The sequence below is a fragment of the Carex rostrata genome, chromosome 22 (assembly GCF_964058835.1).
Source record: "Carex rostrata chromosome 22, lpCarRost1.2, whole genome shotgun sequence".
Taxonomy (NCBI): domain Eukaryota; kingdom Viridiplantae; phylum Streptophyta; class Magnoliopsida; order Poales; family Cyperaceae; genus Carex; species Carex rostrata.
The window spans coordinates 669,660-741,748 of NC_135939.1; the positions used below are offsets into that span (position 1 = coordinate 669,660).

The following is a 72,089-nucleotide window of genomic DNA, read 5'->3' on the forward strand; positions in this document are numbered from 1 at the left end:
TTGTGCGCAAATCTCAATTAGTTTATTTAGAACAAAAGTGCAATCTGCTGCAGTAACATAGAACCAGATAGTGTATTTTACTCTAATGAGATTTGTCAATAAACCAATAATTTGTTATAGTTTTTTTTTATGTAAATTTTTTTAGATTATTACTATATGAGCAGTGAGTTACATCATTCATTCAAGTGATTACATACATTAGAAAGAAGAATTGTAGGAGAAAAACATTCTCTTCAGTTTTAATTGCTTTTATGGTCATCATAAGTATTTCAACATAATTAATGTGTTATAGTTATGTAATGCTTGATTTTAGACTACCAAAATATGTTTTAAAAAAAACATTCATATGGTAGGTATATTGTTTATACTTTACTAAATGTAATATTCAAGAAAATTAAACTCCTCAATTAAAAATAAAGAAAAGATGATATTAGTCCTGAAAATGATAGAATACAAAAATGATGAAAATGGAGTGGACCAGGTAATAACCCAATTTAGTTTCCTCTGCTCTAACTACTGGCATTAACCTATTTAAGCCCTTCATGCCCCTCATTACTCTCAAACCCCACCATTTCTCCTCAAAGAAAAACAAAAAAGAACCAAAACCAAAACAACAAAAGAAACACACATACATTGCCCCCACTTATGCTACAATGACCCTTTCCTCATCCCCTCTGTTCTTCCTCCTTTGCCTTCTCTCCCTCCCCTTTCTCTCCTTCTCCCAGAACCAAACAGCATTGAACAACAATAGGCTTCAAAAAGCTTACACCGCTCTTCAGGCCTTGAAGCACTCCATCACCTCCGACCCAAAAGGCTTCACGGCAAATTGGTGTGGTCCCGATGTGTGCAGCTACAAAGGCGTGTTTTGCGCACCCGCGCCAGATGAGCCGTGTCACCAAACTGTGGCGGGACTTGACCTAAACCATGCCCGCTTGGCCGGAACATTGCCAGAGGATTTGGGTCTCTTATCCGACCTCGCTTTGTTCCATCTTAACTCAAATAAATTCAACGGTTGCCTCCCGAGTTCCTTTTCAAACTTCAAACTCCTCCATGAGCTCGATGTGAGCAACAACAAGCTAACCGGGCCATTCCCTTCGCATGTCCTATGCCTACCAAATCTCAAGTATCTTGACATTAGGTACAACAAGTTTAAAGGAAAGGTACCGAATGAGATTTTTGATCGGGACTTCGACGCGGTTTTCATAAACAACAATAAGTTCAAATTCACCTTGCCAGAAAACATTGGCAACTCAAAAGCATCCGTGCTAGTTCTCGCCAACAACAAACTCAATGGTTGCATTCCAAAGAGCATAATGAACATGAGGCATACACTAAACGAGCTAGTACTCTTAAATGCCAATATCACCTCCTGTATACCACCCGAAATCGGGAACCTCGATCAATTGACAGTGTTCGACATAAGCTTCAACAACATAGAAGGCACGGTGCCGGAGAGCATTGGCAAAATGAAGAAGTTAGAACAGTTGGATATAGCACACAACAACCTTGCAGGAGAGATACCGGAAGTCATATGCGAGTTGCCGAACTTGAAGAATTTCACATTTTCGTACAACTACTTTTGCGGCGAACCCGGACGGTGCCTCGACGTCAAGAGAATTGATGATAGAGAGAATTGTATTGCAGGTCGTCCCGACCAACGACCACATGACGAGTGCATGGCGTTTTTGCACCGGCCGCCAGTTTATTGTGATTCTGATGGGTGCATCGCGCCGCCACCACCACCGTCACCGTCACCACCGCCTCCGTATCACTATTAATTAGGTGATTTGTGTGAGCTGTAATCTATTGTTTCAATTTTTTTTATTTTCTAATGTGAACAAACTTATATATAATAATTATATACCGGGACATAGTATATAATTTTACTGTGTGTGTGTGGAACATGTTTGGTATAAGATTTGAGTTCATTAATTTGCTGTGAAATTCCTCTTTTTTTCTCTCTCTCTTTTTTGGACATGCATGAACGTCTGTCCTGTCCTTTGTAAAGGTCTGTCCCTTTCAACTTTTTAAGAAATATTGATATTTTTATAATTTTATCTCAGCAAAATTTCTTAATACACAATCTAATTCCTCTTGTCCAACAACTATTTTCACAATTACTATCATAAAAAAAAAATTATTTCAGTGGCTCGTCATCTGGTGGTTCATTTTGTATATTTTATTGGGTAGTGGAAGCACATATGATTGTCTGTTCAATTTATTTAAAATTTTATTCTGTTACCAACGACTCCCTTAATTATTCTCAGAGAACTAACCAGATATTTCTTATTTCTCTAGCAATATATAACATAAATTTGTGTTTTTACAAGGGTCACAAAAAATAATGTCACATTAGCAGGTTTTGATAGTGATAAAAAACAATTGTAGATTTGAGGTGCATGTCCCTCGAAAACAGCGATCTTGACGGTGATTAAACAAAAGAGTTCAAACTAATAAATATTTGGGAGAAAATAGAACGATGTATTTTCAGTTCAGATGATCTTATCCATACATTCTGTTATCTATACATCTTGACTTGACTATTTTTTTTTAAATACTTTTTTCTTGACGCTGCTTGTTTTTTTTTTTAAATACTTTTTCTTGACGCTGCTTGTTTTGCATAAAAAAAGTAATGTCTCCATAATACTTTATGGACTAATTTGTCAAATAACGCTGAAAATCAAAGGTCTAGGTAGGAGAGAGCACACAATTTCTAGTTTTCTACAACATGGTATAAATAAATTCCCTATTTAACAAATATTACACAATGTCTTATGCTATAATATTACCGTAACCAAGTTTATAGAAGATTGTTTATCCCTTTTATACTGTTGTTCTTCAACTTTTTCAACTTCTATTCTGTTATTAATTATTCAACATGGGAAAAAGTTGATAATAACGAAGGATTGGTGTTTGGCCAATCAAAGAAGAATGATTTATAAGAAAAGTAATGTAGATGTGACATCGTGATCGTGTACCCCAAAACAAAGAAATATGACGGTGACTTAATAGGAAAAGGTCAATATAAAGTAAAATAAAATATTCTCCTTGCTTATTTTCTTTCAATCTCATCCGTTAAGTAAGAACGATTTAATTTAATTAATAAAATTTAGAGGTGATATATTCAACTATTTAATATGTATATAAATATTTGAATTTGAATTTGAATTTGAATTTTGATCATACGACCTCTTATGTAAAAGTTATTATTATTACTGTAAAATCTTCATCCTTCTTGCGTGAATTATTTTTTTTTTATCCTAGCTATAAAGTATGGAGCGGAGCGCTATAGTTGGTATAAATTGGTTGAAACATTTATTTACCCTTCGTAGGGCATTTAATTTCTAATTTTTGTCCGTGAAAATGTCAACCAATAGGAAAGAACAACTATTCAAACTTTCATGTATCATTATGTTATCTTTCGTTTTATTTATTTTTATTTATATAAGTAGTGAAAATTTCCACATAATTAATTAAATCAAAATTAAATAGAATGTATATGTGCCTCTATCCATGTTAGTTGGATGCTCGTTTTTTAGTTAGGTGATCAATATGCGAATATTTCCTTACGACCAAAAATTAAAAATTGTAAAGTAATAAGAAATCAAAAGGAATTTCTAAAAGATTAAAAAGGTAGCATGCACGGGGACCAGAAATGTATATTTTACCAGAATGTGAATAGAAGCACCCGACACAATATCTAAGCTGTTAACCAATATGTTTCAAAAAGGGAATTGGGTTGGTTTTGTGACTTTTTTCCAAGGTTCTAAATAGCGATTATAGCGGCACAGCGGGGAGACCAAAAAAAAAAGCTATTGCGAATAACGTAGCTATAGCGGAAGCTATCACACATAGCGATTTTCTCTTTTCAAACTTTATATTCTATATTTCTACTAATTATCAACATAATCAATATTAGAGAATTTATGTAACAACTAAATGACAACTAATCTAAGTCTATACTTTTTATCAATTACGCAAATAAGAATGAAAAAAAATCTAAAAAGTAACATTATTTAATAGTTTATACTTCATGGTATTACATATTATAATAGACAAAGAGCAATTAATTTTATAAGGTAAATGAAGTCAATATACATATTTAAACATTTTATAATTATAATAATAATCAAAATCAGCTTTCAATTGAAACGAACGATAATAATTTTACAAACGAATACTATAAAAAGAGTAATCAAAATGAATAATTAGTATTTGAATATTTCTCGAAATAGAATGATAGAATAAATCACAAATAAAAATAGAAGCATATAATTTGATTTAGTATATTTATCGTAGAAGACCATGTAGCATTAGAAATAAGAATAGAAGTACAGAAATCCATATAAATTGCAAAAAAAAAAACCATGTAGCATAGCGGGTCTTATATAGCGGTAATAGCGGTCAGCTATTATAGCTATAGCGGTCGTAGCTGAGTTAGCGCAATTTTATCTCATAACTTAGCGTTTATGGTCCGGAAAAGCTATAGCGTAGCTATAGCGCCGCTATAGCTAGCTATTTAGAAGCCTGCTTTTTTCCAAATGCTATTGGAAAAAATTTATCTAAATTGGGTTCAAATCGTACGATCTGCATTGATATTTTTATGAATAATTTAAAATTTAATAAATTTCATCATTTCCGCACATTAAATTTCATACAATAAATTAGATAACAGTTTTCTTTTTCATATATTAGATTTTGCGCTTACATCATGTGTGAGCGCTGGACTATAGCAGTGTAAAGATATTGAGCGTTACGTTCTTCATGCAGCACATATGAGTCATATGCTGCATGAAATGAAAACAATGTTTTTAATATCTTTATTCATATTAGCATTCTCATGTTACGTTAATATATTTATTAGTTATCATAAATAGACTTATTACTACTTGATGATGATGTGATACATGTCTATTATTTGACAAACCAAACACTTAGCCATTAGAGAAAACAAATGAAAAGGAGAGAGTATTAAATGAAGAAATTACACACATTGACGTGTTCAACAAATTTTATATCTCCAGCTTGAAACAGCTACTTTGTTTTTCTCATGACCAACTCTGAAGAAGCTTCCTAGCTAGGGTTGATTTGCAAGAAAGGCGGCTGGTGATTGGTTGGTTCGCTTCTTTCTTTTCTTTTCTTTTTCTTTTTTTTTTGCCATCCTTACCAGTTCTCTGTTTTATTTTCTTTTTAAATTAATTAGAAGACGCGTTTGTTGATAAAGTCCTCCCAGAAAAGAAAAGAAAAAAAACCCAAAATTTCGGTTCAACTTTATTTTAGAGTGCTAACTTAAAGAAAACACTTATATTATTTAGAGAAAGAAATGTTCCTCGATCTCATGCTTAAAGAAATGTTCTGCGGTTGATATTTGTTTACTACTGCAAAAATTTCAGGCAATAGAAATATCATCTGGCATATTTGTCGTCACATATTATTTACAATGCAACGTCATGATTAACTTTTTTTGCATAAAATGTTATAAAAGCACACATATAATAAAGTCAAAATTAAAATATAATTTGTATGTTTCATGTAATCAATACAGTCATTTCTTTCCTCCTAATCTCCTATGACACGTTTAAATACGAACAAAAGATTTGAATAACGAGTCCAGAAAAAAAAAAAATATATATATATATATATGTGTGAGGAGTTAGGCTGGGGTGCTATGGATAGCATAGTGGCCTCTATGCTACGGCTCAATATTCGAGTTTTCAAAATTCAAACGGTCGATCTGAACCGTTCATCTTATTCTCCATATTAATATCTGCTTGGAGACCAAATTTTATATTTTTCTGAATTTTTTTACTATTTATTAAGTATTTTACAAAATTGTTGATCCAACGGTGGCTGCACAAAACAGTAAAACCGTTGGATTAGCGATTTTCAAAGTGGCTTAATAAATAGTAAAAAAATTCAGAAAAATATAAAATTTGGTCTCCAAGCAGATATTAATATGGAGAATAAGATGAACGGTTCGGATCGACCATTTGGATTTTGAAAACTCGAATATTGAGCCGTAGCATAGAGGCCACTATGCTATCCATAGCACCCCAGCCTAACTCTATATATGAGATGGGCTATGGTGCATTGCAATGCATGGAGGGGTTTGTGCATTGCAATGCATGGAGGGGTTTGTGCATTGGATCATAAATTTAAAATTCAAATAGCCGATCCAAATCGTTCATCTTGTTCTCCATATTAATATGTGCTTGGAGACCAAATTTTACATTTTTCTGAATTTTTTTACTATTTATTAAGTATTTTACAACATTGTTGATCCAACGGTGGCTTAACAAAACAGTAAAATCAGCAGCCACCGTTGGATCAACAATTTTGTAAAATACTTAATAAATAGTAAAAAAATTCAGAAAAATGTAAAATTTGGTCTCCAAGCACATATTAATATGGAGAACAAGATAAACGGTTTGGATCGGTCATTTGAATTTTGAATTTTAGATTTATGGTCCAATGCACAAACCCTTCCATGCATTGCAATGCACCATAGCCCATCTCATATATGAGGAGGGATCCACTTACAACAACTTGAAAGTTACAACATCTTACAACATCGTTTTTTTTCATTTTCAAAGTCCAAATCGTCGATCCAAACCGTTAGATATTCAATCTATATTAAAACGTGGTTGCAGACCAAATTTTACATTTTTTGGAATTTTTTTGCTATTTATTAAGATGGGTACAAAATCGCTGTTTTTTAATGGTGCAGAATTTTAATAAATACAGCGATTTTGTACCCATCTTAATAAATAGCAAAAAAATTCCAAAAAATATAAAATTTGGTCTGCAACCACGTTTTAATATAGATTGAATATCTAACGGTTTGGATCGACGATTTGGACTTTGAAAATGAAAAAAAACGATGTTGTAAGATGTTGTAACTTTCAAGTTGTTGTAAGTGGATCCCTCCTCCTCATATATATATATATATATATATATATATGAGGAGGGTTCAAATGCCTCCATTTTTTAAAACTTTAAAAACTCAAAATTTAAAACTTAAAAGTCAAAATAAAACCGTTGGATATGATCTACGTCATTTTATTTATGCACGTGTAAAAAATTATGGCATTTCAATTTTCTTTTGATTGTCATCAAGAGCTTGTAAAAAATGCATTAATGTGGATGATTTCTGGACGTTGATTTTTGAACTTATTGATTCACATATAAATAAAATTGAAATGTGATAATTTTTTATGAGCATATAGAGAAAATAATATAGATCACATCTAACGGTTTTATTTTGACTTTTAAGTTTTAAATTTTGAGTTTTTAAAGTTTTAAAAAATGGAGGCATGGTGGAGGCACAAAAAATGGAGGCATTTGAACCCTCCTCTATATATATAGAGAGAGAGATGGGCTATGGTGCATTGCAATGCATAGGCACCCTTGTGCATTGGACCATAAATCACCGATTCAAAGTTCAAATGACCGATCCAAGCCGTTCATCTTGTTCTCCATATTAATATGTGCTTGGAGACCAAATTTTACATTTTTTGGAATTTTTTTAGTTTTATTGAAAATCTAAAAATCCTGATGAACAGTAAAAATAGTAAAAATTTCTGAACCACCGGATCAGCGATTTTCAAAGTGACTTAATATAAATAGTAAAAAAATTCCAAAAAATATAAAATTTGGTCTCCAAGCACATATTAATATGGAGAACAAGATGAACGGTTTGGATCGGCCGTTTGGACTTTGAATAGGTGATTTATGATCCAATACACAAAAATGTCTATGCATTGCAATGCACCATAGCCCATCTCTATATATATAATCAAGAAGTCAAGCGGAGGATTGGCTTCGCCAAGAGTCAAAAAACAGCCTGGCAACAGTGGAGAGAAAAAAAACAGTGTGCTCAAATTCTCAAATTTTGTTTCAGGAGAGAAGGAAAAATGGGAGTCGTCGTAATTGAGAAGTCGCATGCATGCCAACTTGCCAGTAACACGAGCTGTCTGTAAACGACTTTCGTGCAGGTATAACGCAACCTAACAGCTAACAGCGACCTACGTGGGGTAATTCGCCAAGCCTCCACATAAATTTAAATGATACTTAATTTTCAATTGAAAGGTGCCTCAGGAAATTTTGGTTTCTAGTTTGGCTCAATTTATATGACAGCTAGTACGACAGTACTTTTCCAGTGAAATTCCATTATCAACGTTTGTCAAATCGTAGGATGCCACGTGGACTCTCATCTCAACGAACGAATAGAGCAGCATGCTTATGTGGCTTATCCTCAAAAAAAAAAAAAGAGCAGCATGCTTATTCCACAAGCCTACAGCAGGCAACAGGCCAACAGCATCCTTACTTGATTCCAAATTTTCTCAAAATTTATAAAAAAAAATCATCAAAATAACTCAATTGTGTTCTACGAACATCGCATTCTTCGTTATCATTATTTGATAATTAACATGAGTACATGACATGTAAACATATAGCTAATTGTTATTAACAATACAATTTTCTTACTCGTATATTTCTAAAGTAATAATAATTTTATTACATTATTAACGTATTTGCTTGTCCATTTAACAATTAATTAACCCAGCTTAAACATATAAGTAATTATGATTAAAGTTTAGTGAGGTATTACAAACTACTGGAGATGTCTATGGGTTGACAATGAAATAGACGACTCGTATTTTCCAAAATTTATCAGTATTTCTTGATGGGTTTAGAACCCACTGACAGGCAAGAAGGAGGGAATCATATTGTCTGGGTGCTACAAAGGTATTCTTTTGTAGAGTTAGTAAATCCAAACCGTTCTTTTAACCTGGCACAAATCTTATTGATTAAAGAAACATCCTTTATTTTTATTTTTTTTTTTTTTTTTTTAAATTCATGAGATATATGAAGTTCAAAGAGGTCTCCAAGCCACGGGACCCGAATCCTCTATAGTGTCACGGTGAGACCCACAACTTTACGGCCCAAATTTGTTCTCAGTCGAGCCAAACTCAATCCGGTGCCTATTTAGTCTATAGGAGTCTCTTTAAAAATCCGTGCGAGATTAAAAAAACGGTCGGTGGATTACTCATAGAGGATACGATTCCCATCGGATGGTTGGTTATGTACTATGCTCATCATATGATATGAACATATATGGACTGTAGATTTAAATCCTACAGTTCAAAACAAATTGGGGATAGCGCAAACAAGTAGCAAACATCTATTTGGTTCACATTGTTGTTAATTGTCCCAATAAAAATAAGCACTCTCGATCTAGATGCACGCCCGACTTGTGCTTGTTTTTACGAATTCCCTAATATCTGTATCTGTACTTCATAAAAAGGATTCATTTTCAATATCTTTTACCTTGTCAAATCATCAACAGTTTCAACCATCGAATTATATACGATATATATCCTTAATTATTACGGTCGGAAGGCTTGTAAGTTGTAATTTCTCACACTCTTTCGCCTCATGTAGAACAGTAGAAGAGAATATATATTTGTTTCTACGTAGGAACTTTCATACGATTGACCGTATTTTTTTATTATATAAAATTTTAGATTTTTATAAATTATCATTTTGTATTTAAATTCTATTTGACTGTAAGATTTTTTTTTATAAAGATTATTATTGCAAACACTTCATTTATTCTGAAATAAATATATATTTTTTAAAATGAAGTTCCAGGGATAATTTCAAGATAGATATCAGGCAAGTTAAACATAAATTTCCGTTCGATATCCGAACGATTAAATTAACATACTCTCTCTTTTTTTTTCCTATTTTGCTTCCTTTCCTCTTTCTGTTCATATTATTTTTTTTCGGATAAGAGCATACTAGATCCGATAATTTTGAATTAGACATTTAAAGCCACTATTTTTTTAAAAAAAATGGATCTTGGTAGTATAGTAGTTTCTACTGAAGCTTTGTCAGCCCAAGACATTTTCTCAAAGTAGCAAAAGTTAGCTAACTAATTTTGCGATATACGTTTCTTCTGTGCTGCTATTTGATTTAATGCGCTAAAATCGATATCATTGAAAGCGAAAATGTATGCAATAATCTATCTATTAAAGCAGATGGAATAAGTTAACAATCAGTGCCCTAGTCTTAGCCGCATAAAAAAAAAAATCTATGTTTGTGGTTTTTTGCTTTGATAAAAGATATTCACTCATCCACTAAAGCGGACTCTGAATTTAAAAATATAAAAGAGAAATGATTCATTATTGCCATTTGCCAGGAGGAAAAAAAGATAGTATAAAGCTCTAACCATTGTTTTTTAATACGCCTTGGCCATACTTACATCATTATTGCGTAGCTTGGACCAGCTCTCCTTTATAACAAAATTCATACCAAATTGTTCTCTCTCACAGATTCGCTACGAGCTAACTATCATGTTAAAGTATCTCAATCATTGCTAGTTTTTTAAAAAAATATATGATTTTACACGTTCCGGAAAAATCGCTCAGATTTCATACAGTACAAGATTACTCGTTTCTTTTTCTTTATTCTTTTGCTTGAAAGTTGGCAAATCATGCAAAATTGAAGTGTGAACTCTGTTGTATGAATTATAAATCGAAAAAGAAAAAAGCCCTGTACAGTGTACTAGACAAGAGATAGACAAAATTTCTTAGGTGATATTAGTACTCTTAAATCCTTTAGGAATAGACAACATGAAGAAAGCATATACTAGCCCAATAGGCCAATAGTGCCCAAGGTACTTTTGGAAACCTCCACTAAAGATGGCTTAGCAGAGGTCAGTTTGTTAAGTAAACCTACAATAGTACAACAATATTCTACACAAACTGCTTATGGTTTTGATTGGTATATGTGGATTTGTTTGTATTTGTACAAAAAATGTCATTTCAATAAGAATGAAACAGGTAGTACACTGGACAGCTTTGATCACGAAAAAACACAATTGTAGACTTTTGCATCTCAAATTTTGTTAACGATGAATGATACTTAAATTAATATCACTATGACCAGATGCCTTTCGCTTATATTAAAAAAGGACACCAGGACACACAGAAAATAGCTCACTATAAAGCTTATTTTAACTAGTCACTAAAGAGAGGCAACAGGGTTTAGACAAATGTATAACATAGATCTACCTATTATTAAACAAGATCTGCACATACTAATCTTAAAAATAAAAACCTAGCTTCACTGCAGGAGCAGGTTATCAAACTTACCCTGAGGTAACTAGAAAGCATGAAAAAATGGTACAAGGGAGTTGTTTCCTCCGATAGCCAACCATCACATATTGCATTACATATATAAGGTGCCCACCTTTCCAACTATAGGAAACCCCAGCTTCTGGTCCATATCAAAAAAGATTTCCTAAGGTCCTGAAAATAAAATAAAAAAAGCATGTGTCAACTGTGTAATTGTTACAAAAATGGAACAAAAAAAAAAGCAGAATCAAAAACCAAACACAGACACATCTGTATGTACAAAAAGAGGCAAGACCAATAGGCAGAGTAAAATCCATTCACAACAATAACTAAAACGAACTTGCCACCATCCTACTACCAACTAAATTCGGCATGAAATCTCAACACGACTTGGTCATTGGTCCAGTACCAAATTGTATGATGACAAAACTACATTCAATACTACACTGAACAAGGGGTAACAAATTAAAACACTACCACATTTGAGAGAATCAACACACCTCTGGTAATTGAAGTTGAACCAAAAGAACTGCCCTTCTGAGTATTGCCAAAACAGTCGCTGAACCCATCACCAGCAAGAGAAGGAAATGAAGGGATCGATTTTAGAATCAGCTTCCTGCCTCCTTTACGGTTTGGGGAGGCACCCACACCAGAGTGAGGCGGCGAAACTCTCTTCCCATTGGGGGAAGATGTTTTGGTAACGCCACCATGGGGAGAGTCTTTATTTATCAGGTACCTGTCTGGTGTGTCTTCGTTTTCACCGCAGGGGGCAGGGTTGGTAATGTTTTTGAGATTTATAAGAGTGCGGCATGTATATAGGCCAGAGGATATTACTGTGGGGAGGGTGTATGTAGGTTTTGGTGGTTTCGCACTTGAATAGCACGGTAGCTTCAACGATGTTCTGTTTAACAATTTGAGTTTTTTTATTAACTTATAATTATAATTTAGCTGTGTTGATGAGAAAGTGTAAATCCTAGCCTACCAATAAGTTACTATTGTAGAGTATATTTCTGTTATTATGAAATAGAAGCTCCACAGAGCTTGCAACTTTTGTTGCTACTGATGGACACAAATAAAACATAGGTTGGGAATTTTTTGAGAAAAGAAACACAGAGATATGTTGCGCCAAAAAAGCAAACCAACAGCACAAGTGATAAGGCAACAAGACCTTTTCACTGAGACTAACTTATAGTAAAATAATGATAAATGTAAATGGTAGAGATAAACACTAGGGGAGAATTGAAGTGACTGACCCACAAGTCTCAAAAGGAGGGGTTATTGGGATAAGGTCATGAGGATCAAAATTATGAACGCCAGCCTTTTCTTGGCTATCTTCAAGTCCTTCCTCTACATTGTCTTCGACATTTCCATCTTCGCCTTCTTGCACAAACTCTTCAGATTTAAATATACATTCAAAAGGAACCAACTATATTAGCAAGGAAAAGATAAAGAATATGGATAATGAAATAAGAGCAAAATTTCAGCATTTTGTAATATAACACAACAGTAGGGCTCAGTACTTGCATTACTCTAAAGCCCTTTTTTATATTTTGACAAAGAGCAGGGCCAATTCGCAGTTTGCTTGGAGAGGAGGGGAGGGAATGGGAGTAAGTTAGGTTAAACACATTTGTTTATTGTGTTCATATAGCACATGTACCAAGGATTTAGCTAAGAAGGTAAATAGTTGCGCCAAGAAAATGAATTTCTCCTCCATAATAGTAATACAACATATGAAGATCATCCAACCAAGTCTTGCTACAAACAAAATGAAAAATTCAAAATACTCTAGAACTATGTTATTAGATTGCCTTTTCTTTTCTTAATAATATATTGGAGCTTGTAAATCAGTCAAGGTTGTAAAAACACTAAAATTCAATTGCAATGCAGCAGAAAGCAACAAATAAATAGAAGAAACATGAATTTACCCTCTCTTCTTCCAAAAGTGTTCTTACAACTCTCACACCTACAGTTAACGGAACAACCAACTCCTCCCTGAAAACAAGAATTACATATTAAATACAATTAAGGATAAAATATTGCTCCAATGCAAATCAAAAGTCAATATCAAACTTTGATGTAAAAAAAGGAGAAAGAAAGAACCTGAAAACATTCGCAATACTTCTTCAAACAGTTAGACTTTTTACAATTACATCCTCTCTTGTGACGGGCCGAAGCAGGGGTGTTATTTGAATCCTCCTACAATGCCAGTACCACAAGCTCTCATATTTAGAGATAAAATAAAAACCAAAGTCCTGCACAGATTTAAGCACCACAGGCTCCACAGCACTATATATACCAGTTTACATGGCATAATTGATAATTGAGGGTTAAAAATGCCTTGTGTTTTTCATGCCTCAACATGTCTCGCATCCTCAATTTGCATTTTCAAAGTCCAAACAGTCGAGATCCAAAAGGCTCAACATGATTTCCACATTAAAATGGGAGACCAAATTTTATATTTTCTGGATTTTTTTTACAATTTTTTTAGATAGGTACAAAATCACTGTTTCTAGTCCAACCAAAAACACTAGAAACAGTGATTTTGTACCTATCTAAAAAAATAGTAAAATATTTCCAAAAGATATAAAATTCAGTCTCCAAGAATGTTTTAATATGGAGACACCATGAGGAATTCCAAAAGATATAAAGTTCAGATTGACTGCTGGACATAGAAAACAGAGATAAAGGATGTGAGGCACCATGAGGAATTTGAACTTTCCTCTTGATAATTTTCATTTTAAGCCTCAATTGAAACGAATATTGTTCTTACCCCCAGTTCATGACCAGTGTTAATGACTTTGGGCGCAAATGCAAGGGGATTACGGAACTCAATCTGCTTGCGAGTGGAAAGGACTGTTTCCTCATGAATGGGCTTGTTGAAGCACCCCTGGCATGCACATGGCTCAGAGCAATACACCCCAGCTGCAAAGCATTCGCAATACCTGCACATGGCAATTAAATTGGAATATTTTCCCTTCAAATTGGAATAAGCAAACACAATAGCACAGACTATTTGGCTTCTGGCCCGAATCCAGTGTCAAGAAAGTTTTATAGTAAAGAACTACATCCTGGATCAGGAAGGGATTGGAATTATGCCCAGAACTAGATTCTGGACAAGACCCAAAATAAATAAGGATAAAAACTCATACATATGAAGACAAAAAAAAACTAAAAATGGTGTCTATCAATGTGCCATATCTCATTTCTTTATATAAAAGTGCAAAATGAAAAACTATAAATAAAACGTACAGTTTCAGGCATTTTGATTTCTTGCAACTGCAACGCTTGCAGGCATCCCCATCACTGCTATCAGCCTTTTTCCTGTAACATAAAAGAGTTATTTTATCCAATTATATGATAATAAAATAGAGCAGTTCCTGTCACAAATGGGACATCAAATGTATCTTCTCATATACCTTCCCAAGTCAAGGGTAAAGAAGTGATTATTTTCTGTTCTCTAGGATAAGATTTAACAATTGCATGACAAAAATGGGCATTTTATGGTAAAAGGAAGATGGCGAGATATGTCATGTACCTCCTCTTCTTCGGGCTGTTATGGGTTACGACAGCATCAAGAGGTACAATTGCAAGAGACGACTCCTCTCCCAGTAAACTGTTCTCTTGGGATGCAGCAGTTGTACACTCCAAATTCTCACAAGCAACCAGTAATTTTTTTTGGCCTTTGTGCACAGACATGTTGCCAACATTCTGTATTTAGAAATCAGAATCAGACAGAAAATTTTAACCAAATATGGGTAAGCTAATTGGAAATTTCATAACACAGATTTTCAACACAAGATGTAATTCCACCGCATTGTATTGACCATTTCCTTTCTAGCAGCTTTTCCAATCATTTTATGTTCGTGCATAGGAACTTTTATTGGGTTTTTTTTTTCTCTTTTATAATAATATTAAAATCATGCCAAAAGTAGTTATCACACACAGAAAATTTAACACTTGATATTATCATTCGGGACCGAAATGAAATTATGTCAGTGACCATGTGAACATGCTAGAATTTACAAAAAGATCATACAAGAGGATAATCTCAGAACTTACCAATACATCCTTTGATACTGCAGTGAGAGAATTCAAGTGCAGCCCAATACCAGGCAATGCAGGCATGGCAGGAGGTTTTCTAGGCTTGGGACCATCAGAGTTCATTTTGCCCCTGGAGGTTACAGATATTGATGGATCAAAAACCAAACAACGCCTTCTCATGCCTCGCTGTTGTGGGGTCTCTTCCTGAGAAAAAGAACAAAGAATATATAGCTAGGTTACTATAATCCCTAGTACTTTATCATGTGAGAGTATTTGAGGAGAAATAAAAGAAAATAAATTATTGCACTGTATAATGATCAGGTCTGAAAAGTCCAGGGAATAATTATAAGATTTGATTTAATTAAAGAGAGTTTAAATGCCTCCATTTTTTGTGCCTACATCATGCCTCCATTTTTAAACATTAACACCTTAAAATTTAAAGCACAAATGTCAAAAAAAAAAACCATTAGATATGACCTATATCATTTTCTCTATGCATATATAAAAACTTACAATATTTCGACTTGTATTGATTGGTATCAAGAGCTTGCAAAAATACATTGGCATGGATAAATTCTAGACGTGATTCTTATTGATTCATATAGAAATAAAATAATCGAAAAGTGATAATTTTTTATGTGAATGTAACGAAAATATTATAGATCACATCTAACGGTTTAATTTTGACATATAAGTTAAAAAAAATTGTTATTAGAAAATTAAAAGTGAAGGCATGACGGAGGTACAAAAAATGGAAGCATTTGAACCCTGCTCTTTATTAAAACATCACAACCCCAACCACTAAATTGGGGCAACTATTTTTTTTCCTGTAATATAGACCGCCTTCATTTTGAGAATAAACTTATATCCCATGCATGAGTGCAGAACTTCAAATGAGACAACATAAGACGTCTAGTGCTAGCATAGCAATAACTAGTACACCATAATAGTGAATCTGATCAGCATTTACAACAGACAGACTAAATTGCTTATTTACCAAAATAGAGCGTGCAAGTAATATCTAAGCAAACATGGGCCATTTTATAATCCTTGTTTTACCTAGAGTGTATGGTTTAAATTTCATATCCACCAAAATCTCAGCATTACCATACCTTATGGATCATGTTACTAGTATCTCCCCCTTGAGCCATTTCATGCATTTCCCCATTCAAGCCCGTGTCACTTGTAACACTCACAAACACATGCGGGCTTTGATTTGCATCACCAAGGAGCATGTGAGACTCCACACCACTTGGTTGGGTGTTATTTAATAAAAACGGATATGAAACTGTGCCTCCATCATCTGACTTATCACTGCCTTCCTCCCCTTCAGTTGGTGGGCCACAAATTAAGAGGTCGTCAGGGTTACCAGACAGCAAATAGTCCCAATCACTATCCAGTACCTCATCCTTGCATTCTCCACTGGTCACAGATTCAGAGGCAAAAAGGTTCTTTCTTTGACTGGGTCCCTCATTGGTCTCAGGCCTGAAATTTGTATTGAAAGTCCGACATGTGGTGTTATGATCCGGGCTCCCTGCATCAAAGTCCGTGCATTTATCGGCTTCATTAAGTAAGCACTTTGTACTGCTTTCTGAATTAATGTCTGTGGGTTCAAAGGCTGTGGGGGCAGTTTGGGTATTTTGTTGTGCACTATTCTCGGAACGGTCTTTGTTGGGACCAATTTCAGTTGCAGAAGCTTCGGTTACATCATCTCTGTGAAAAAGATAAAGAATCCAGAGGGTAGAGGAGAAATGTTAATCTGAGCGACTTGACATGATAATTCTCATGACATAACCAAGCAGATAAGAAAAAACGAGAACCAAATAAAAAAGCAAAGGAATATCTCCCTGTTGACTGGAATTTGGATCTTTGAATCCAATAACTTCAAGAACTAAAGTTAATTTCTCAAAGTATATTTGCAAAAATAGGCATTTGCAATTGCTAATGGAAAGAACTTACATAGCCTAGTTCTCCACCCCCACCCTCCTTTCACAACAAAATCAATGAAAATGCAAGATTCAAGCTGAGATCTACCTAAGTTGAGGTCTCGGTGCCTTTTGTAGGTTAGCATGCGGTGAAGTAAATATGGAGAAACTGAGGGGCTGATATGCTTGTACTGAACTTGTGGTGTATGTTGATTTCACAGGCTGGATCGGGGAGAGATTGTTGATAAAACTAAAAACGGGAGAATCCTGCACTTAAAAAAAAAAAAATGTAATTATCGAAACCTCAACTTAGGTACATATGACATCATTTAATGACGTACTGCTGGTCCTTTTTTGTGTAAGAAATAGGGCCAATCTCACAGCATTGATGAGGGTTCATTGTTTCTAAATTATATAGGTGTTGACAATTCAGTTTTTCCCAAATAATATGCACACAATTAGTGACTATTAAATTACTACAGAAACATAAGAATAAAGTAGAGATCTGGGTGGTTCTATATATATATTTGATTTTGACGTAAGGTGGTTCTATAAATTTAGAACAAGAACTATCAGATACTTAAATCCCAACTAAAAGCGAACAACCATAAAATGAAAATCACTCTAAACAGGAGATCAAATTTCATTCTTTCGCCGTAAAATTAAAACAGCAATTTAATATAAATCAATTAATAACGTGACCAAGAAAAGTGCCACTTATTACGGACCCTTCAAATCAAGCAGTTTGCCTAATGGCAACAAATAAGAAAAAATTCATGTATTAAAATATTCCTGTATTAAAATAAAATTAATATACAATTTCTTTGTAGATCCATTCCAGAAATGCACCTTCTGATTACAAACTGCCAATAAAGCGAACAAGAATTTGACCAATTATCGACATTCTATAGAGTGCGAGCAAACAGTCAAACTAAGTAAAGAATGAAACGTCTTACTATTAATCAGTAATTCATGCTTCCAGTTGATCAAGTAGAGTTAACCCTAATCGAGAAAAACAGGAGAACTGATACAAAATCAAGTCGGATTTACTAATTCCCGAAAGCTAAACACCAAAGAAAAGTTACCAGTAAATCCCTTGTAACAGGCAACGCTAAAAACAATCTTTCTTTAAGTTTTCCAAAAGATCTGTACAGATCCAGCAGCCGAAGCGTAAGCAACCATGAAAACCTAAATGCGCGCATAAGCGAACCCAATACCCCAAGTACAACAAACAAAGCTCCGACAATCGTAAAAAACTAAAGATCGATCAGCATTCCTATCGATTTCGGAGAGGGAAAGGAGAAAAACCTCGAATTTATTAGCGAGCGGTGCGCCGCCGACCTTGCTCCTCTCCGGCGTGTCCATCTCCATCAACCGACGGAGGGCTAGCGCATTCCCCTCTTCTCCTCTCTCTTTCTGTCTCCGTCCCTCTCGCTCTCTCTCTCTCTAAAACCCTCGTTCCAATCGCTTTCTATAGTCTACACAGTGGATAGATTTCAAGAAGGCCAAAGGCGGGAACTCGGATTTTTGCCCCCCTCCCCCTATTATTTACACGCTGGCCTTTTTCTTTAGTAGGTAATAATAAAAAAATAACGCTCAACGCTCCACGTAGCCAAAGACCCTAAAAAGAAACTCGAGATCCCATGTATCTTATCTCTGTATGTTACTTGGTACTCTAGATTAGTATCAATGAAAGGTTAGACCCGCAGCACAGGTATATATAAATGTTTGTTCATACGGGATTGTGCTAAGATAAAAGACAAAAGGCTCGAGTGAAGAGGGACATTAGGTGGAGCTGGCTAAATAGCTACTGTGGGTCCTTGTAACATTTATCGCGTCCCTACACGTTTGGAAATTAACTCCGATTCGGTGGTTACAGGCTCCGATTGAAGAGAAGAGGCGCGGGTGTCTGATGAGACTTGCAAAGAAGCCCTTAAAATTGATTGAATTCAAACACACTTGCAAACTTCTAATGTTTTCGTCGGAGAAATATAACTGAGACCGATTATTAAAAGAACTATATTTTATAAACAACATACACAAATAAAAATACAAAGGCTTTTTTTCTGGACAAATAAAAATACAATGGCTTTTTATAAACTATATTTTTTTGCATGTTCTGTCAACAAATAAAACTCATTCGAGTGTTGTTTTATGTCATTTCTTTCGGTCATTACTTCTTAAAATTTATTGAGATATGCACACAATGTTCAACAAATCTTCAAGCAATAATAATAAATTATGCAATACTTTATATCACCTGAAATTTAAGAAGTCTGAATTTATGCTTTAGCAGAAAAAAATATTCAGTAAAGTAAACATAACAAATGAGATTTCATCTATTCGTAAATCTCTCCCTCTCTCTGCTTGTTTTTTGATTGAATGGGAAACAAACTGAAGAAGTTAAAAGTTTTCGACAAACTCCAAATATGAGATGAGTTACGGTGAGTCATGGAGTAAAATGTGTTTGTACTCCACACCGTATTTTTATTTTGAAAGTCCAAACGACCGATCTGAACCGTTAGATGTGATCTCCACATTGAAATGTGCTTGGAAACCAAATTTTACATTTTGTGGAATTTTTTTACTATTTATTAAGTAATTTTGAAAATTGTTGTTTTGTTTTGAATAATAAAAAAACAGTAAAAATTCCTGGACCATCGGATCAGCGATTTTCAAAATTGCTTAATAAATAGTAAACAAATTCCAAAAAATGTAAAATTTGGTCTCCAAGCACATTTCAATATGGAGATCATGTTAAGCGGTTCGGATCAGTCGTTTGGATTTTCAAAATAAAAATACAGTGCCATGAAACACCAACTCATTTTACTCCATGGCTCACCGTAGCCCATCTCCTCCAAATATAACTAAAAAATACACACAGGGATTATGCCTCAGGACTAATTTCCAGAAGAAGAATAAGATAGAAATAAACTAGTTTAATTGGGTAATTTCATACATTAGTCGCTGCCAAATTAACTTGAGGGCCCCTGAATCTATTACAATTTGCATTTAATAGGACAGCAAATAATTTTAAGGTATATCTGCAAACAAAGAAGCTAGCTACGGTCAAGTCAACTTCAACTGGAGATGGGTCCCACCAGTCTCGGAAATACCGTACACTCTACCGGACCCTCCAGTAAAACGCAAAAAGGCTCCTTGAATTTTGTGGATTTAGCTCCTATAGTCTATAGAGGCCCAGCATGTCAGTGATATGCCGCACAGCGTGATGCATTTCTCCGTTCGCAGAATTCAGACATGTCAGGTGCAGATCGCATTGCCACGCTAATTAATTAACCTGTGATTGGTATTTGATTAATTGCGACATCTCTTCCTAATAATGAGATATAATGGAGAGATTTTCTGTTATGCGTGCCTCTGGGCTTTTACGGTCGGGCATTCAATTCGAGGCATCTTATTTCTCCAGTCTTTATGTAATCATGTTCATATCAGCCGCGAATATTTTCTTCTTGTGAGATTGTTAGTAGTTAGTACATCACATCCAATTTATATCTCGGATTGGCACTTTTATTCGACATATCAAACGACCCGAGTCCGCATCGTCTGCATAAACTCAAATGAGCATCTTTTGAGTTAATACACATCGGCCGTCCGATTTTAAACGGAGTCCATCCGATTTCTGCCAAAAACACAGGGATCTTTAATATTAGTGCGGATTTATTTTGCACGAATCTTAAAGCTGACCGGACAGTCCATATGTACTAACTCAAAAGATTCCTTTCTGAGTTAATGCAGAGGATACGAATTCCAAACGACCCAGACAAAAGTCCGAAACTTTTAGTTTTACCGTCTTTAAAATAAATAAATAAACAATTTACCCGTCTTTTAAAAAAAAAAAAGCAATTTTCTCAATACTGCAATCTAAACTTGTGGGACCAGGTGGTTCACCAAGTTTATAATGCAGAACCATATTGCAACAGCGTACTTATACAAACATGTCATGTAGTGATTAATGTGGTTTGGCAGTCTAGACTTGCATTTGCATATACATTTTTCTGATTATACAAGTTTAGACTGTAGTGCTCCTAAAAAAATAAAGTTTTCAAAAAGTATAATTGAATGGTTTATCTTTTTTCTTTTTTCACTGATGGTAAAAAGAACAATTTCGTGACAAAAAATTCTGATTGGACCGTCCGATCAAAATTCAGACCAATCCGATTTAGACGGAGGAGACAATAAACTATAGTTTTCACATTTGTATGGTGTCATATAAATAATGTGTTTAATTTATATATTTTATATTAAATTAAGTAAACTACTAATTTATTTGATAGTTCGTTTTTCATTTTGTTATTTGTTATCTTAACAAGTAAGGATAAGGTATGACCAACATTTAGGGTCTGTACAGCACTTCATATATCCATGGGTTTCAAGGGGAAAAAGTAATTCATAGGTATCTTTACCTTGTTTCTGTTCAGCAGCCAAATATTTTTTCCTAAATAAATTTTCAAGAGAGTAACATTTCCCTTCCAACAGTCAAAACTTTGGAAAAAAAAGAATTGACTCTAAGCTCTATTCTTTTTTCCAACTGGCGCAGTTCGCAATGTGCTTCAAATTTAAGTATTTAACTGTGTTGAAATTTTCTCAGTGAACGTGACTTATACATAAATAACTAAGAGTTGTAATTTTGTTTCTAATGCTAATTAATTAAAAGAGGAATTATAGTAATAAATACTTAATTAATTAAACTAAAATTAACTAGTACAATTAAGCACTCAATTAAATAAACACAATTTGATAATACAAAGGCTAAAATTAATTAAACAAGCACAGTTTAATAATACGAGAAATTATTGAACAAGTATAATTAAACTAGCAACACTTAATTTAATAGATTAAGTTAAGTTTATATTCTGACGTCTAACATAATCATCCCACATAAGCCTAGCAATTTCATCTATTTTTGCATTCCCTGTCTTGCGTTGATTATTAAGTCTTTCAACATCTACGCCGTACTCTTCATTTCCATCTGGTACATCCACAATATCATTTGGATCAATTTTCAAATTTGCTATAAAAGAGGTGAAGAAACATTTGCTGCAATAGCTCTGTATATAAACAATTTAGATTTTTTTTTAAATGAAAATGGTCATGATCGCTCTTTTGTCACTTTGTAGTGCATGATCAATCGTGATATTACTTTTCAATGTGTGGTCAGTTCACCCATTTATCGTTTTACAGTGTGTAGTCAATTCACTCATTTATCACTTTACAATGTGTGATCAGTTCACTCTAATGTCACTTTTCAGTGTGTGGTCAATTCACTCATTTATCACTTTGCAGTGTGTGGTCAGTTCATTATAATATCACTTTGCATTGTGTAGTCAATTCACTCATTTAAACTTTTTTAGAATCTGATGTGTACAATTATATTGATCATAATCGGTGATTAGTATTAATACACTTAATATAGTTTAATATTACTATTACATGTTCTGTAAAAAGAAAAACAAACAAACATCATAACAAATTTCTCATACATTTGCCGAACACCTAAATTCACAAATTTCTTATGAATTAAATAACTTTGGTTTTGAAAAATTGAAATTTTCATTCTCATATTAAAAATTCACATTCTCACAAAATTCCTATGCTGCCGAACAGGCTCTTAATAGTATGAATAAGACTAATTTTATGCAGACATCTAAATACGAAAATGTTTCCACTCAACATGTACCGTATTTATTAATGAACACTCCTAGTTAGCGTACAGGACAAAAATAAAAAATAAGGGAGATAAAAAATCTTATTTTATTTCACAATAAAAAAAACTAGTATTAATATATACAGCAACTATAAAATTCAATGCACAAAATAACGAACTTTTAATTTACATGAGAAATTAACTCCAATTACATTACACTATGACCCGCATGCCGCACGCCTTAGCGAGCGTTACAATAGAGGAATATACTTACTCTCTGTTGATCCATCAAATTCGTATACAATTTATTCTCTGTTAATTATATTGACATTGTTGGATATTAAATATTTTCTTCTATTATAAAAAATAGTACATTGATTTAATTTATATCAACTATCTCAATAACTCTTGAGTCTTATTTATACCTGTCATAAGATACTTCTAGAACATACATGCATCTCCTGTATAAGCTAGCATATTATAGTGCACAATTCAAACATAATTGATTAATTTTGAAATCAATATCACTACAGTTATGTAGCTGAAATAATACTAATGACATAATAACCTTGCTAGCAAAAAAATTAACAAATGACACGAAGATAAAGGCATTACCTCTAAATTTAAATGCTAGCGTGGTACATTTTTTTAAGTGAAATTTTTTTTTATACCACTCAAAAACATGAAATTTAGGAATCTGTTACTCCAGAACCTTAAATTAGCTAATTGTCACTCCAAAATCATTATATTTAGCAAATTGTCACAATTATACATATAATTCAGATATTTTATTAAAATTTGTTGAAAAGTAGTGTAGAATAAAAGGTATTTTGATATTTCAAAATTACCTTTCTCTCTCCACCGCTCCATTTGTCTCCCTTCCTGTCTCTTCTAATATCAAATCAATTTGAAGTGGCATTAAAAAAAATTTCCTTTTTTTAACTAGTGTGAATCTAAAATATTACTAATATCAAATCAATTTGAGCGACATGTCCTAGATTTCAATTAGGTAGTATTCTTGGCGACCATCAAGTAATAATTTTACATAAGAAAATATAGACACAATCATGCATGCATGTATCAACTATTTTTTAATAGGTAAAACATCTGAAGAAGAAGGATTCCAATATATTACATTTTTTTTGTATCTCATCATGCCTCATATTTCATATCTTCGTTTTTAAGTTTAAACTGTTGATCCGAACCACTTAACATGATATCCGTACTAAAATATGCTTGGAGATAAAATTTTAAAATTTTTGAAATATTTCTACATTTTTTTTAAATAGGTACAAAATCACTATTTATAGACCGTTCAAAAATAGTGATTTTTTTGCCCGTTTTAAAAAACAGTAAAAAAAATAAAAAATTTCATATTCAAATATATTTTAATATAGATATCATGTTGAACGGTTCGAATCGACAATTTGGACTTTGAAAACGAAGATATAATATAAAATGCACGAGGTATTGAAACCCTCCTCAAATATCTGATCAAATTATTGTTGTAGACGTTAATGGCTAAAACATTTTTAAAACAGGTTAATTGCCGATAAAATGCTCATACTAAAACTTAAAAATACTGATCAGCACATTTTTAAAACAGGTTGATTTCAACCATATAAAACCATCGTTGTCTTGTGCACTGTTTTACTTCTTTTTATTGTATGCGGGTTTGACGCGGTAAATTTTTTTAAGAGGATTCTCTAAAAATCATTATGTTATGTGTGTCAGCGAATCAAAGTAAATAGTCAACTTTATAACACATTCTTACGAATCAAATAGCCAACGCTGTAAATTTTAAAGAATCTGGTTACATCCAAATTTTCTCAAAGTAAAATCATTATAAAATATAAATATTTTACATTTAAATTTTTCATACCTTGTTAGATTTTTAAATGTCTTTTAATATCTAGTTCTCCGCTGCAATTAAATGATAATATGTTATGTTAATACAAATATTTTACATTTAAAATTTATTTGAAGGTCATGTTTAACCTGACGGTCCTTTCTCAAATCCCTACCTTCGCATCTTGTTATTATATTTTGTAAGTTGGTCCTTTCACAAATTATTATATTTTACAAGACGGTCCTTTAACAAATCCTCACGAATCAATTAATTTTCTGTTTCATTTGAAGTGTTAGAATAAAAAAATGGTCTTGAAATTGGTCGCACATCCATATTTTTCTTACTCTTAAACTATTTCGCTTTTTCACCTTCCACCGGACACGGTAATGTGAAATAAGAACACATTGCAAATTTTATTTTTTCTCCATCCTTTCACTATTTCGCCTATTATCCAACATGCACAAATAGAACAGCCACATCAAATAGCAAGAACGAGAAGAAAAATGTTCTACAAGAACAACTTTTGTTTCTTTTTTTTTATGAGAAATATTTCTTAGTTCCAGTTGCTTTATACTCCAGAATATCATTTGCTTTTGTTCAGCTATATGTTATATCATTGAGCGTTGGTGGCATTCTAACTTTATACTCCAGAAATAAAACTATATATTTTCAAAACAGAAATAAAAAATAAAGAACAGTTTTCTGCCTTTGAAAAATGAAAGCAAAAAAAAAAAAAACGTTGCAAACGTCCCCGGAGTGAAAAGTCTTAGCGTGGTAATTTAAAAAATAATTAATTACTCTGTCCCAGACTAACCACACTCTTTGACAAAAATTCATTTTTTGCCGTTGGTCCCGATTCGGCGACTTTCCAGTTCCCGCCTCTTTAGGCAGGCCTCGGATTATCTGTGGCATTTCCAATGTGTCACACCATATGGCCTATGAATGGAAGAAATAAAACCCTGCGAGTTCCGACTCGCTACAGAAGCTATCAGTCTGTATGGACCCACAGAGAATTTAGTTATTTCTTCCTCTGTTTTTTTTCCACCAGAAACGAGTCTTTCTAGATAAACAAGGTCCAGAGTTTCTTCTTTTGATAAATTACACAAAAGCCAATCAATCCTCTAGTTGCAATTTTTACTGCCAAAAATCATTCCTTCATTCTGCATTAAATGCGCGGTGGTACCGGTACTTTATGATTGGCACTTTAGTGCTGTATCACGTATCAGTTGGGGGTACATTCAAAATGGAGCTTGTATTGTGCTTTTCTGCTTCTCTGTTCAGGTTCTTCGTTTCATGTTTTTTGTGTGATAATTTGTGTGTTCAATTAATATCAGTTCTAGGTGATATCTTGGAAGAGATAAAATGCACGTATTAAAAATTAAATAAGAGAATATGTTATGCTATGAGTGGTGTATGAAAATCAAATTATCTAAAATACCAATGTGGCAATGTATGCATTCGCCTGACGTTCAGCGGGTCAGGTCAAACTCGATCTGTTGCTGAGTCAAATTGAATCCAAACATGAGTTTCGGTCCGTGCAATCTAAACATGCTCGTGAACTCATGAATTATACTTTCATAAAATCATCGAAAGAATTCTACTTTTGATAAATCTCTTAAAAATTTAAAACCATGGTTTAAAAATTCGATAAACAAAACACTAACTATATATTAAGTATAACATAAGTATAAACTTTCCCAACACTAATAACATACAACTTCAAAAAAAAATATAATACAACCAATCTTTTTTTTTTTAGCTCCATTTTGCTAGTAATTTATTTGCGAACAAGAGCGCGCGAAAAGCATGCATTTGATGAAATAAACATCAAACCTAACAATTGTTCTAGCTAGATTGCTAGAACACGGCGCGGGAAACGGATCGCTTTGTCACGTGGCAAGGCACAATAATTGGAGACACCAAAGCGGACCCCTATGTCTACGTACAAGCCAATGTAATATAATTTATTATCGTTATTAAATAAGTGTCGTGGCACTTCATGCATTGGATTGGAATTATATTTTAAGAAGCTGGTTTTTTTTTTTGTTCAAATAGCCTTTGACAAAATTTTGAGTCCAAATTCTTCAATCGGTATTAAAATTCGCACGACCGTCTGGACTTTTATATCTATTTAAAATATTAAATTATAAATTATTTGCATGAATTTTGACACAAATTAATTGGATTAGATTCCACTTTAGATAAAGTTTGTTCAAGTTTTGAGCCTAAATCGTCGGATTAGTGTCAAAATTTGCACAGCAATTTATATTTACAAATTCATTTAAATTTATTAAGTTTCAAATCATTATCACGAATCTTGATGAATGTCGATCGGTTTATGTCCAACTTAGATAAAATTTGTTCAAGTTTCGGGTCTAAATCATCCAATGAGTGTCAAATTTGCGCAACGACGTAGATTTATGAATTATTTTAAAAAAGGTACCAAGTTTTATTATTCGTATGAGTCTAATTAATACAATAATACTTATCAGATCATTTAGATCCAGGTCTGAATAAAACTTTGTAGTTTGTAGAGAACCCAATTCCTTTCATTCTTCCCTCGTTTATTTATTTCTCCCGCCTTTTATTTTTGGCAAAAGACTGTGTTAACCCCTGTCCAATTTGTTTGAAGGGAGATGTAGATTAGAAGAAAAGAAACTAATGCCAGATCCAATCACGTGCTTTGGAAAAGAAATGAGATGAGATCTCATGTATTATAGCCTGTACAGATCTCTTTTCCTTCCATTGTTATTCTTACGAAAGAATATTTATGACATTTTTCAGGGGTAGATATATAGTTAATAATTAATTGGATACCTATAAACTGTACCTTGTTTGTTTGTTGTTTTCTTTTGCAGAAGGCAGCACCTCGTGTTGGATTTATTCTAAAATTTTAACGAAATCAGGGAGATAAATTAGAGGATATATTTTACCAATCTTTGCATTTGTACTGTATTGCGTCCCAATTTTTTTACCATGTGGTTCTCATTTCCTAAAATGATGGTTGAATTATTCAGCAGTCTGCATGAATCCACCTGCTAGATTTTAATCCAACGGTTATATTTTTTTATTTAAAGACCCCAAAAACAGTTATAAGCAATTTATTTTTTTATTTTTTAATAGTTTAACGATACCAATAAAAAATGTTGGTAATAATGCGTGATGCGTCGGTCAACAAAATAGAGAAAGAAGGCTTGCTTCAGTTGTTCTTGCCAAGCAACCCTTTTTATTTTGTGGGCCCAGTGACTGACATGCTAGGTGGAGTTGACATGGCAGATTTTTGTGGTAAAAGGTTAAAGGGGTAGAATAGAAATCAATAAAAGATTGTGGTGCTTCTCTCTTTTTTGTTTTGCTTTATAGCGGTTAGGTTAGGTGTCAGTCACATGGGTTGAAAGTTCTTTTACAGTGCCAAGTAGATCATTGCATACATGGCGTGTAATTCCGTTTTAACCACGCGACAAAAGTAGGTCAATGATCTAAGTCTCTTTTCACATTTTTTTATTTTCAGTAATTCGAATTTTAAATTGTAAATAATGGATAATATTAAGAAGGAATTGTGGAATTGTTATTGTTCTATTGGAGATTTGTAAAAAAAATATTATGTCATGTATTATCTGAACAATTAAAGCAACTACAACATTGCTACATTTTACAGAATAATAGCAAAATATTATACATCCAGAGGGCGGAGTAATATATAATGAATGGGAGACTGAGATCAATTGACCTCTAATTTATTTTATTTTATTTATATATAAATTTTTAAATAACCTAAAGTAAAATATTATGATAATATAAAATTGATTCCATTCTCAACTGAAAATTTTTATACAATTGATCCAAATGTGTATTTAGTCTCCGCAGGGGCAGAACTAGAAAATTTGAATAGAGGGGTTAGTCTATAAAATGTAATATGTGAAAAAGACAAAAATAGTGTGGTTAGATTAGAATTGAACCCATAACATTATACATACCAACTGGAACTCAAACCACTAGACAACTAACAAACATTTATTATTTTATGAGGGAGTTGAGTATATAAAAGTTCAAAAAACTCAAAAGTTTAATTAAATTTTAATATACATAATTAAGAATTTTAAAATTATAGGGTAGCTAAGCACCCTCTGACATATACATAAATTCGCCTCCGAGTTTTCACAGTTTGAAAGTCTAGTTCCGTGCATGAATGCACCATAAAAAAAAGATAACATTGAGACCGTTTCTTTAATTGTAAGATTTATGTTGAAGATTTAATCAATATAGGAAATTAAAAGAACATTATAATAACAATGTTTTCTAGGAGAATGTTAAAGAAATTACAAGAATGTTACGATTCCCTCTAATGCATCGGAAAAAACATACAATCATACATGCTATTTGGAAAGGAGCTTTTGAATTACCAAATATGAAAAAATAAAATGGTTCTTTTTTAACCTAGAACAACTGACGTGCTTAACAGATCACCATACCATTTTTATCAACAAAAATAGGATGATACAGTAACTCAGTCAGTTCCGAAGTATTTTATCAACGAACTTCTTTTTAAAAATAATAATATAATTTTCGTGATACTATATTTGAACGCATTTGTTCACTTTCACGATAAAAGTTCTACACACGAAATGGAGGAGAAAAATCTAAATACATACATCTTTCGAACACACGCTCATGTATTTACAATTTATTTCGATCAAATTCTTTCAAGGTTACTCCCTTCTCTCGTATTTGAAAATTTCTTTCCAGCACAATATATGTCGCACTAAAACAAATATAATTATTGTATCGGACACGATACAATGATACGATATTTTTCATAATTTAAAAATACGATACGTTTTTATATTTTAAGGCCTGAAAAGGCCCAAAGCCCATTAACAGGGGAGGTACCTTTCATATTCACTAGAAAGAATTTTGTTACGGCCTTTTAATTGGACACAAAATTTTTATCGTTCCAGAAATTAAATCCGTGAATTCTGTAAGGTCTCTTACTGGAATTCTCATCCCTGAGATATCTCAATTGTTGCGTGTTTTTTCGGAAAATCTCAACTGTTCAAATACGTTCTCCACGAATCACAAAGCACAATAATAATGCCCGGGGGCTCAACCCGGACCGGACCGTGCCCGTGCCACGGGTATGCACGGGTACACGGGCACGGGTCTTAAACGCGCCGGACTCGGTTTTTAAAAAATAACCCGTGCATACCCGGACTCTCGTACCCGTTAACCCGTACCCGTGACGCCCGTGCCCGTGAACCCGTGCGCCTGTGCCCGTGACCGTGTACCCGTACCCGTTTTTTTCAAATTTCAATTTTTTTGAAAATTCCCTCCAAACCAATTCATTTTCACATAAAAAATAATATTTTAAACTAATTATATTAGGCATGCATAAATTTATTTTATATAAAGTGACTAAAATATATAATTTAAATGACAATTTCATTTGTAATTTAATAGATATATGATAATTTCATATATTTTAATGAAATTACTTTCAAAACGTCATATTGACAAGAATATTAATTTTTATTTGATCCATCCCATAAATTAATTTGATATATATATTTTTTATTTTTAAACACCAAAAGCAATAAAAAAAATTAATTGCATGAGTACATTGCTTTGTTTTTTATTTATTTATAATTTACATATGTTTCAATGAAATTGGATTTATAATTTATTTATATTTCAATAAAAAAAAAGAAATTTTTTATTTATATTTGATTATAACAAAAATTATTAAGTTCAAATATACAACCATATCAAATGAATTTTAATTGGTATAAATTTGGATTTACAATTTATTGGTTTTCAAAGAAAAAAGAGAGGAAAAAAACAGAAAAAAATAGGAAAAAAATCGGACCGGACCGCCTGGCCCCCCTACCCGGACCGTCCTGCCTCCGAATCCGTGACGGACACGGGTATTAAACAGACAGGGCAGGATTTTTGAAAAAAAAACCCGTGATGCCCGGCCCGTTGTACCCGTGTGCCCGTGCCCGTGGCTACCCGTGTCCGTGCCTGGATTTTGCCCGGACCGCCCGGCCCGTTTACCAAACACTACCCCGCGCTATCCCCGAATAGGCACCGTACGCGTTGGTCACGCAAAAGTTGAGATATCTCAGAGGATACGCACTCCTTTGGGAGAGGCATAAGTTCGTATCCTCTGAGGTAACAGAATAAATGAGTTTATATCGTAACCGTCTGATTATAATCCGGACAATCTAATCCGAGGTGGAATGCACGGGACCTTTTTAATGTTCGTGTCAAAGTAGATCAGACGGTTCGGATCTAAACTAAAAATTTGTGTTAAGTTTTTTTATTTGACATCACAAAGAGTTACCTCAGGTGATTTGAATTTTACTCTTCCTCATAATTTTTATCCGCTTGTTTCTTCGTCTCTAATCGGTGACAAACTGACAAGCTCAGCTCAGTGGCGATGCCTGTGAATCTGTTTCTGGGGAGAATTCACGGCCTTTGTTCATCTCTTCCCCTCAATCGGAACCCAGCAGCACTTGCCTCCTCCAACGTCCCCCCTCTAGCGTCACCCCTAAAACCCCACTTCGCCGTACAATACCTCGTTCAATCATGTGGTTTTTCTTTTGACGAGGCAGTCAAAGCTTCCAAATTTATCCAGCCGCTCAAATCGCCCGACAAGCCCGATGCAGTACTCCGGTTCTTGAGAGAGATTGGAGTAAACGAGTTAGACATAAAGATCGCCGTGTCTTGGGAAGCGCGCATCCTTTTGGCCGATGTGGAGAAGAATTGGAGTCCTAACATTGCCAAGCTACAAGAGCTCAGCTTCTCCATTGAAGACATTTCAGGTGTCATTGCCCGCCATCCATATATTTTTCGGGGCAGATTCGTGCGAAAGATCAACTTGTTGATGGGGGTCGTTGGATCGGTAGAGAATTTTTCTTTGATTTTTAAATTACAGGGGAGTATGCTTTTCAGTAACGACTTCGAAAAGGTAATCATGCCGAACTTATCTTTTCTTCAGGAGCAATGCAGTTTATCTCCTGTTCAAATTATCCGGCTGATGATGTTAGGTCCTAAATTGATCTCATCCAGGCCTGATGTTTTAAAAATGGAAGTTGTGAGGGCTGAGGAATTAGGTGTTGCTCGTTCGTCAGAAACTTTTATCGATGCGTTATTAACGGTCAGCTATCAGAATCAATGCACCATAGATGCAAAGATAAATAACTTGAGAAGTATTGGGTTTTCACAGGAGGAGGTAGCACTTATGATTATTAAAGCACCTATGTTGTTGCGGGTACCAGAGAAGCTGGTACGCAGCAAAATGGAGTACCTGCTAAAGGATACCGGTTGTGATAAGATTGACGTGGTGCAATATCCCGTTTTGCTCATGCACAGCTTGGAGAACAGGCTGATTCCTCGAAACATTGTCAGAAAGATTCTGATGTGGAAAGGACTTCATGTAAAAAACCAAAAATTTGCTAATTTGATTCAGCTAAGTGAGGAGAAGTTTGTGAAGAAGTTTGTTCTTCCATATGAACATGCTACTCCTGGTCTCCATCGAGCATATACTGATGCTTCTACTGGGAAAATTGGAGGTGTTGAATCGTTTAAGAGTATCTCAAGTTGACTTTTGTGCAGGCTTAGATGCTGCATTTTAGATTTCCCTGGTTAGATTTTCCGATTACCCTTTTTATTCTTTTTAGGAAAGTGTCATCACTTTGTAATGATTAGTAAAATAGTTATTAATTTTTTTTTTTATAGATTGAGTGCTTAAATGTCATTAGTCATGATTCCATTCATGTTGTGCTTTTATGAATCAAACTGTTGGACTCGGGTATTGTTCATAAAACAATAAATATAACTTTTGGATTTTGATCTTGTGATCTTTCGTACAAAAAGTATTACTTTAATTACTAGACAAAAGACTAATTATTGTCAATTCAAAATAATTATTCATACATATCATGCCATCAATACCCCCTTGTATTTGCTCATCTATTTTCACATTGAAACTAGGAGCAAGCAAAGTTTTACTTGAGATGCATTCTAAAGTAAATCAAAACGATCACCGAATTAATGGAAAATGTTCAAGACATATATAAGAAATAATTGTCTCAATAAAAAGCTCGACTTACAAAATTCAACCACCTCTAAAATGAGAGCACTAATCAACAATAACTAAGAGGGATACCAAAATCAATTCTATACAACAAATGAAGATAAAGGGGAATAACCAAAACTACACAAGTTCTAGCCTTTTGTTTTTTTATTTTAGCAGGCAATTACATACAAATAACTTCAGCTGTTATATTAAAACACAAAAGGTCTTTTTTATATCCTGTGTTGAAAGAGGTGGGGTAGAAAAAGAAAAATAAGAGAGGCTTACAAGTTAAAAAATAGAAAAAAAATTGGAACCTCAGGTGAACTCCAGATCTGAAAAGAGTTCTTTTGAAAAATGATTAAATTGAATTAGTTGTTTTCTGTATTGAATATTTTTTCTTAGTTTATAACCTATACACAGATCTATTTATACAAATACATGGCCATATAGCCGTTACAGATGCATTTCTATATTTGCTTTCGTCGGAAGTGGAAGAGGTAAGGAAGCAAGGTTGTAATTGGTAAAAGATCCATTTGCAGTTATGCTATGCATCTCCAAGAACGGTGTCCCCATTATGTTCTATATGCTGTTTATTTTTTACATTTTTCCCCATGTTGTTAGTCAATTATGAAATTAACTATTCTTTTGGAGGTAATGTGGAAAATAAGCAAGTTAGGGAAGTTGCGGGTTGAATTCGTGCCACAAACTTTCAAATTATACTTTGACAGATTTGACAAAAGTCTAACTCAAATATAGAAAAATACATTAATGCAACACAGTATTTTGAAGGCAAAAATGTCTTTTTTTTTAAGTGGTTAAATTAAGAAATGGTGATATTAATAAAATAAGTTAGTTAAGATGGAGAAATATCTAATTTTGAAATTCTGATTGGGAAATATCTAAATTTAAGAAGTTATGATGGGTATACATTTTGTATTTGTATAATTCTCTCTTGCTGGAATAACACCCAGATTTGAATGAAGAGTGGTAAAAGGAGTAGTGGTTTATCAAAAGATTACATGGTAACTAATCTCCTTCAACTTTGTTTCAAATTTTTCAGATTTGCTCAAAAGGTTTTTGTTTTTTTTTGCTCCTCTCAGTGCGCTTTTGAAGGAAGTTACTATGCAATCTTATGATTTCGTTGTTTTGGTAGGGAGGTGGTATTGGGAATTATTTAATCTTTATGGTAAGAATAAACAAAATTGTCTACTGCTCGTTTCTATGCTTTTAGGTAAGGAAAAAACAAAATTGTCTATTGCTTATTTGTTTGGAAATAAAATAATTGTTGAAAATCTAAAAAATGCATAAATGTCATAACTTTTTTAACTCCTTGAGAAGATATTGAGAGAACATGGAAGAAGAGAAATCACATTGATTGCGAATTAATGTACACACTTGGAGGGGAATTTGAATCAAGAGTTTTGATTTTTTTTCTTGCCAGAATTTTTGTTATACAATTTATTAAGTAACTTTGTAAAATTTTAAAACTTGATAAATAAGTTGTTATTATTTCAAGTCTCTTAACAACTCAAGCACATAGGCTATGCTGGCATCAGTCATCTATTGACCAAAAGACAAATCAGAGGCGAAATTATGTGGGTTCCACTGGACAGGCCTCTGCTGTTGCATTGGTGCCGAAGGTGGTTGCATGTTCCTCAAATAAGTTGTGTCCGGATTTACTGCTATTTGATGATTTGATGGGAGAGCAGGAGGTGGAGGTGGTGGCATAGTTGCATTGCCCCGATATTGGAGCGAGGAAGTAGGATCTTCATGAGTAATACCTGTTAAGAATTCCTGAGATATTACGCTTGATTCTTTGAGTTTTAGAAAAGCACATTTAACGATTTTAGGAAAGCTCTATGGTGCCATTTCCAAATTTTTTGGTGTATTCTACAGAGAGTTATGACCATTTTATAGAAGACAGTACATGCAGTGACTGCTTACAGTTTCTTAGTTTTCTGTTTTTTTGCTTTCTGCCTTATTGTACGAAATTTTATGGTTTAATGACAGCCAGTATTTAGATCTGTATAAAGAGCTCTAATCGGATATTATGTAACAGAATATAAGAGTGCAAGATTACCAAGTTAAAGACAGATAGTATAAGTTTGAGAGTTTTTCAATTATGCAATTCTAACACTACCATGTCGAAGGTAAAGAGTGAGGCCATGGTACTATGCATAATGCAAATTTGTCTATACCATGGATCATCTTTGTTTTCAAAGTTCAAACATTTGATCCGAACCGTTCAATATGATTTTCATATAAAAATGTACTTGCATACTATTTTGAATAAATTTTTTAGATAGGACGAAAAACACTACTTTTGAATGGTCTAGTATATTTAGATCAAGTAATTTTCTACCAATCTAAAAAAAGAGTATACAAATTAAAAAAAATATAAAATTTGATTTTCACGTACATTTTCATATGGAGATCATGTTTAATGGTTCATATCAACTGTTTAGACTCTGAAAAAGAAGATATTGATCCATAGTATAGACCAATTTGTGCTATGCATAGTGCCATAGCCTCAAAGGTAAATTACGTATGTTTGATGTTTTTCCAATTATGCAATTCTAACACTGCCATGTTGAACAAAAGACATATAAAATTACCTTGATTAGGAGCAGTAATGTTGCCCTGCTGTTGCACTGGTAATTGCGCTTGCTGAGAACGATTGGTCGCCACTGTGAAGCGAGAAAATAAGAGAGAGAGGGCAGTGGAAGAATCTTCAAAACCAAGTTTTTGTAGTGCATTAATTATATCTTCCGATTGCAAGGCCTTGTGTCTAGCCAGTGATTGCTGCTGCGTGGCCTCTTTTGTGAGTACCCCCGTAAATTTAGCAACACATGCTCTGATCGCCTCATCAACATCAGCATCTATATGTGCATCTTTAGGGAGAGCCTTTCGCATGATTGATAATAAATTTCGCATCGGCAATGCGTCAATTCGTTGTTGAGCTCCTGCTAATTCTTTCTCCTCTGTTGTTTTTTCGTCATGCTGGCCCTCTTGAATTACCGGTTGATTTTGTGCTGGTGGTGCACTGCTTGCATCAGATATAAGTGAACCTGCATTGTTGGTATCATTAGGAGTAGCAGTTATTTCATGTTGTTGAGGTAAGATATTGTTCTTTACATGGAAAGTAGATTAATTTATACAACTAGAAAACTGAGGATGCAATTAAAATGTTCATTTTCTTGGTTATTTTATATGTTCTAAATATCAACTCAAAGATTTCTTGTAATTCACCTTCAATATTGCAATATTTACGGGACTTACTTACGATCATAAACATTTTTATCCAGAGCCATGAGTTTTTTTCATGATACAAGTCATATAACTGGAAAACCGAATTTGTAAGAACATTTCAAAAATAAAGAATCACAATGCAACATTCTTTATAAGAACTCGAAAAGTTTAGGCATCGTGCACTTAATTTGTAGACAAAGACTGGACTTGAAAAACTATTTATGCAATACAATTGGTTTTGTAGTTATGATTTTAAAGCTCTATAGCGAGTCATTTGGTGTATTCTAGAGAGAATTATGACCTTCTATAGAAGACTGCGCAGACTAAATGCTTTTGTTTCATATATGCCTTTAGTGTACCAATTTTTTTATTGTTTAAAGCACACATTTAGGTCTATATAAAGAGTACAAATCAGATATTATGTAAAGAGTATAAGAGGATGTAAGAGAACAAAATAATAGGAAAGGTAAGTAGCTAGTACAAGTTTCAATGTTTTTTCAATTATGCAATTCTAACACTATCATGTAGAGAAAAATATAAAACAAAATTACCTTGATTAGGAACAGTAATTTTGCCCTGCTGTTGCACTGGTAACTGCACTTGCTGAGAACGATTGGTTGCCACTCTGAAGCGAGAAAAGAAGAGAGAGGGCAGTTGAAGAATCTTCAAAGCCAAGTTTTTGTAGTGCATTGATAATGTCTTCAGATTGCAAGGCCTTGTGCCTGGCCAGTGATTGCTGCTGCTTGGCCTCTTTTGTGAGAACCCCTGTAAATTTAGCAACACACGCTCTGATCGCCTCGTCAACTTTAGCATCTATATGTGCATCACTAGGGAGAGCCCTTCGCATGATTGATAATACATTTGGCATCGGCAATGCGTTGATTCGTTGTTGTGCCACCGCTAACTCTTTCTTCTCTTCTGCTTTTTTCTCGTGTTGGTCCTCCTGAATTACCAGTTCATTTTGTGCTGGTGGTGCACTGCTTGCATCAGATAGAAGTGAACCTGCATTGTTGGTTTGATGAGAAGTAGTTATTTCATGTTTTTGAGGATAGATATTGTTTTTTACATGAAAGTAGATCAATTCATACAACTAGAAAACTGAGGATGCAATTAAAAATGTTTATTTTCTTGGTTATTTCAGATGTGTTCTAAATATCAACTGAAAGATTTCTCGTAATTCACCTTCATCGCAGAAAATGTTTGCGGGACTTATGATCATAAATTTTATCCAGAGCCATGAGAGTTTTTTTTTTATGATGTAACTGGAAAACCGAACTTTTAAGATCGAACATTTAAGAAATAAAGAATCACAATGCAACGTTCTTTTATAAACAAGTTTTTTTTATTCAGAAATGCAGGAATCTATGTGTTATTTGGTAGGATTGTAATTTACATTGATGATCTCTTTGGTAGGATTGTAATTTTAGAAGAGACCTACAGAATTCATTTTTCAAAAGAAGAAACAAGATACAAAGCCTACAATTAAATGAAGTTCCACAAAAGAAAGTTGATAGATACTTTCAAATTTGAGTTATTTTTAAGAATCAAAACTTCAGATTATCTACCTCCTTTATATAATCTTGTTGCACCTCAGATCCATCAATGCATGTAAAAGAGGCTAAATAAAAAATATATCAAGGAAAAGGGAACATATTTCAACTTACCAAATATATAGGACAGAGTAAAAAACTCCTAATATTCATAACTAATTAGGAAATAAATATAAATTTTTAATTCTTACTTGAAGGGGCATCCATGCTTTCAGTTCGCCTCACTGTTCAGATCTTTGATTGAAAGAGACAATGCTGGCTTAGGTGGAATGATTGAGAAAGCCCCCTTGTGCCATTTATATTTTATACTGTGCTAGGGTGACATTTCTTGTGCTTAGAGAAACGGTAGTTTGGTGATTTCAGTTACACTGGCATGTATACAGACAAAAACAGTAAGACTGGAAAGGGAGATAAATTCAAATTTGTATGCATGTAAGTGAGGGAATAAAAAAGCAAAATAGATAACTCATAACAGTCGACATCTATATCTTTTGTTATCCCTAAGCATTTGCATATCCTTTCTATTCATCCTAATTTTGATAAAGCCATACAAAATGTGCAAACAGTATATCTCTACTGATAAGGTGATTAAAACAGCACAATGAATCTTTTTTCAAAAAATAAAAATAAAAAATAGACACAATGAATGTATATAGAGCAGTTTTCTAAATAGTGCGCTATAGCGTTTTCGAACCTTAAAAGCTATAACGCTATCGGCCGCACCTGTGCTATAGCAATTTTTTAGCCTTTCCGCTATGACATGATAATTGCTATTTGAAACCTTGATACAGAGTGGAGAGTGCTTTCCTGCACGACAAGATTAGAGGTCCAATTGACAAATAGTTTGTTAGCGAACTTTTTTTTCAAAATTATAGTAATATTTCCTGATACTAATTTTGAACGCATCTGTTGATCAGTTTCACAATAAAAATTTTAAACACAAAATCGAGGAGATAAATCTAAATACATACAACTAGAAATGTATTTTCCTTTTTTTTGTTGTTGTTTTTTTAGTAAGAAACAAAAGTCAAACTTCTATGTTATTTAACCGCGATTGGTTTACAAAAATGCAAGGGTTTTGACTTTTGAGAAACTTTTTTTTTTTGTTGAGAAACTTGACAGATACTGTCAAGGTGTTGCATTTTTAATTAAACAGTCAAATTACATCATAAACACTACCAATATTCTACATCCTCTACATCTTCTGGTACTCTAATTGGTACATTTTGATTGATTATTAATTTATTATACATCTAGAACTATCAAAACATAGGCATTAGGTCGAATTTTTGAACACACACACTACATGCTTCCAATTTTAGTTCCCCGTCTCGTATCAAATATCTTTCCAGCACAAGATATGTCACATGAAAACATATATATATTAAATACTGTATCGGATACGGTATAGATAGGAATTTCTTTTTTCAATTTTTAAGAATACGATACCTTTTTACATAATTATATATATAGTTTTTATCACGGTACGTCCTCGTTTCCATTACGAAAAAATGCAAAAATATTTCTTAACATAGCAAAGTGTATGGTTCTGCATAAAAACAGCACCTAATAGGAGCCTACGCTCAGCGAATGCATACGTGTGACATTATTTGATAATTTTATATGTTAATAATTCTCATAATGAAAATATACTAAAATAAAGTTTCAGTTTAAAATTTTAAGTTGAAATCTATATATACGTGTACAATTGTTATATGTTAATATTTATTGTTCGGATCTCCTTAAAACCCAATAATAGGAGTTTAAGGCCCAGTGAAGTATATTTTTGAAGCGCGAGCCCAGTTGTTAACAAAAGATTTCTCGTTTATAAAAATTGGGCCTCTGTTCTATGAATTTCTCTATTAATCTCTAGGCCCGTCCGCCTGATACAGGGAAGTCAATAAATAAAATTTAATCTAAATTTATGGTGGATTCTCAAGCAAACTTCCCTTCAAAATTTTCAATCTCGTTTATTTTTCATTTCATCCGTTAAACTAACTAGAGTGTACTGATAATTAGAATATTATCAAAGTAAAACAACTTCCTGTTTAATTTCTATGTCACTATTGAATATACTCCGTGATCTTTATCATAATTTGTCGAGATTTTTTCAGTTTCATGACCCAGATTTTTAAAAGTTTTTATAATAGTGGCAATTGTCTTCCAAAGTTTTTTTTTTTTATATAAGAAAAATATTTATAGTATTTTTTTTCTCAAATTGATTGAAATTATCCAAAAAATGGTTCTGTAAAAATTAATCTATGTCCTTATGTTGCAAATTGGAAAATTTGTTATTTTAGTCAATGAATTGATTAAAAACTACATGCACACCAACTTTTTTTTTTGTGTGTGAAAGATCTGTGGACAGAGAATGATGAATTCATTAATTTGCAGATTTCAAAATATATTTTTTTTTCTTTTCTAGATTATAAATATTGTTAATTATTAAATCCAGTTGTGTGAAATTACGTGTACAAATTTGCTTTTTTCGGATCCTGGACCAAATAAACTTGTGAATTCGTCGATACTTTCAGGTCTGAATTTGTTTTCCTTTCTCGCATTGATCTGACAGTTATGGTGAAGTAGGATATAATTATTTTTTAATTTTACTATATAATATTGTATTTCTCACTATGAAAAATTATCGTCGCTTTACGTTGGACAAAAATTGTCCCGGTTTTTTTATTAATAGAAATAAAATAAATTAAATATTTAAAAAGAACACTACTTTTGAGTTTTTGCGAAAACTAAGTAGATCGGGCTCTGTAAACCCGTCCCACCGGACGGGTCCAATTGACCCCGTCCCGATTAATCGGATTAGCTGTTAACCATCACGGAAAAAAAAAAAAATATTCCCGGACGGGTTTAAGCATCCCGTCCCGGGCCTGAAAAAAAAAAAAATATTCCCAGGCCGGGTTTAAGCAGCCCGTCCCACTCTAAAAAAAAAAAAAAAAATCTGCATCAATTGCAAATAACACCCAACATTTCTATTAACTGAAATTAGCTGCCCACCAACTTTTATTTTGTTTCTGAATGCACTAACTGCCTACCAACTTTTACACGAGTAAGATCAACTTCATTGGACCAACCTTATTTTTATTAAATCAACCAAATTATCTCAAAGTTCTTACATTCAGATCCAAATGAATCCCACAGAAAAAATGAGATTGTTACAGCAAGGGCAAAGCCATAAATATAAAGGACAGAGAGAGAGAGAGAGACCCGGGTAGTAAGGAGAAGGGACAAGAAAAGCATTTCCTTGATCAGCTATACAGAAGCTTAGTATTTCCATGGCAGGAGTTGCACCAAAATTGGAACTCGTAGCCATTCCAGTTGGAACCTTGAAACTGAGGATACACGACTGTGGCTTCCGTGAAATCATTTTTCAGTCAGTATTTGAGAACCTAACAATCTCAAGCTGTTTAGAGCTAATCTCTATTAATTGGAGTAATTGGGCCTTAAATTCTATTAAGGAAGTTACATTTGAATGCTGTCCAAAATTGGAATTCGTTGCCCTTCCAATTAAAACCTTAAAACTGAAGATACACGACTGTTTCAGATTATATTTGGGCAAAAGATATGTCTATCAGTGATTGGGCTGGATAACCTCAGCAACCTCGAGCGCTTGAGCATATCATGCTGTCCAGAGTTATGCAATTGGAATGATAAAACACTGCCACTATCACTCGATTTTGTTGTTACAGGACCAAACAGCTTCAATTATACTGATGTCCAGCATGTCATGTCTTATTTTCATTAGAAGTTCTATCGTCTTATTGGCAACCCCCAGGATGATAGAGAAGCTGAACAGGAAAGTGGTTGTGATCTCTGGAGAAGTAGGAGTCTAGCTTGCTAACCGAACTCAATTAACAAATTTGTGCGTTTCTTACTCTTAATTCTTTTCTTTACTTTATTTTTTAATTTTGTTTGTGCATCTTGCTTGTTTATCTTGTTTGATTTCGGTTTTACCGTCTGTTGCAAATTAAGCAAAACAGTTGAATTTTTTGTTAAGGCAACCATTCACCCCTCCCTCTAGGTCAATGTTGGTGAAAACACCTCAATGTTGGGTGTTTTGGTCATTTGTAATTTTTTCAGTGTTATGTATATTAGTTCTTTTCCATTTTGTCTTCAGATAGCTAGGTCATTTTCTGCACAGTTATTTTCGGAGAAAGTATTTGGAAATTTTGAATCATTACTCCTGTGTGTCGTGTAAAAGTTGGTAGGCAGTTAGTGCATTCAGAAACAAAATAAAAGTTGGTGGGCAGCTAATTTCAGTTAATAGAAATGCTGGGTGTTATTTGCAATTGATGCAGATTTTTTTATTTTTTATTTTTTAGAGTGGGACGGGTTGCTTAAACCCGGCTTGGGAATATTTTTTTTTTTCAGGCCCGGGACGGGATGCTTAAACCCGTCCGGGAATATATATATTTTTTTTTCCGTGATGGTTAACGGCTAATCCGATTAACCGGGACGGGTCAATTGGACCCGTCCGGTGGGACGGGTTTACAGAGCCCGATCTACTTAGTTTTCGCAAAAACTCAAAAGTAGTGTTCTTTTTAAATATTTAATTTATTTTATTTCTATTAATAAAAAAACCGACAAAAATTGTAGGATAAATGAGGTGTATATAATTACTGTACTTATGAATCCTAAAAGAAAAGAAAAAAATATTCATGATCAAGCGGTTCCATATAGAATGATGTATACATCCAGCCTTGTTTGATGGTCCATAATCAATTTACTTTTGTCATTTTGGACTAAGGACAGAAATCTGTTTCTGTTGTTTTAATTTTTATCTTTAAAAATTAACAAAATTGGAATTATACGTTCAGAATATGAGATCATTTCCTACATAAGAGTCATAAGATTTTCTATTACGGTTCTAATGCGACTTGTTTCAGCTTGCTTAGAATTTCCAGTGAGAAGAAAAAGATAAAAATGGTCGATAAAAGTCTGCAGTCTTCGAACATAATTATTTACTGATTTTATAATTTTATGGAATCTTACATTCAGAATTTGGGGTAGCCTTTCACATGAAAGTTGTATATCTTGAAGTCATCTTTTCAGGTATTAAATTTCATTCAAATCCGAATTAGTATGTGTGAGCTATGATTAGAATACTAATAATTATCCATCTAAAATTCCAGTTCGATCAAGCTCAATTCGAAAGGTTATCAAAAGAGATAGCTCACAGTAAGGTTTTAAATATTCTTTAATTAGTATTTACTTCCTAATTGTTGAGACCACCTAAAGAGAAATTTATTTTAGAATTATTCAGATTTCTACAAGATTTCCTACAATATTTTTTTATACGAAAAACTGTGTGTCTAGTTCTAACTCAAGACGTGTGTATTTTAAATTGATTTTTCGTTTGGACTTAATGTTTGTTATTTTATTTTAAATATCTTATCTAGAAATATCGTGGGGTTACAGCGGAGCGGTCCCGACCCCTCGGGAGGAAGGTGGTGTCGCAGCTCCGTTGAGGGGTGTTGCAAGGGGGAGGGGCGAGAGGGGTGCGAAGCGAGATCGCATCCCCTGTAGCATCGTAAGGAGGAGAGGGAGGGCGAGCTGAAAACTGTCACTTTCAAATATATATATATATAGAGAGAGAGAGAGAGAGAGATGAGCTATGGTGCATTGCAATGTATGAAGGAGTTTGTGCATTGGACCATAAATCTAAAAATTCAAAATCCAAATGGCCGATCCAAACCGTTCATCTTGTTCTCTATATTAATATGTGCTTGGAGACCAAATTTTATATTTTTCTGAATTTGTTTACTATTTATTAAGTATTTTACAAAATTGTTGATCCAACGGTGGCTGCTGATTTTACTATTTTGTTAAGCCACCGTTGGATCAACAATTTTGTAAAATACTTAATAAATAGTAAAAAAATTCAGAAAAATGTAAAATTTGGTCTCCAAGCACATATTAATATGGAGAACAAGATGAACGGTTTGGATCAGCCATTTGAATTTTGAATTTTAGATTTATGGTCCAATGCACAAACCCCTCCATGCATTGCAATGCACCATAGCCCATCTCTCTCTCTCTCTCTCTATATATATATATAGGAGTTGGCTACAGTGCTACACGTAGCATAGAGGGCCTCCGTGCAATGGCTCAATATTTAAGTTTTCAAAATCCAAATGGTTGATCCGAACCGTTCAACATGATCTCCATATGAATATGTACTTGCAAACCAAATTTTACATTTTTTAGAATTTTTTTACTATTTTTTTAGATAGGTAGAAAATCACTTGATTTGAAAATTTTGTACCATTCAGATCTGAATGGTACAAAATTTTGAGCAGTTCGAATCGACCGTTTGAATTTTGAAAACTCAAATATGAGCCATTGCACGGAGGCACTCTATGCTACGCGTAGCACCGTAGCCAACTCCTATATAGATTTTTTTTTAAAATAGAATTCTTTTAAATTATTTTAACGGAACAAGCCTAGTTTGATTGAATTTTTGAAAACTAGCCTCCACCGATCCCTAGGATCGGTGGAGCAATTTTCACACCTGAAGAGAGCTGGCCACGGAAGATCCCATACTACACCTCCATCGATCCCTAGGATCGGCGGAGGCTTGATTTTCAAATTTTGCAAATGGTGCCGTATTCACATGTACTAATGAATTATCTTGATCTTATGCATTCAAAAAGATATGAAAACCATGGAATGTGATATTGCTATATCCGACCTATTGTTTTGACCAATTTCATTACCAAAACATGTATTCTAAGCCATCAAATAACATCTATTATAATGATTACATGTAGAATTTGGTACTGTTGTGCTTTCATTCTTACTTTGCAGGAAAGTGGTGAAATCGAGAGAATTTCTAAAGTTCAGAGACCTTGATGCGACCCGCATCAAGCTTGACGCGAGGCGCATCAACTACTCCGAGCCGCACCAGCAGGTCGCAGCGCCATTGCATGCGAAGCGCATCCATCATACTCTGACGCGGGTCGCAACAGGTGGTGATGCGGGTCGCATCGCTAGCTTCCAGAGCAAACAGCAAAGGCCCAATAAAGGCCTAGAATTGAAGCACTCGTTTTAAAAAGTCTATAAATAGTCCACCCCTGACACAGAGGAGGGAGTCCCGAATTTGAAGATTCAAAACCTCAAGATCCTTGGAGTATTGTTCAAGAAAGAGAAGAAGGAGTGAAGATTCTTGCTAGATTGCTTCATTTGATTTTATCATGATCTTTCCTCTTATCTCTTCTTTTATGATACTTGAGTAGTTCTATCTTGTTTCTAGGGTTGATGTAATCTAAAACCTTGATTGTGATGTATTGAATTTGAATTTGAGTTGTTCTTGTGTTCATTTGATTGAGTATTATTCTTCCATTGCTTGATTGTGATTGTTTGATTGAATCTTGTTGTCTATTGTTGAATGTTTCTTGCATTTCTTCTAATATTGAGACCTTGATCTTTCTTGCAATTTGATCAAGTACTTGAGGTAGATCAAAGATCTGAAAAAATAGATCAATTGAACCGAGAGGTGAGATTTTCATCTATTGAGAGATAGTGGATACCTTAGCAAACCGATCAATTGACTTAGATTGAACACTTGTAAACGAAAGTTTGAGGTTGTAGATCTAAGAAGGTGAAATTGCAATTCCTTACTAGGTTTCTCATGCTAATAAACGAGAGTTGAGGCTCAGGAATCTTAGGTACGGTCAGTAGATCCTTGCACAAGTGAATAACTCAGAAACAGGTTCAATGTTGCATTCACTCGAGGACCACGCGGGTCGCGTCACAAGGGTCGCATGCGAGAGCATGCGAGTCACGTGAGGGTCCAGAGAGGCAAGGTTGAGGATGAAATCTGAAACCCTGGAAACTTCATTTTAAATCAATTTGAACCAACATTTATTCTTCTGTTATCTTCTGTTATTGAATTTAGAAATTTGAAACAAACTCAAACCAAACTTACACTTCTAGTACCTAGCTAGGATAAGTAGTGATCTAGACTAGATTTGTACCGTCCCTGAGGATCGATACCTGATTGTACTATTGGATCAAGGTTGTGCACTTGCAACCTAATAGGAAAGCTCAATCATGGTTTAAAAGGGTACAGCTAGCTGTACCTGAAACTTTGTGTGCACGCTTTTGTGTGAACATAATGGTATACAATTTTTATCAAACAATGACTCGCTACATACAATGTAATTCAAATAGCTTCGGGGATAGGCAGGGGGCCAGTATTATTTTTGCTTGGAGATTCGTGCAAAACTATTTAAACGGTTGAGAGACTCCAAAAAGTCATGCAAAGTTTGAGATATTTTTTGAAGTCACGCAAATTCCAAAGAGTTCATATCCTCTGAGATATCTCAATTTTTGAGTGACCTACGTGTCCGGTGCCTATTCGGTGGTGATGTAGGGGTAGTATTATGTGTCCTTTGAGATTCATGCAGAACGTGTTTAAACGATTGGGATTTTTCATAAAGTCACGCAGAGTTTGAGATATCTCAGAGGATACGAATTCAATTCCAAAAGGTCACGCAAATTCAATCTTCAGGAATAGCGCAGGGAGCCAGTATTATTTAAATGGTTGAGATGCAAATTCAAACCTACATCGGTCCACAGGACCGGAGGAGATGTTTGATGTGGTCTTTGGTGTAGCACCTGTGGCGAGGTAAATGTTGGCTCCACTGGTCCCTAGGACCGGTGTAGGTGGGATTTTTTTTCTGTACCGATCATAAGAATCGGTGGAGGCTAGTTTTCAAAAATCCATCCAAAGAAAGCTTGTTCTGTTGAAATAATTTAAATGAATACTATTTAAAAAAAAATCTCCTATATATATATATATGACATTGTTTGCATTTGGCAATGTCATTTTGTTGAGGGTTATGCGAACACAAAGTTTGATGAATAATTTGAGAAAAAAGTCTTATAAGAGGTTGTGCCGAATTAAATTTTTATTTGTATGTTGAATCATGAAAATATTTGTAGAACTTCATCTTTAATTCAAAGAAAATAAATTAGTGTAAAAAGACTATCTGTATTAATAAATATTTTTATTAATTTTCTCTAATTTCTCATTATATGATCAAATTAAATGTGCATACAAAATTTTGAATGGTAGTTGTAGAGACATGTTTTATTGATTTTTTTTAAAAGTAAAAATAACTTATTTGCTTATAGTTTCTTATGTTTTATTACTTAAACAGGTAATAAAACTATAGCTAAAAATTTATTATGTTTTGCTTATAGGTAACTCTTTTATGTTTTTAATTTGAGGAGTTTGGATGGAGAGTAGAGGAAGGGAGGGAATGGAAAGAAAAGAAAACTTTCCGTCGAATTATGTTTGGTTGACAAAATTATATTAGAGGTGAAAGACACAGGAGGTGAAAAGTTTAACCTTGTATCATTGTAATTAATAGAATCAATTTATCTTCCAATTTGGAGTGTAACGGATGGAAATAAATTTTATTGCAAATATTTTTAGAAAAAATAACGTAAATGTCTAACTCTATATCTTACCAATATAATTCTCATACAAGTTTTTTTTATCACAAACTTACAACAACCACCAAATTTCTCGTTAACCTTCTAAATTTTAATCAACCAAATAAGAAATGAGACGGAAATAAAAATTAAATTTATTTTCTCTCATTAATCATCCAAACACAAAGAAGTTAAATATATTAATATTTCTTTCTATTCCATTATGTTCCCTTCTATTCTTCATCTCCCCTTCCTTGCTCTACTCTCCATCCAAACAGGGTGTTGATGTAGCTGGTATGGAATGGAAAGTGTAATTAATATAACTATACTAGAATCTAGAACCATCAAAATTGAATGCCATCTCCGTCTTATCCACAGCTGTTGCTGAATCAGCCTTGTATAGACAAAATTATAGCCTACAAATTTATTAGCAAATATCCCAAGTGGCTAAGTCTTTCAAAGCTGTGCTGCTGAATCAGCCTTGTATGGACAAAATTATATCCATATTCCATAGTTTGTTTAGCTTTTAATTTGCTGCCGTAACTGTACAGCACCAGAAGTGGCTATTTTTTGTTGAATGGTATTGGTAGAGCTTCCATTTTATCTTTTAGAAAGAAGAACAGTACAGTTATTTTGATGCATGCGTAAGTGCACCAAATTAACAAAACCATATCAATTAAATTTGAATTTTCGCTGAAATCAATGGCCCTTTTTTATTAATATATTTTTTTTGTTACAAAAAATTGCCCAACAAGTAGAATTCGGATCCTCTGAAGTAACTCAAACTTTGGATTTGGATCCGGACTGTCTGATCAAAATTTGAAAGAATATTAAAATGATCTTGTGAATTCCATCTCAGAATGGATTGGTCATGATCATACTGTCTAAATCCAAATTAATTCAAATTTCAGTTACTTTAGGGCCTTAGGAGATCCGGACCCGAACTCAAATTTTGAGTTTGGATTCGGACCGACTGATTAGAATTCAGAACAATCCGACTTGATGTGAAATGTACATAGTTCCTTTAATATATGTATCAAAGCAGGTTGAATGGTCCGAATCCAAACTCGAAAATTAAGTTAACTTAGGTTATATGAATTCGACTAGAGTCACACTTCATTTGTTGTCATATCTCATTGAATGCACCAACGGTAGAAAAAAAAACCGGAGAAAAAAAAACCCAAGTGAAAGTTTTGGAGATAAGCTACATAATATAAGAGATTCTTCATTTGTTGTCTTATCTCATTGAATGTACCAGCGGTAGAAAAAAAACCCAAGTGGAAGTTTTGTAGATAAGCTACATAATTAGGGGTGCAAACGGGTTGGATATTATCCGACTATATCCGACTCCGTATCCGAAAATTTAATACAGATATCCGATATCCGAATATCCGTGCAGATACGGATATGGTTTTGAATTTTAATTATCCGTATCCGAATAGTAGATATATATTATATAATTTAATATGAATTATGAAAAAAATTATGTTATTCACTATTATACAAAGCGGATATCCGTATCCGGTTAATATCCGATCCATATCCGTATCCATCTAATATCCGATCCGTATCCGTATCCGGAAAATAAAAACGGATACGGATATAGTTTTACCACTATCCGATCCGTATCCGATCCGTTTTCACCCCTATAACATAATATAGTGTTTGGTAAATGCCCCCGGGGGCCCAACCCGGACCGGTCCGCCCGTGCCCGTGCTCGGACCGGACCGTGCCCGTGCTCGGACCGGACCGTGCCCGTGCCACGGGTATGCACGGGTACACGGGTACACGGGCACGGGTATTAAACGGGCCGGACCCGGTTTTTTGAAAAAATACCCGTGAGAACTTGGACCCCCGTACCCGTAACCCGTACCCGTGACGCCCGTGCCCGTGAACCCGTGCGCCCGTGCCCGTGAGCCCGTGGCAGATTTTTTTTTTTTTTTTAACTTTTGATCTAAAATTCAAAATTTAAACCCAAATTCCCTCCATTTCTGTTTTTTAAATACTGTTTTTTTAATTTCTGTTTTTTAAATTTTGTTTTTCTTATTTCTGTTTTTTATTTCTGTTTTTTAAATTCTGTTTTTTTATTTCTGTTTTTTATTTCTGTTTTTTATTTCTGTTTTTTTTATTTCTGTTTTTCATATTTCTGTTTTTTATTTCTGTTTTTCTTATTTCTTAATTTTATTTCTGTTTTTCTTATTTCTTAATTTTATTTATGTTTTTCTTATTTTTGTTTTTTTATTTCTGTTTATTTTATTTCTGTTTTTTTATTTCTGTTTTTTTAAATTCTGTTTTTTAAATAAGAAAAACAGAAATAAAAAACAGAAATACAAAAAACAGAAATAAAAAAACAGAAATAAAAAAAACAGAAATAAAAAACAGAAATAACAAAAAACAGAAAAAAAAAGCAGAAAAAAAGCAGAAAAGAACAGAAAAAAAAAAAAAAACCGGATCCGTGACCGTCCTGCCCCCCGTACCGGACCGGACCGGACCGGACCGCCCAGCCCCCCGTACCCGGACCGTCCTGCCCCCGAACCCGTGACGGGCACGGGTATTAAACGGGCAGGGCAAGATTTTTGAAAAAAAAACCCGTGATGCCCGGCCCGTTTTGCCCGTGTGCCCATGACGCCCGTGACCGTGGCTACCCGTGCCCGTGCCCGGGTTTTGCCCGGACCGCCCGGCCCGGCCCGTTTACCAAACACTAACATAATATAAGAGATTCAAGTCTCTATAACAGGCACATACATCAAGGAAGTTTCTCTCTCAAATTTGAAATTTGTTTTGACTTCGGCTAACTGTTTTCTTGTTAGCCGTATTCCTAACCATTATCTGATCAATCATAGAAAAATTGTGTAAGGTCACATTCATACCGAGTAGATATGACCGAATAAGACCTCAAATGTTACTAGACGAGCTAGTAAGACCATCATGGCATGGCTATATAATAATAACAACAAAAAATTTCTATTGTACCCATTCAAACTTTTAAAATAGCTAATTTTCTCATCAAAACATTAAAATTTCTTATTTTTCCATTCTAAGTTGAAATCCTTTCTTATTTTCCCATGTGATGATTAAATCTGAAAATCTAAGCTAAATTTTGTAATTTAATTTTGTTTTGAAATTTAAATGTCTATTTTGCCCCTATTCAAAAACTGAGATTTCCTTTCTTCTTTCTCACTCCATTGCTGTTATATATTACTTGCTAAAGTCAAGGAAAACAATGGTGTCCCCACCAAAGAATATCTTCCCAGCAAAATATTTCTCGAATAATCCATTTAATTGCTCTAGAACACCAAATGAAACAACAATTTTTTCTGTCTTCGTCTCCTCCGTAGTAGCTTTCAAGATATCAAGAATTGATTGTACAAACTGCACGAGAAAAAATAAATGTAATATTAATTCATTACTTTTGTAATTCATCTCCAAACTCATAAGATAGCAGTAAATTTTGACATATATATTTGCCCTTATTAGTCCAATTCACTTAAAATATTGTCCATTCAGACATTGGACTTCGATGAATACAGAAAAAAAAAAATTAAGGGGTCAGATTTGTCAAACCTGTTGTAGCACTATACTGTTGATTGAGCCATTTTTTACTTTTTGTTTTTATATTTAATGTGGTATGTGTGTAGTATGTCTGTATGTGTCCAGATTCTTTCACTTCTTATGGGCCCATTGTGCAGTTTGAGCTGAAACTTTATTATCTGGGGGCTGTGTCGTTTTATTGCTAGCTTTGTGCTATTTTGGGTTTGTAATGTTATTGCCTTTAGTTTGACATCTTATCATTTCCACGCAACAATGACATCAGAGAGGCAAAATAGAGGTGGAGTTCTTTAGAAGAGAGACAAAATTGACATTTAAACTTGAAAATATAATTAAATTATAAATTCAACTTAAATTTTTAGATTTAATCAACACATAGGAAATTAGAAAGGATTTTAACTTAAAATGAGAAAATAAGAAATTTAAATGTTTTGATGGAGAAATTGGCTATTTTGAAAGTTCGAATGGGTACACTAGAAATTTTTTCTAATAAAAATAATAAGAGTGAGGCTATAATAACATGCATATTACATATCGATTAGTATTATAGATTTACATCTTTATTTTCAAAGTTCAATAGTCGATCTAAACTATTAAACATGATTTTCATATAATGAAAATGTACTTGGAGGGCAACTTTTATATATTTTTTTAGAATTTTCTACAAGGAAGATTCAAATGTCCTTATGTTTTTCATGTCTCATCGTGCTTCGTATCTTTTATTTCTGTCTTTAACAGTCAATTCCAACCGCTCAACACGATCTTCATATTAAGATATGCTTCGAGACCAAATTTTATAATTTTTGGAAATTGTTTACAACTTTTTAAATAGGTTCAAAATTAGTGGTTTTAGATGGTTCAGATACAATGATTTCGTACCAACCTAAAAAAATAGTAACAAATTTTAAAACAAATATAAAATTTGATCTCCAAGCACATTTTAATATGGACATCATGTTGAGCAGTTCGGATCGATTTTTTGGACTTTGAAAACATAAATAAATAATGTGAGACACAATGAGAAATAAAAGACGGTATTTGAACTCTCTTTTTTCTACTATATTTTTTAGATGGGTGGAATATCATTTGATTTAAAGAAAAATAATTTTCTAAATATTAAAAAAAAGTCACAAATGGAGATATACTATATATGTTCACCAGCAAACAAAAACCACACGGAAATGCACAGAAAAGCTCTACAGAGTATTGACGAAAAAATGCCTAAATCCCTACAAGAAAAAAGCAACGGTCCAGATATATGAGATAGGAGTGTCAATGCCACTTTTTTACCTATTTAACCGACTCGTAATGTATACAATAAGACGAGTATGGGTAAGATTTTTTTTTTTTGCATAAATTTATTGAGTACAGCTACGGATAAAGATTTTTTTTTGTTATCTAAATGGGTAAAGATACCGGTAAAGCATATTTCGTACCCGTTACCCGATCGAGTAATTATAAAATAAAAAATTATATATTATATATATTAATGAGAAATAAATATCTATTTTTTAACTACTCTTGATAATTGTGTTACACTTATTTAATCATTAAAACACGTAAATAAATTTCCACAAATTCCAATAAAGTTTAGACCTTTAAAACACGTATATATGTGTGAAAAATAATTAGTATATTAGAATTACCCGTTATTCACCTACTACCTTTTCGTTATCCGACAACCATAACAAATAAGGGTAGGATACATGTAAGATAATTCGTAACAGGTAAGAATAGAGTACGGATAAGAATAATTTATAACGGGTATGAGTATAAAAATACTTCCACTCGACCCTTATCATACTTGTTGACACCCCTAATCTGAGATGAGATAATATATATATATATATATATATATATATATATATGAGGAGGAATCGAATGACACCCTTTTTTGGTGACATCGGATGACACCGTGCATTTTCAAAGTCCAAACGGTCGATCCAAACCGTTCAACTTGATGGATATGTTAAAATGTGCTTGCATATCAAATTTTACATTTTTCTGAATTTATTTACTATTTATTAAGATGGGTACAAAAATTCAACGGTCTGAATATAACGATTTTGTTAAATACTTAATAAATAGTAAAAAAATTCCAAAAAATGTAAAATTTGATTTGCAAGCACATTTTGACATATCCATCAAGTTGAACAGTTTGGATCAACCATTTGGACTTTAAAAACTTTGAAAATACACGGTGTCATCCGATGTCACAAAAAAAGAGTGTCATCCGATCCCTCCTCTCTCTCTCTCTCTCTATATATATATATATATATTGTCAGTTAGTAAAGTAGTGCTAACCCCCCTATTTTGCTAATCCTCTAGATCAGACAGTAAAGTAGGGGGTTAGCACTGTTGATCTACCAAAAATTCAGAAGGTACGACTCCTTCAGTCTCCAAGCCAGCTTAATCTAAAAGTTCTGATTATTGCTATATCTCGGTACCACATCTAATAGATACCAATGACAATGAACATCATCTGGTTTTTAAAGGACCTTAGTAAAGGAAATAAAAAAGGTTAATTATATAAGAGAGGTTCTTATTCCTTGTAGGTCCTAGCCTTTCAAGAAATTAAAATGAAATATATGCTTTGAAAAAAGGAGAAGGAATCTTCATTTACTTGAGAGTTGGGAATTGCAAATGTTTTACATAAGAAAGAGGACTTGTTATAGTCCATAACCAAGATAAACTTCAGTTGCTTGAGAATAATACGGCTTATTCAAAATTTTATTGAAAAATGTTTTCATTCATAAATTCATATTAGTTTATGAATAAGGTTAGCGTGTTATATGTAGCATAGTGACATGCTGTGCTCTTCGAAAATCTATTGGATAAGTTTTAACGGCGAATTTAAGCGGTTGAAACCGATCTACTTTACAAATTAATGATGCATTTACATGCAAAGATTATAAATTTTTTAATTTATTTAGTATAAAGTCAAGTTGTCAAAATATGAAGATTTATAAGTTAATTTTAATGTTTTTTTTTCATTTTTTTTACCGCTTGATTTTATACTAAACAAATACAAAAATTTATAAATTTCATATGTAAATGCATCACTCGTGAAGTCGATCAGTTTCAATAGTTTAGATTTGTTATTTGAAGTCTATTCAATATTTTTTTTAAAGAAATATCACGGCACGCCACTATGCTATGATCAGCACGTTGGTCCTTTTCTTTTGGTGTTTTTCACCGTTGTGGTTGTAGATTGTTCATATTTAAAATATGAAACATTGATTTAATAAATGACAAAATAGATACCGATTTTTTTATTTTTATCCAAAATTTAAATTAAATTTTAAAAATTAACCGAACCGGATTTCAAATTTTAAAACTACCCAAACCGCTAAACGGTTAACCGGACCCTAGGTTCGGTTAACGGTTTAGCGGACCAAGGGTTCGGTTAACCGTTTAGCGGACCAAGGGTTCGGTTAACCATTTAGCGGACCAAGGGTTTGGGTTCGGTTAACCGTTTAGCGGACCAAGGGTTCGGTTAACGGTTTAGCGGACCAACAGTATGGGTTCGGTTAGCCGTGAAGCGGAAATATTTTAACATCTGCTCTATAAATATCAGTCCGACGGAGAGATGAAACGAAAAAAAAAATGTTGTTTCAGAGACGAACGGAAGAAAAAAAAATCGCTGTTTGAGATACGAACAGAAGAAAAGAAGAAAAAAGAAGGTAATTTTTTTTTATAATTAATTTGTAAATTATATAAGTTAATTTTTTAACTATCGATTTTTGAAATTTTTTTGTTGGAGAAGAAGAAATTAAAATATGATCTCCAACCAACATACAACATATTATAACCGTAATATTTGCATATATTACTGTTATTCAATATGTAGCAGAAATTTTTTTTTTGACCAAATTGTGATAAATAAAATAAATTGACAAATTGTTCATTATTGTCATAAAAAATATAAATCAAAAGTAATGGAGAAAGAATGTTACTTATTATTTAATTTAATAACAAATTACGGATTTTTTTTTTGAAAACTTGGTAGTAGCTACCAAGGTTCCAAAATAGTTTAGAATATGACAAAAAAATTCTAAAATGATTTAGAATTGTTTTAGGAATCCTTACGGAGCTCTGACTGTCTGATCAATCGGCTCTTCGATTCAGGTATTTTTTATTTTTTATTTATTTTAATTGATAATATAATTAATTAGTTCATTTTAAACGGTTCAGAATATTGTCGAAATAATTTAGAATTTTTTAGAACATTCCAAAACGGTGTAGAATAATTTAGGAATATCCAAAATGGTCTAGAATAATTTAGAAAAATGTAAAATGATATAGAATAATTTTTAGAGGTCCAGACAAGTTTTAATTACTTATATGTTGTTATTTTTTAAATTGCCAGACCAATCGAAACTAAAAATGACAACCATTTGTGCGAAAATTTTTATTGGAGGGGAAATCCAATACAATGATGACGGGGTCCTTTACAGTACCCGAGCTAAATACTCAATACCGCTAACCGTGAACCACAATTTTGATTATCTTCAGAATGAGATTTATAAATTTGTTGGGTACAATGCTAGTCAAGCAAATCTGGAAATTCAAGCCAGGTTTAATATGTCCACCGATGGACAACGTGACTATCAATTAGTACCGGTAATGGACCAACAATCGTTCGAATTCATGTTAGGAGTTGTGTCGTCTTTTTCACAAAGATTACCAATTCTGGAGTTATATGTAGAATTGGAACCGAACTGTACCAGTCAGATTCCTGAACCTCGATCCCGACCCAGTACCAGTCGAAATCCTGTCGATCCCGACCCAATACCAGTTAGATCCCGACCTAGTACCAGTCGGCACTCTGTGGATGTACCAATGAGACACCGACCCAGTATCGGTAGCAACTCTGTGGATCAACCAGTTATACCCCGACTCAGTACCAGTCGAAACTCTGTGGATTTACCGATTAGACCCCGACCCAGTACCAGTCGGGTCTGTATACAGGTACGTGATTATTCGCATGTACCTGTGGATGCAATTGATTCTGACAGTTTGAAAAGTGGAGATGAGATGCTCTCAGATGAGTCATTGGGTTCCGACGATGATATTGAACCGCTCAGCCAGTCACAATCAAAGTCTCGTCAAAAACAATCCCGTCAATCACAGTACCCGATAACTGGTCGAGAAAATATGACACATCCGGTTGATAGTTTCAATGACATATCCGGTTTTCGGCCTGCAGATGTCGATTTTTTCGGCAGCTAAAAAAAAACATTCGATAATCCGTTGGCTAAGAGTGTAGTTTATGAGTCAAAAATGGCTCTAAGGATAGCAATCAATGAGTTCCATCTCGATAAGAACTGTGAGTGCAAGATTCTTAGAAGCGAACCCAGACGTTACGAGGTGGTGTGCAGAGATGTTTTTTTGTAAATTTAAGTTATGCGCCAAGCAAAACGGTCTTTCAAAATCTTGGATTATTACCAAACAAGCGTATCCTCATACGTGCAGAGTATCAGCAACACGTACTGATCATTGTCAGCTGACAGCAGAGATGATTGCCCTTGCAATTGATAAGACTATTAGAAGGGATGTATGCTCTCCTATAAATCATATCCGAGATATCGTCATGCAGAGATATAATAAGGTAACCCCCAAGTACAATAAATTATGGAGAGGCCGTGAGCTTGCTATTGCAAATCTGTTTGGGAGTTGGGAGAACTCGTACAACTTGCTTACTCCACTATTAGAAGCCATCAGAAGAAACAATCCAGGAACCAAGTATTGTGTGATGTCGACCCCGATTGATGGAGAAACTGACAGGCTTTTCCACAGAGCGGCATGGGCATTTGGAGCTTGTATTGCAGCGATACCGTTCCTCAGACCAGTGATTAGTAACATAAATAAGGAAATTGACGGTGAGTAAACCTTACTTGTGCAACTCAACATGCGTGTGCCTATTCAATGGTTCTGGCACCGGAATCTCTTGAAACAATCCGAATTGGCGCATGCAGCGATCCGGATAGGTATGCTCAACGATCCAATAAAATAACAGTGGACCGCGATACAAGTAGTAGGGCTGATAAATTTATCAAGAATGTGAGTTATAATTTATAAATACGGTAACACATAACTAAATAAATAACTAGATTGAAACATACCCTTCCCTGCTGGGTCACTGTCGGAAGCTTGCTGTAGACCCTCCCATACGGCTCCCAATTCACATGATCCTCCGTCAAACTCTGAAACTGGCCCCGCGGGATACGTGCACCCTGGGTCTTGAAGTGGGAGGATGACACGTATTTGTGCGGACAACACCATTTGTACGCAAAAGATGCGCATGTATCAAGCGATGGAGCGCCCCAGGTAGGTTCCCAGTTTTTAGTTTGAGGCTCAGGCCGGAGAACTGGAAAGCGGGTCCACGACCAGTGCTGCAGAAGCATCACTGGACCATACATAGATCCTCTCCCGGGCTCGGTAGCGACACATAGATGCCGATACAGATATGCAAGAACTGCTCCACCCCAATTGTACTGTACCGGCGTGTCCAAATCCACAATTAGATCAAGATACCACAACAGTATCCCGTCCCCGCCACTGTCTGGGTACAAACTGGACGACATCAGGTCCAAGATATATGCACGGACATACCTAGCAAAATTCAAGACAAGGTGAGTACATTATTGATAGGCTAAAGAACGGATAAATTGATATATATATATATATACTTACCACTTCAGCGTCTGCTCGTCGCGTTCTACTGGTAGATTCTCAAATCGTTCACGAAACTTAGATTTGAGGAAAGTCAACTCCATGCTTTTTTCATTTCTCTCAGATCCCCGTTTTTTCAAAAGATCACTTTGCTCATGCTCTTTGATTCCTAACAATTCGAAGAGCCTGCCTTTTGCATTCCTCCCGTCTGTAGTCCCCATCACTGGGACTCCCGTAATGGGCAAACCCCATAAACAGCTGACGTCCTCCAAAGTAACTGTAATTTATCAAATTAAAAAATATAAATTTCTTCATTTTAATTGTCAGTAAATTATCACAAAGAACATATTTATTTGAAATGGTTTCGAAGTTAATACCTGTCATCTCTCCGAATGGAAGATGAAAGGTGTGCGTCTCGGGACGCCACCGCTCTACAAGTCCGTGTATCAGCGCCGCATCGATTTTTTTGTGAGGCATGCATGCGATCTGGTATAAACCCAATCGAATCAAGAATGACACGTATGCAGCGTGGTACGCGGTCATGCAACGGTAGTGCTTCACGTTTATAACCTCTTGTTTCTACATTACCGAAAATAAAAATTAGAAATTAAAACAAGATGATATTTCTGAACAAGTCAGAAAAAAAGAAATAAGTAATTGCTTACCTCCTCAGAAGCCTGACACACCCTGTGACTGGTATGCGGTATCCACAACAGATCACTAAAAGTATCCCGCGCCATAGGTACTTCATCATTGATTTCGTCTGCCATGCTACAAAATAAATTCAAAGTTAATTCATTATTTTCAAAAATTTTAAACTAATCTAAACCGTTTTGGATGTTTCTAATTATTTCTAAACCAATTTGGATTACCTAAATTTTCTAAACTATTTTACACTATTTTAAAATTTTCTAAATTATTCTAGACCGTTTTTGAACTTTTCTAAATTATTATCGACTATTTTGGAACTTTCTAAATTATTCGGGCACCACTTTAAAATTTTCTAAATTATTCTACACTATTTTACAACTTCCTAATTTATTTTTCACCATTTTGGTATTTTACAAATTACTCTAAACTATTTTGGAACTTTTCTAAATTATTCTACACTATTTTGGAAGTATCTAAATTATTTTTCACCATTTTGGAATTTTACAAATTACTCTATTTTGGAACTTTCTAATTTATTTTTCACCATTTTGGTATTTTACAAATTACTCTAAACTATTTTGGAACTTTTCTAAATTATTCTACACTATTTTGGAAGTTTCTAAATTATTCGGGCAACACTTTAAAATTTTCTAAATTAATCTACACTATTTTGGAACTTCCTAAATTATTCTACACTATTTTGGAACTTTTCTAAATTATTCTACACTATTTTGCAACTTTCTAAATTATTCAGGCAACTATTTTAATTTTTTCTAAACGGAACTAAACCATTTCATAATAATCAAAACAATATTCCAAATAATATTCCAAACAAATTCTAAACAATCTTCAATATTCCAAACAATATTCCAAACAATCTTAAACAATATTTCAAATAATCTTAAACAATATTCCAAATAATTTCAAACAATCTAAACAATATTTCAAATAATTCTAAACAATCTAAACAATCCAAACAATATTCCGAATAATTCTAAACAATCTAAACAATCCAAACAATATTCCATGATTCTAAACAATCTAATCAATATTCTAAACTATTCTAATTAATATCATAAACTATTTTAATATTTAAAAAAAAAAAACCTGATTAGTCTCTGAAACTTCTTCTCTGCTCTTCTTCCCGCACTGATGCAAATCAGAAATGTTCTTCCCGCACTGATGAAAATGCAACACTCAACACTCAAATTCAAACTTAAATTCAGCAACTCCACGTGTCGTCACCCCAGCACCCCAGCCTGCATGACCCCCACGTATAAAAAAGAAAAAAAAATGTGGGTTCGGTTAACCAATAACCGGACCGACGATTTACAGCCACGTGTCGACACACCCTACAAGACCCCCACCCCCACGCGTCTAATCTAAAAAAAAAAAAAAAGGCTGGGTTCGGTTAACCAATAACCGGACCAGTCTTTCCGGTTGATAGCTAACCGAACCAAGCCAATCCGGTTCACAGTTAACCGAACCCGTCTTCATCTTTCCGCTAAACAGATAACCGGGTTTTTTGTGCTGGTCCGGTTAACCGTTAACCGGAAATTTGGTCCGGTTAACGGTTAACCGGTTTGGGTAGATTTCAAAATTCACAACCAAACCGGTTGATTTTTGAAATTCAATTTAATTTTTGGATAAAAATAAAAAAATCGGAAATAGATACATCATAGTTAATATTACATTCAACGTTCCTTTATTTGTTAAAGTGAGGACGCTATAACAAAATTCTTTATAGTTCAATTTTAATTTTGAGATCTGCCTTTATCAGTGTTCTAAATAACGCGCTATAACGCCGTTATAGCATTTTTGGACCCTAAACGCTAAGCTATGGCATCAAAATGCGCTATTTGAGCTGCAGACACTATAGCGGTAATAGCGGTCCGCTATAGCGCATAGCGTGTAGAGCAAATAACGCCCGCTATGCAACATGGGCTCTTTTTTTTTTCTTTTCAATTTATATAGGCTTTAAATAAGGCTCATATTGAATTTTAACTGTAATTTTTTTTTTTTGCAATTGACGTACTGAGCTTTATATTAAACTATTAAATATTAAATGAGAGATCCATCAAACGAAATAAAATAAGGAAGCTACAATGCGTTATGCAACATGAGCTGTTTTTTTTTTCTTTTCAATTTATATGGGCTTTAAATAAAGACTCAGATTGAATATATTAAGATATTTCTTAAAGTAACAAAATGATACTTACTATATGGTAGTTTGAATATTTTGAATAGATTAAAATAGTTAATTATGCTATGATGTCTAGGTTATTTTGAAACTTAAATAGAAAAAAAGATAGATTATGTCATGATGCTGAATATAATTTGTTTAGAAAAAGATCGATAGTTCATGATATTAGTATTACTATGGATATTTTGAGTCGCAATTTGGACTTTATATTGGTTCAATATGAATATTATATTTTTTAATCAATTTGATGTTAGTTATTGTTCTATGAGACTTAGATAATGCGTACAAATATATGATATAATTTTTATAAAAATAAGAAAACGCTATAGCGACGCTATTCGCTATAGTTTTTTTTTTGTAGGCTTCCCGCTATGACGCGATAAATGCTATTTAGAACCTTGACTTTTATTAAATATGATATCTTATTTGAATTTAGGGAAGCCTTTTCATACTTTTTTTTTTGTATTTTTAGTATTAAATTAAATTGTGTATATCTACATTTCCTTGTTAAAAACTTTAGAATAGAATAATTTTGTTTGATATTACAAAAAAAAAAAAATGTGTTTAACAAATAAATTACAAGCGAACAAATAACACATGAAATAGAAATAAGATAAAAAAATCTTTTTGAGAACTAAACCATGAATCCAACTATGTGATCATCAGCAGCATGAAAAACATAATCCTTCATTTTTATTTTTTCGATCAACATAGTGAGTAATTTGGTAACATTTGACATAGAGGAACATAAAAAAAACATTTGGAATAGATGTTTGGTATGTCTTTACTGTACGTTATATATGTCGGTCACGTGATATAACTCATGTATTAATTGATTATCTTCCTTTAATTGAGAATGTCAAATCACAAATACAAGTTAATATTGATAAATATTTTATTGATTTACTGTGATATCTCATTGTATAATCTAATTGTGCAAAAAAAACTTTGAATAATACTAGAGGCATGTTTTATTGAGTTTTTTAAAGAGATGAATATAAACTTATTTGTTAATAGTTTAATGTTTTACTAACAGATAATAAAAATATTAGCTAACATATAACAAGGAGAAACTTAAATAGAAAATTAAATAATATATACGTGACAGTTCACGAGTTTTGACTATTCAAAATACAGTTCTCATTTCTAGATACATTTTCTCATACACGCATAGCGTATGTACCATGAGCTCTTATAGTCTGCCCCCAGTTTTGTTTACTAAAATTCCCACTGTGGGAGTCTAATGTTGCTTGAATTGTTTTGCAAATATCATGGCTGGTCAAAATTCTTATTTACTACACTAAAAATTAATTATTCCAAATGTGAATTCACTAAAAGATAATAAGATTTACATACAAATTTATCTCCAATTAGAATATAAAGAGATATATATATATATATATATACACACACACACACACACACACAAGTTCTTATTAAAAAAATATTAAAGATCTCAGTACATCCCAATATTATTTAGATGTTATTTTCGAGAATTAAACATGCGACATCTCCGTAGAGACACGAAGCTGATGCCACTGCACTAATTTCGCAGTTTTAGAATTCAAATTATAATTTAAATTATGTATTGAAATATTTAAAATAACATAATATATGCATGATATATTGAACACGTTATCATTTTGCATTGTAAAACTATAAATTGAAAATACAACTTAATTTAATTTACTTCCATGGTATCAAAACTACTTGTTAGTATAAAAAAATGTTTTAATATCTTTGTATAAAAAGGTAAGTGATAAACATTTTCTTATCAATATGATCTATCGAATTTAGCGGATTCAGATTTGGATTCGTTTAGCTAATGAATACATAAGATAATGATCTAAACGTGGATCCATTTATGTAGATTGGGATTGGATTATTATATTATGAATATTCATTGAAAATAATATCTAATGGAAATTTATAATAAATTTAGTAGTTTAAATTTTAATTGTATTTTGAACAATAAAGAATGTTTTTTTAGAAGAAATATAGGAGAACAATTAGGGGCGAATCCACATTAGTTCCGGGAACCAACTGCCCTCTGAATTTTAGAATTTACTGAAAAAAATTGTCCAATTCGTCCCCTCCTCTTCTCTTGAAAATTAATTTGCCCCTCTCTAGAAAATTTTATTTTGAAGTCAATTTCATTTCCCTTTTTATTCCTTACATTTTCGATTTTCGTCAAGTGTTATGTGATTTTGGGTGATTCTTGAAGAAGAAGAAGATTGATTCAATACGAATAGATATGGTGCTTCATGAACCTAAAGATTAATCTGTGGGGCCTGATTACAGGGTTCAAAAGAATATCACGCACAGTAAATCTAATTGGTTGATAGAAGAGGACTCCCATATGTCAGATTAAATAAGAGAGAAGGGGAGCGCTGGGTCCAAACATGAATAAAGAAATAACAGGTCTGAAAAAAAAAATATGTCTCCAGTATAAAATTTAGAATTCATGCTATATTTTAAAGTGAATGCCAAATTTATTAAGTTCATTGTCAAGGAATCTCTCATCATTTAGTTTTATTGTTTTCAATAGTTCAGTCGTTTTATATTAAATCCCAAAAATTCAAAAGATTCGGTAATTAATTTATGTAAGAATTTACAAGGACCTGATTAGTTAATGAATTTGAATCCAATTCTTACCCCCCTGATAAATTTTGCATATGCTCCTAGAAACAATAATAATGTTAATAGAATTCAGGACGAAACTCTTTGTAATTTGTCTTTTTTGAAAATCTTTGCAGAAGCTACAAAATCATGAGGGAGAATCGAACTCTCGACCTTTGGGTAACCAACAGGCTTAAGACTTTTTTCCTAACCAATAGTCTTATTTTTTAGTAAAGGTTGGAAATCAAGCCACTCAACTATTTAATACCTTTGTAATTTGTCATACTTACTTTCAGAAGAAATCTGCATCATCTGCATTAACGTACTGTTTGAGTTAATTTCTAAACCTTAAGATCATAATTTGGGTCAATCCGGTCGACACTTATAACGCAAGGAACGCTTTAATATTAATATTAGTGTGAATTTAAATCGGTACAGAGTTTTAACTCAAAATTTGAGTTAATGCAGAGGATACGAATTCCTTTCTGAAGTCACATTGATTAATAAGTTGGGGAGGCTTGATCCATTTTTGTTTTAAAATGATTATGCAGTTGGTATTGAATGGAACTAAATATTATAACGATTAGAATCAGCAAAATTGGATATTATCTTCGTCTTATCCATAGCAGTGTTGCTTAGTGCCTCAGTCAGCCTTGTATTGGCAAAATTATAGCCTACAAATTATTAGTAAATATTCTCCACTGGCCAATTCTTTGAAGCTTTTGTTCTTTTTGAAAGAGTGTTTCTTTGACTTTTTTTTGCTACCATAATGGCATAATGTACAACATCATCAGAAGTAGCTATTTTTCAGTTATTTGTTATTTACAAATAATTTTTTTCATTTGCTTTCGTCACTGGACCAAGAACTAGTTTTCATTGACTATTTTTTTGTTGAATGGTAGAGCTTTAATTTTATCTTTTTAAAGAATACGGCTATTTTGATGCATACCTAAGTGTATCAGATTAACAATACCGTATCAGATAGTAAAGAAGGGGTTTAGCAGTTTGCACTGTTGATCTACAAGAAAATCAGAAGGATGTAGGATATGAGATTCCACAACAAAATCAGGTACAACCTCCAATTTACAAGCCAGCTTAATCTAAAAGTTTAGATCAACCACTATATCTCTGTACCATATCAAGTAGATATCAATGGCAATGACCAACTTCTAGAGTTACCTGAGGAACAAAAATATTATGTCAGGGGGGTTCTTATTACTGGTAAGCCCTTGCCTTCCAGTAAATTAAAAGAAATATAAAGGTACAAATATTACTATTTATGGGACTAGCACTAAAGTGTTGTTAAGCTTATCAGGACTTTGGTGAGCTTAACTTCAAAATATATTGGACCGACTTTAAACGACGAATTTAAACTGTTGAAATCAACTTATTTCTTGAGTGATGTGTTTACATGTCATATTTATAAATCTTTGAAGTAATTGAGCATAAAGACAAGCAATAAAAATAATTAAAAATGAATGCACTAATATTAATTTTCTTATGACCACTTAGATTTTATACTTGATTAATTCCAAAATTTATAAGTATAATATGTAAATATATTACTCGGTTTCAACGGTTCGATCCAAGATAATAAAAAATCTTTTAGGGAGGAATTTTAGGATAAAGTGGTGTTCATAAAGGAAAATAAAGTGGACCATAGAATCAAGATTAAACCATAAGAAAATTCAAGACATAAATAATGTAAATACATCAGCACCCAAGAAATATACTAAACCATGTAAATGATCTTATCCAATGGAATAGTGAAAAACTAAAATTACTAAATTTTTTTGTTCCGGATCTCTAGTGGGCCCGCCTGTTTGATTGAACACAACATGGCCCAGGGGCCCATAAAAGTTATAGGGACCTCCTTGTATACATAATACATTATTTTTTTTCTCTTTACTGCGTCCCTAGTTCAGCGCTGAGTTATGATCCTCTGCGGCAAATTTAGTCACTGTGAAACAAGACGAAATTTTTTTTTTATTTACCAACACAATATTTTAAAGGTCTGATTTTATCGTTGATTTTAGAAAAATTGAGAACTTACCGCATGCGCATCGTGGATATGTGTATGATCAAGGAGTCATGTGTAGATTGATGCACTGGGTGTGATTTTCACCGTGACTTATCATGCACAACACCAATTTACGTATGACTCCTTAGTCATGATCAGAACCATGGTGCACACGTGGCAACATATGAATTTTGCAGAAATCAGTCATAAGGACAAAATTTTGAAATATTGAGGTGGTAACTGAACAAATTTCGATGAAAGAAAGGGCGGCATTTTTTTTTTTTTTGATTTAGAGACAATTCACATTTGTAATTTAAGCGGTCATTGAAACCCAATTCTTTTTCATGTAGCATTCAAATCCGCCGCATCAAAATATTCATATATAAAAATAACATACAATCAGAAATCAGTGCATATTGCACCGACTCTCTTGTATAGAGCTGCTCCAGTCTACAACAACTTTGTAATCGGTACAATATTTAATTGTCTTGTACCACTGCAGAATATGTCCTTGTTATTTTGAACATTCGTCTTACTTCCTCTGTAATCAGTACAATATTGTTTAAGGGAGTCATTGTAGTTTCCAGCTGAGCTGTAGATAGACTTTCAACTTTGTGGATATCAAACACGTAATGAGAATTAATCATATAGAAAAATTCACAATAATTATGAAGATCAATTATGTTTGACTCATAAAATTATGTCTAAGCATTATGGTGTTGTTCAGTAAGCTCAGCTTAGACTTCCTCAGAGTTCCTTAGTACCTAAAAAGTCTTAAACTTAGTGAACGGGTTCTTCTTAGTGTAGCTTAATCTCACCTCTTTAGTACTCTTTTTGTCCATCTTTCTTAAGCTTGTACAACTTTTTAAGTCATAGTACATGGTTTTATATAACTTGAGCATTTTATTGTCAAATGAATGCAAATCACTACAGTTTAAAAATCAAGTCTCTTATAATTATCAACAACCCCTATATTTTTACAATAAATAGGATCAGTTGATATTCATTCACCAAGAACAAGGTGAATCTGCCCGTAGTCTCCAGCGACTGTGTTAATATGGTCATCGTTCATGTTGTTAATTTTCTTCTCTTTTCTTTCGTTTTTGGATATGTGTGCAATCTTCAAACCCATGACGACCTGTCGTACAATGTCAATTCCGTTGATGTTACAGAAGATCCTCAGGGCCCCCAAGATCTGTAAACATCTGGTCCAGCACGGTCTCCCATTCCACATCGCAACGCCATTGGTTAGTCGAAGGATCCCGCCTCGAAAGACTAATTTAGTTCCCATTAAATTAACTAATCTCTTCTACTAATTAATGATCATGATTGGAGGTCGCTTTTTGTTTTATTTCTTTACCAGTTTTCTGACCAAAGTAGGACCCGTTGGGAGGTGCCTGCTTCCTCTCCGTTTTGTCGTAAAAATAGTTCCCGCCGTGCAAATGTTTCTTCTCTCCCTCTTTGTTTTTCTTTTTGAATAAAGATTAAAGATCAAGCTATTGAATTATTTAATATTTATAAATAATTCTTTCATTTGAATTTCAAATCTGCAACTTTTTACACGAGAAGTATTATATTTGCCACTAGATCAAAAACGATATTTTTTTTTAAAGAAGAAGTGGAGGTTTCGACATAGTAGTTTTGATTTCATACAATACACATCAAAACAACACTTTATCTGATTCGTGAGCTGCATGAAGTCAAAACTGCGAAGAAAAAAGTGATTGTTTCTGATTATTTGATTAATCCTTTTGTGTTACTTGTTATTCCTATATATTTTTTACATGGTTTAACTAAATGTAAAACAACAAAAGAGAACAGAATTTTAACTGAAAGAATTAATAACAGACTAACAATACAATTTTGCATACAAAAATACAATAGTTAATTACAAAGTAAAATTTAAAAAGCTCGAATATGACTAACAATACGAGTGATGTGTCTAAATGTGAAAATTTTAAACATTCGAATTAATTTAGTATAAAGTCAAGCGGTAAAAAAAAATTCAAAAAATAATGCATTAAAATTAATTTATTAACCTTCTAATTTTGACCGATTGACTTTATACTAAATTAATCCGAATGTTTAAAATTTTCACATGTAAACGCATCACTCATAAGGTAGACGGATTTCAACAGTTCGGATTTGTTATTTGAAACCGATTTGACAGATTTTAGACTTAAAGTTCACCAAAAAACTTGGTGAACTTAAGAACACCCTAGCTAGTTCTACTCATTAAGAAAATAAATCCAAACAAATGGTGATCTGGCATTCTAGAACTGTAAAGGAGACCTCCGTTCTCATACAAACTGGAGATAATGTACGCTATTACCATTTGGATTTTTGAACAATTTTATTTAAATTGCGTGGTCCCATAGGTAAGTTAAAGCAAGATCCTAAACTAGTGCACCCATGCATGCATTATTGCCATTTTTGATGTAATAAACAATTAAAGTAGGCTTAAATCATCCCTAGATTGCACTCTGTCCCTTAAGCAGATTCATAGATCCAAACAATGGAAACCTCATGTTGTCTCAGGAACCGCAAACCGGTACCGATTTGTGGCCTACATTGCCATTGATAACATATTAACATTCATAGTGTGCCAGTAGATTAGGGAGGAATGTGATTGCTTAAGGAGGCAATTTTTCTCTTTGGAGAAATTTTGTTTGTCCTTGCTCTACTGTGAGAAGAAAAAAATATATATGAGCATGATACTTGTATAGGGGCAAATCTTTAATCTTGACAAATAATGCTTAGTCATCCCTGCTAATTTTAAATCATTAATTATGTGTATTGTAATTTAATTTAATTATGTATATTTAAAAGTTTTTATATTGTTTAATCTCCTCTGTTAAATGTGTGCTTATAGTTCAGTACTTAGAGTTTTACTCTGTGGTCGTGGAGACTTGGATTTTACGTTAAGCCCTCTTAATTATTATTTTTAGTCATATATATACCTGTGATGATATTAGTCTTGTTGTTGGAGTGAAGTTGGAATTAAAAAAAAGGAAAAATTGTTAGATTGCCACTACAAAACCTTGAAATTGTGAGATTGCCACTACAAACTTCAAAATTGTGAGAATGCCACTATATTTTTGAAGAAAAGTGGTATATACCACCGATTTCATTTGAAATAAAAGCATATCTGATTTAGTACCAAATTGGTACCAAAATCAAATATAACAGGTCCATACAACTATAAAAACAAAAGTAAAAATAAAAGAATAACAAGTTCACAGAAACAAGCTCACAACTAAGAAAAGTAAAAACATAAGAATCTACTAAAAACACTGAAAATATATAAAGCTAAGGACTATATATCCAATAAATCTTCATCACTCTCCTCTTCTCCAGACATTGGAGATGGAGGGTTGCCAGCTCCAAAACCCTGCATATCCTCTGAACTGTCCACTTGGGAAATGGTGAGAATGCCACTATAAAACGTCCATAATTGTGAAAATGCCATTAACAGTGTATTCTTATAATATTTTTATCAAAAATTAATTTGAAGAGGCAATATCAACTGGAGTGTTACTTTTTTTGTATGAAGGGTATAATCGGAATACAAAATTATGTATATCAAAACAGTATTTTTCAGTTATTTTTTGATAAAAATATTATAAAAATACACTGTTAATGGCATTTTCACAATTATGAACGTTTTATAGTAGCATTCTCACAATTTTGAAGTTTGTAGTGGCAATCTCACAATTTCAAGGTTTTGTAGTGGCATTCTCACAATTTCCCCTAAAAAAAAAGGCTTCGTAATTAATGATAATTTATGTGTCAAGAGAAATACGTTAGGAGTTCTTGTGCCTTAATTTAATTCTCTATTCTTATTTATTGCCTTAATTAAACAATGATACTGTGGGCAGTAGCAAGCCAAAGGTTTTCTTGTATTTTCTCTAGAATTACATTACTTCGTAGTACATAGTACCAATTATAGAAATAATATAAGAAAAATAAAATACCTTCAAATAGAAATTGTGCTTAGGCTTTGCTTTCCATTATATTAATTCAAGATTGAAATTTAATTTCAGCAGAAAAATTATTAAAAAAAAAACTGTCCCTTTCACTCAAAAGAAACAAAATAAAAAACCGATAATGCAATTTTTTTTTAAAATTTTCAGTAAAAAAATAATGATAAATTTAGCTTCTTCTTTTTTTTTATTTTCCCCCGACGAGCTCTCGAAATAATTAAAACCAGTGTTGGTTTATATGGCGTGCCTCCTAAAACCAATGCTTCCATTCTCTTTCCGAAACGAATATCCAAAAAAAGAAGCAAATAAATCTCCTTTCAAAGCCAAAGATCAAAAAAAAAAAAAATAATGAAAGTATAAAATCCCAAAACCCCAAATCACCGTCACCTTCCATTCAGTTAGAACTTAGAAGGTTATAAGAAAAATAAAAAAATTGGGGGGACACGATACGCGTGTCCCAAAGCAATGACAGATTACAAGATATGCACGCACGAAAACTTGTATGATCAAAGGATAATTAAAGCAAAAATTGATTTTTAACCTCTCCATTGTTTCGGGATAAAGACTGTAAATGTTGGTTAGCGTTTAACGATTACCATTGGGATATTAGTTTATGAGATAATTAAGTTGCATGATCCTTGTAGAATGAAATACATGTTTGAGTGTGTAGTTGTTTTGTTGATAATAAGGAAAACACACTTTGTTTTTTGGCAGAGGTTGAGCAATGTCTTTAGAAGGATTGCATTAAATATAATTAAAAAATAAGTATCAATAATTTATTCCACCAAATAAAAATTTGGAGAGTTTTGAAGGGAGGTTGTGTTATTTTGACAGGTTATTAATTTACTAATTTTGATATGTCAATTATACAAGTATAATATATTAGTCTAATGGTAAAATATTATATATACTCTTTGTATGAAAAAGAGAAGAAGATATATACCTCCAAATCCATACTCATATTATTACAACAAAAAGTTTCTCAATTAGAATTTTGAACCATGACCTCCCATTTAAATGACAGTGTGTATGTACCACCAACTCTTTTCACGTGATGCAACACAATACGTACTAAACATATAGTCAGCCCATCTCACGTGTCTTATATGTGGTATCTCCCCAAACAAGAAGTGCATTTTCAGCATAGTGACAAACAAAAAATTTGGATTCGGTTCGGCATATTTAAAAATTCGTGATTCAGGTATAATTCGAGAATGATTCGGTGTAATAAGGAAGCAAAAAAAAAATTCAAAAAAATTTCCAATTTTTTTTTTTTGACGTTTCTCGCGAATAAAACGTGATTCGCGTTTTATTCACGAATAAAACGTATTATACGTTTTTTTGCATTTTAAATGGAGTTTGGTTCGGAAACGCCAAAAAAATAAATTAACCGCGAACTAATCGCGTACTATATCACTATGATTTTCAGACGATAATACAACAAGATTATCACCCGTTACAGCTTATATTATTTGGGGAGATACCACATACAAAGCAACAAAAGTACCAAGGAAAACTATACGTGAGCTGGGTTGGGCCGTTGGGGACATACAAAGCAATAATAATACCACATACAAATCTTGTTGTATTATCACCATGGCGCATAGTTTGATATGTTAATACATGACCAAATCTTGTTGTTGATTATTGCTTTGTATTATCACCCGTTACAGCTTATTGTTTTGTTTGATATCTCCCCAAACAAGTTGATATATATATAGAGAGACTAATATGCATTCGGTAGCATATGGGCCGATAAATTTGAAATTTCAAAATCCAAAAAGTCGATCTGAACCGTTCATCTTGTTCTCCATATTAATATGTGCTTGGAGACCAAATTTTACATTTTTCTGAATTTGTTTACTATTTATTAAGCCACTTTGAAAATTGTTGATCCAACGATGGCGGTTGATTTTACTGTTTTGTTAAGCCACCGTTCGATCAACAATTTTCAAAGTGGCTTAATAAATGGTAAACAAATTCATAAAAATGTAAAATTTGGTCTCCAAGCACATATTAATATGGAGAACAAGATGAACGGTTCAGATCGACCTTTTGGATTTTGAAATTTCAAATTTGGACCGTATGCATATCGACCCATATGCTACCGAATGCATATTAGTCACACTCTCTCTCTCTCTCTGTATATATATATATATATGGAACCTGCTAGCATGCTACATATAGCATAAAGGGCCTCCGTGCAACGACTCAATATTCGACTTTTCAAAATCCTAACGGTCGAGCCGAACCATTAATCTTGTTCTCCATATTAATATATGTTTGGAGACCAAATTTTACATTTTTGAAATTTTTTTACTATTGTTTTAGATTTATTAAAAATTGCTATTTTTTATGGTCCAGATTTTTGCTGAAAACAACGATTTTCAATAAATCTAAAAAAATAGTAAAAAATTTTCAAAAAATGTAAAATTTGGTCTCCAAATACATATTAATATGGAGAACAAGATGAACGGTTCGGATCAACCGTTAGGATTTTAAAAAGTCGAATATTGAGCCGTTGCATGGAGGCCCTCTATGCTACGCATAGCATATTAGCATATTCATATATATATATATATATATATAGAGTACGGCTACCGCGCTTCCTCTAGCATATGGGCCGAAATGCTTCCGATGGAAATTTGAAATTTTAAAATCCAAAAAGTCGATCTGAACCGTTCATCTTCTTGTCCATATTAATATCTGCTTGGAGTTTCTGAAATTTTTTACTATTTATTAAGCCACTTTGAAAATCGCTGATCCAATGGTTTTACTGTTTTGTTAAGGCACCGTTGGATCAGCGATTTTCAAAGTGGCTTAATAAATAGTAAAAAATTTCAGAAAAATGTAAAATTTGGTCTCCAAGTAGATATTAATATGGAGAAGGAGATGAACGGTTCAGATCGACATTTTGGATTTTGAAATTTCAAATTTCCACCGGAAGCATTTCGGCCCATATGCTAGAGGAAGCGCGTTAGCCGTACTCTATATATATATATATATATATATATAGTTGGGCTACGGTGAGTTGCGAAGTAAAGCGACTATTTTACTTCACACTCATATTTTGTGATTTGAAAATCCAAATGACCGATCCGAACCGCTCAACATGATCTCCATATTGAAATGTGCTTGGAGACCAAATTTTACATTTTTTGAAATTTTTTTACTATTTATTAAGAAATTTTGAAAATCGCTGATCCGATGGTCCAAAATTTTTTACTGTTCACAGCAAAACAACAGTTTTCAAAATTGCTTAATAAATAGTAAAAAAATTCCAAAAAAATGTAAAATTTGGTCTCCAAGCACATTTCAATATGGAGATCACATCTAACGTTCGGATCGGTTGTTTGGACTTTCAAAATGAAAATACGACGTGAAGTAGAAACGCGTTTTACTTCGCAACTCACCATAGCCCAACTCACATATATATATA

General features: G+C 33.3%; 2 protein-coding genes and 1 pseudogene across 3 annotated transcripts; 2 read left to right on the forward strand and 1 right to left on the reverse strand.

The window, feature by feature from the left end:
- Nucleotides 1-541: 541 nt before the first annotated feature.
- LOC144574289 (leucine-rich repeat extensin-like protein 4 pseudogene) lies at nt 542-1,932 on the forward strand (annotated as a pseudogene). Its single transcript, XR_013518177.1, has one exon. The product of XR_013518177.1 is annotated as a leucine-rich repeat extensin-like protein 4 pseudogene (transcript).
- Nucleotides 1,933-10,999: 9,067 nt separating this feature from the next.
- LOC144574264 (protein tesmin/TSO1-like CXC 2) lies at nt 11,000-18,675 on the reverse strand. Its single transcript, XM_078324188.1, has 12 exons — nt 18,416-18,675; nt 17,217-17,374; nt 16,295-16,895; nt 15,201-15,386; nt 14,677-14,849; nt 14,391-14,462; nt 13,912-14,083; nt 13,242-13,337; nt 13,067-13,133; nt 12,395-12,533; nt 11,642-12,042; nt 11,000-11,315 (listed from the first exon to the last, which is right to left on the reverse strand). The coding sequence occupies exons 1-12, from the start codon at nt 18,476-18,478 to the stop codon at nt 11,308-11,310; spliced, it is 2,136 nt and encodes a 711-aa protein (XP_078180314.1). The 5' UTR covers nt 18,479-18,675; the 3' UTR covers nt 11,000-11,307.
- A 12,321-nt stretch (nt 18,676-30,996) lies between these two features.
- Nucleotides 30,997-32,370, forward strand: LOC144574402 (uncharacterized). The gene is made up of 2 exons (XM_078324364.1): nt 30,997-31,439; nt 31,616-32,370. The coding sequence occupies exons 1-2, from the start codon at nt 31,368-31,370 to the stop codon at nt 32,219-32,221; spliced, it is 678 nt and encodes a 225-aa protein (XP_078180490.1). The 5' UTR covers nt 30,997-31,367; the 3' UTR covers nt 32,222-32,370.
- The last annotated feature ends 39,719 nt before the right edge of the window (nt 32,371-72,089 follow it).

What these genes read in the sequence shown, in the direction of transcription:
- LOC144574264 (XM_078324188.1), bottom strand. Translation starts at nt 18,478, where the DNA reads ATGGAGATGGACACGCCGGAGAGGAGCAAGGTCGGCGGCGCACCGCTC. An exon ending in CGCTCGCTAATAAATTCGAG is followed by an intron (nt 17,375 to 18,415) that starts GTTTTTCTCCTT and finishes TTTTAAGTGCAG; the next exon opens with GATTCTCCCGTTTTTAGTTT. An exon ending in CACTTTTGGAAGAAGAGAGG is followed by an intron (nt 12,534 to 13,066) that starts GTAAATTCATGT and finishes TTAAATCTGAAG; the next exon opens with AGTTTGTGCAAGAAGGCGAA.
- LOC144574402 (XM_078324364.1), top strand. Translation starts at nt 31,368, where the DNA reads ATGTGGAGAAGAATTGGAGTCCTAACATTGCCAAGCTACAAGAGCTCA. An exon ending in CTCCATTGAAGACATTTCAG is followed by an intron (nt 31,440 to 31,615) that starts GTGTCATTGCCC and finishes TCTTTTCTTCAG; the next exon opens with GAGCAATGCAGTTTATCTCC.